We start from the raw sequence: 60,948 nt of genomic DNA, 5'->3' as shown, positions 1-60,948 counted from the left end.
GGAAACATCCCTAAATACTTCAGCATGCATCTCCCCCAAATAAGGACGTTTTCCTATATAACCATAATACTATTATCATTCTTGAATAAATTAACATAATTTTATACATCATCTAATAAACAGTCCATATTCAAATTTCTCCAAGAATGTCTTTTATGGGCCTTTTTTTGGGTGGTGTGTGGTGGGGAACCAATAACCAAACAAGGTTCACATATTGCATTTTGTTGCTTTGTCTCTCTAGATTTCTTTAACTTAAAACAAACCTTCCACTTTTTCTTTTCATCTTATTTATATTTTGAAGAGTCCAGACTAGTTGTCTTTTAGAAGTCCACACAGGAGGATGGTTACTTCTTGAGTGCTGTCAATCTTCTATTTCTTGACCTGGGTAGTGGTTTCCCTATGGCATTAGCTTTTAAAATTTTTTCATTAGGCTACACGATAATATTTTATGCGTCACATTTGTATGTAATCAGTACTAAAAAGAAATGAGCTATCAAGCCATGAAAAGACATGGAGGAACTTAAACGTATATACTTTAGTGAGCGAAGCCAATCTGAAAAGGCTACCTACTGTATGATTCCAATTATACAGCGTTCTGGAAAAGGTAAAACTAAGGCGACAGTGAAAAGGTCAGTGGTTGCTAAGGGTTAGTGGAGAGGGAGGGCTGAATAGATGGAGGACAGAGGATTTTTAAGGCAGTAAAACCATTCTGTATGATACTGCAATGGTGGATACATGCCATTATACACTTGTCAAAATGCATAGTATGTACAACACCAAGAGGGCACTCCATTGTAAACTAAGGACTTTGGTTGATTCTGATGTGTCAGTGTAAGTTCATCGATTGTAACAAATGTACCCCTCTGTGGCAGATGCTGATAGTGGGGGAGGTTGTGTGTGGGGGAGGGTAGGGGGTATATGGGAACTCTCTGTACTTTGTTCAATTTTGCTAGCAATCTAAAACTGCTCTAAAAAACAAAGTCTATTTTAAAATCTGTATGTATATTATATTCCACAGTCTTTTGTTAAAGGAGGAAATGTCTGGAGAGAAGTGATTACAGTTATAGTGCTCTAAGTTGCTCACATGTTTTAAGAGGTATGTCAATATATTAATTTTAGACTTAATTAAGTACAGTGGGCTATCAAAGTCAAAATTCTATGCTTTCCCCATTACACCGTCTTCCTCTCTAGAACCAAGTAGGAATTATTGACTTTCCAAAGTCTCCTACGTTCAATCTTGATAAGTGAACTGCCAGATTTAGTGCCTGGGCTAATTTTTGCAGTTGTCATAGCTTCTTCTTCCCGTCTTGTGAGGGTCTCCTTACAAGCATTTCAAAGTTCCCTCCAATCTCATTCTCTCCAATGAGTTGGATTCTCCCCTTGACCTCCAAATTACAATAGCTGAGAGGTAACAATCTTCTCTCTCATGCCCTCCCCTGAAGTTAATCATGGCTTGCCCCCTGCCCTGGGGAGAAACAGTGACAGAAGTCTTGGCATACCGCTTGGAAAGGTCCCTGACTCATGATCAAGGGGATTAGACTAAGAAAGAGACCGAGCTAATGATTAAAGAGAGTTAGGGATAATGTTTCCTTGCTTCTATTCCTAGCAGTACTGTACTAGCACGGGATTGGTTCAAATTAACACCTGACTTTCTATCTGTGAAACTAGGGAGACGGATCTGTTTGGGCTAACAAAATATACTTGGGAAAAAAAAATGTTTTTGCTGATACCATAAGAGTGACTGACCAGAGAAGTCTGGGAATTTTTATAAATAAAATAACCATGAATGTGCTTGTAAACACCATGCCGTTCCACAGCATCATTCCTTTTTTTAGTTAGGTTTTTGTTTTTGTTTTTGTTTTTTGAGAACAGATTTTTGTCACTGAACAGATGCAGGCTTTGCTGGGAAGGGAAAGAGTAGAAGTGGGTTACAAGAGAAGTGTAAGGTACAGGCCTTGCCTTCAAGGTTCTTACGATCCTATTGGAGAAAAAAAAATTCAGCTAGGAGAAGGAAGAGAAAATATCTCGCTGGTTTGGAGTGCATGATCATTTCTTTATATGCCAGAGGTGAAGTTGACCTTTGAAGAAGGGGAGGAAGGTTTGTGTAGCTAATTAATTGTGAAAAATGAGGGCACTGTGTAGGTTCCTTAAAAGTGAAGGCCAACAGATTTGCTTTCAAAAACACCTTTGGGGAATTCCCTGGTGGTCCAGTGGTTAGGACTCAGCGCTTTCAACCCGGGCCCAGGTTGGATCCCTGGTCAGGGAACTAAGATCCCACACACCACGCAGTGCAGCCAAAACAAACAAACAAAGAAACAAAAACCACCTTTGGCAGCTGTATTTTCTCTTAAAGAATGTCTCTTAATGTCAACTGGGATCTGTTCTTTCAAGTCCTCTGCAGATTATAGAAGTCTTATTTCTCTGACCCTACTTTCTATCACCAGTACTGCTGCCTGTCTTGGAAAGTAATAGGACTCCACTCCTTGGACAGTGTTCTACATCCTAGCTGGTCCACAAGTTTAGATTGACCTTTCACCTAGTTAGGGCCCAGGAGTGACGTTGACTCCATCAAGGAAAAGTGGTAAGAGATATGATCCTACGTGGACAGTGTCTCTCAGTGAGGCAGTGCGGATCAAACGAGGGAAATGGGGATAATGCTCTCTTCCATATGTCATGCTTTCTTGGTGACCAATAATTTCTGACTTATCTGTTTAATGTCGATCTCCCCAATGAAAGGGCATGCTCCATGAGGCTGTTGACCGTGTCTTTTTCATTCTTGGTTGTATCACCAGCACCCAGCACAGTATCTGACACATAGTCAGTGTCCTATAAATAGCTTTTAAATAAATAATTAATTAATTAGTTAAGCAGGACTTAAATCCTGACGGGATGTAGATGGAAACTAGAAAATGAGTGAGAAAAGGTGGTGAGAAATAAACTGAAGTCTTCGTTGGGAGCCATGAAGTGACTGCAGGAACAAACCAGGAAGTGTGGAATAGTAGGGCTTTCTAGTAACAGTGGTGAGAAAGTGAGAGTGCGAGGAATGAAATTAACACTTGTTGAGCATCTTCTAGGTGTCTAGTGCTTTAACATGTATAAATTCATTTAATCTTCACAGCTCCATGAGATAGGCAATATTATAATACATGTTTTACAGGTGAAAAAAAAAAGAGGTTCAAAGAGGTTCAATAACTTGCTAATGATCATTATTGTGAGATAATTTCCCATGGATCTCTCATGTTTTTCCACATCTTGTGAACAGAGACACTGACTGACATGGTTCTGGACTATTTTTTCAAGGATACTTGTATAGTGAACAGCTTTGGAAGACACAGTGTCTCCCTGTGGAGCAATGGAAAGGCAAACTTACTGCCCATCATAAAAGATTCAGACTCATTAAGCTCAGTGTTGCTCTCCTGTAACACAACCCACTGCATGTGCAGGTGTCACCTGGCCCTTTCTGAGTAGCTCCTATGAGACTTGGGGGCAAGGGGAACTGACACAAGAAAAAGTTTATACTCTGGCTACTACTATTGCTGACCCAGGAGTCTCATGTCTTCTGCCAGCATCCATGAAAAAAATGTGGCAGGCTAACTTGTTAGCTTGCAAGTAAGATAAAATCTCAGAACCATCACAAGTCTTGATGGTTACACAGGTGAAGTGTCAGAAATGGGAACTGTACCCATATCTGTTTGGCTCCAGAACCCACACTCTCTTCCCAGGATGCTGTTGCTTCCTGAGCCGTACACAGGAGTAGCTGCTGCATCGTATGATGTCATTCCTCCCTGCCCTTCTCCGGTACCTATGTGTCACTAGACCTGACTTTACTTTTCAAGTTGGATGATTTGGGTGTTCCATTAAGCAGAGAAGAGGTTTAAAGTATCTGATTATAATTGTCTTTCCCTCTGTCTCCTAGATTAATGGAAGTCTTTAATCTATCATCTTATCTGCTTAATCACGCTATTTGCCCAGGGTTATGGTTCTTGTAACAGTCAGGCTTTTGTCAGGCGTATTCATCCTGATGAACAAAAGTTCCCAGAGGACACAACAACTGGAGCACCTTAGATACTTCATAAATAACCGGCTAGTTTTAGCTCTTTGGGGGTTACTTGCCAAGCTCTACATCAAAAAGCACTGGGCCTTCTATATCCTTGTTGGGCCACCTAGGGGGTATACAATGGTGGGATCCCAAGATCACATTTTCCATATATTTTTAACCTGCAAATTAATTGTATAAAGTGGTTTCGGTAGACATTTCTAATCTCAGGAGTCCCAAATACCCCTTTTGTTCATATAGGTCTTTTGCTCTTGTTATCTACAAACTCTTTTTAGCTTCAACAATGTTGGGATGTCAGGCAATCATTCTCTCTGTTCACTAAAGCTGGAGCTACAGCTGCCGCTACAGCGTTGGGGAGAGGGGAAACAGGAGGTTGTGGTGGAGTGAGGCCACTCCTCCTTATCATGTCCCCAGAGGACTGCTCTACCAGAAGGCCTGATGATTTGTCTAGCATTTGCACCAGAGTGATCGCATGCTGTCCTCACAACAGCCCTTTGAGGAAACAGGTCCAAAGAGTTTAAGTGACTAACTAGTCCAACATTATACTGTACATTCCTAGCAGATCTGAGGCTAGAATTCCTCTCTATACCTTGTATATTTAGTGAGTTCAGAGGCTAGTGTCCTAGTCTTCAGGTGGTAGAGGAGTAGGATGAGGAATCTTCCTTTTGACAGCTTCTGGTCATCCTGCCATAAGACAGAATCCGCGGAGGCAAAGGGCAGGACAACGTCAACGCCTAGCCACATCATGCTTCCTTCCACAAAGGCAGGGTGGAAGGGTGGTGGAAGGACTGATGTACTGCAAAGAGCTGAGGGCTGGGAGTCCTAAAGTCTGACTGGACCATGAATTTTTCTTTCACCACCCTGCATCCAAAATCTACAATGTGCTGGTGTCTTTGGGTCTGGGAGTCCAGCCAGATAACCAGTTCTCCTGGCCGAATGGCCCACTGGCAGTTTCGAGCAGCAGAATTAACCTCCCCACAGCCTTCGGCTCTCCCCTTCCTGACCCCCTCTAGCAGCTGTTGCTCTTGTCTGAACAGAGGATGATTGTTTCACTTCTTGACTTCTAGGCATGGATTTACCAAGCTGGGCTCCGCTTGGGTTGGAGCCAGAGTTGATGGGAAGCAAACAGTTCAGAAAAGGGCTACATAACTTGGAGTTTCCACCATGGTGAACCAAGCAAGGAGGACTGGGGATAGGAAAGGGAGGCATTTGGGATGCAGGCATGTGTGAAATAAGGAGGGTCTCGAGAAAGTAGACTCGGGGTCTCTTTTCTTGAGCTGTATGTCTGTTTGAAGAGGCAAAAGACAGGGAAACAATTAGCTTATTTCTGTCCTGCCAGCTCCTCAGGTGAGGAGCAACATGCCCCAGAGACACTTTCTTTTTCAGTGTGGGCATTAGCAGTTCTCTAAGAACTGGGAACCTCATAGAAGGCACGTTAATTTAATCCTTTTATCATAGATAACAGAGGTCTATTTAGGATACCTCAAGTAAAGAAAGATTATGATGACGATACACATAGCCTGGAAGACCTACTAGATTCCAAAGCAGCACTAGTCCTCAGCGTCATGTTCCCTTCCTCTTGTATAACGTCCCTGCTTCCCTCTGTAAGTCTGCTCTATTCTCCTCTTGCCAGGGACTAGAAAATTCTCTCCGTAGTCTATATGAACAGTTCCACAGGTTGCTGGTCTGACTGCCCTAGCTTGATGCCATCAATCCTGTTGGACAGAACTCTTTATGCCTGGCTACCTTATCTGTCACCAAATCTTGCGGCCCATTCCTGGTACAGTCAAGGTCACCCCTATGCCACAACTAGCTGGATTTGCTTTCCTGACCAGGAGGCAGTGAGGAGAGTATTGGACACGGCAGACACCGTGACTAACAAGTCTAGTACAGAGGACTTCCCCTGAAGGTTTACATCAGCCTTGGTGACAATTCACCTATGAGAGATTCATAGGTGAACACGAGAGAGCCAGGGCCAGTTCTGTGTGTATGTGGAATAGGCAGCTGCCCACGCCAGTGTTTCCCAAATCATGGTCCTCAAACCCCTGCAGAAGAGTCATCTTCGTGCTTTAAACCTTCAGATTTCTGGGCCCAACTTCAGGCTTACAGAATCAGAATTTTGGAGTCGGGATCAGAGAATCTGCATAGGTAACAAGCTCTCACATGACTCTGTGTCCACTAAAGTTGAGGACCTCTGTTCTATATTCTTCGAGCTTCATTTGAGTTGTTACCTCTTTCTTCCAGTTCTTCTCCTGCTATCTCTGTTTAGCAAAATCCTGCCCCAACCCTGGAGGCCAAGCTCAGGTGTAGCTGCCTTCATGGAGCTCTCCCTGATTTCATGTCTCCTTAACTCCAACTATTTCCTGATGCTATGCAGCAGGGGATATTAGGCATCTAAGAACTGGGGTGCAAGGGAGTGTTGAGGCTATGAGAAGGCACATGTGGGATGGAGCTGTAGGAAAGAATTTATGTTTTGCTCCCAACTTTTTATTTGGAAAAATCTGAAAATAAACTATGATAAATAACAGCATATCCTTCACCTGGAAATTAACATTTTAGATTTGCACATATGCTCTCTCTCCATACACACATACACACATGTAATAAAAACATGTATGTGTTTGGCTACATTTGAAATTAACTTGCAGGCATCATGCCACTTTGCACCTAAATACTTCAGCATGTATTTCCTACAAACAAAAGCATTCTCTTGCATAATAACACCATATCACATCCAAGACATGTAACATTGATAGAGTAATATTATTCAATATTGAGTCCATATCAAAATTTCTCAAATTATCTCCAAAACATCCCACCTGTTTGTGTTGATACAGGATTCAGTCAAGAATCATGGATTTCATTTGATTATCTTTTCTTTTTAGTCTCTTCTAATCTAGATTCTAGAACAGTACCTTTGGCTTTTTTTCCTAATGATGCTGATATTTTTGAAGAGTCCAGGTCCTTTGTCTTGTTTACAGTCTGGAGTCGTCTGATTGTTTCCTTACGATTAGGTTCATATTAAACATCTTTGGCAAGAATACTACAGAAGTAACGTTGTTTACTTCCCATTGTGTCACATCAGGAGGTTCACATGCAATTGCCCTGTTATTGGTGATGCTAAATTTGATCACTTATGTAAGGTGGTGTCTTCTAGAACTCTTCATTGCAAAGGTACATTTTCCCTTTGAAATTAATAAGTAATCTGCGGAGTAATCGGGAATGAGCACATTTAACAAGCTCTTATGGTGACTTTTTAGTGCACTGAAGTTTGACCTGCTGTTTTACACGGTGTGGTGTGAATGAGGGTCCTCAAAGGCCTTATCTGCCTCCAAAATACCTCAGGCTTAGCATGTCTGCCTTCACATTTCACCGCTCACTCCACCTCCAAATACCCTCTCCCTCTTGCCTGGCCCCAAATCCCTAGCATGAGAGACATTAGTAGGCCAGATGGGGTCATTGCCTACAACCCGAGGGAGCTTTCTCCCCTACTCTGGTCATTGGCCTTGTGAGGAAGCGCCCTTGAAATGGACAAGGTATTTTTGTTTGTTTGGTTTGTATTATTATCAATAATAATAATAATAATAATAATTGAGTGAACTAAGCCAAGCACTGTACATAAATTACATCATTTGATCCTATGCCAATCTGATGATTTTACAGATGGGAAAACTGAGGCTCAGAGAAGTGAAGTAACTTCTCTAAGGTTACACAGCTATTAAGAGTGGGAACTGGATTCAAATCCAGTACCACTTATAAAGCTCATGCTTTTAAACACTAAGCTATATACTCCCTAATGAGCAATAATTCCACCCAACTTCAGAATTCTGTTGCCATTTTCTTCCGAAGAGTTCTAGGCCCACAGCATTCCTGAGAGGAAGCAGGGACACTGGACTTATTATCTTTAAAGGTGGAGAGATGGTTTAATAGAGAAATCAATTGGCATTCCTGTGGTCTTACAGCAAGTGAGTAACCAAGCAGGGATGTTGATGGAGAGACCTTAAGCTCTTGCTTATGAATTTGATTTTGATTTAAGAGGCCGCTGAGAGCCACTGTGATTTCTGACTGGTGCTTGCTGAATCCAGAGTGGGTTCAGGTTGGATTAATATCATTGTCCTTTGTGTGGGGAAATGCTGCTGCTTGATAATAAACAGGCTTGCAGGCTTTGGTGGAAAAGACCGGTGTTGCCTAACAGCCCCTTTCTGTGCTTTGCACACTTGATTGACTGTCTTTATGTTTACACCTCTCTGTCCAGCCTGTCACAGGGGAAAATGCTACCTCTTAGATTCTAGTTAGCTCAAGAAAACCTCTTCCCCTCAACCTACACCCTCCATTCCCAATAAACAGAAAGAAAAACCTTGTAAAGGTGCTCTGAATCTGTGTAGCCCACAGTTTTCTCTAGTCTGCCAGTTCTCCCATGAGGATGCCCAGTCAAATGCTGCAGTGAAATGGAAAAAAAACCCCACAAAAACCAAGACTCTCTCCTGCTAGCAAGAGTCATTTGTAATTTGGGGGGTTATTGACCGATTTATCTTTAAGCTTCAGGTTGCCCATTTCTTAGCAACAGGGGTGTCAGGAAAATACCTCTGCACCTGTTGCAAGGTTTCATCTATGGCTGGAGATAGACACAGACAAACACATATAGAGTATCATCCCAATTTTAGCATTTGCACTGTTAAAGCAAGCACATGTGCATATAAAGTATCACCCAAGTTTAGCATATGTCCTGATAAATTAAACAACATCATATATAGACACAAAAGATTTCAAAATTGGAAGAGTCCCACTCTTCACCCCCTGGCTGTGCACGCTTAGAACATCTTAGAACATCTCTATACTGAGAGACCAAAGCTTGGGCAGCTCATGTGACAAGTTACTTACTAAGTTTCAGAGGCAGCTGGTCTCTGTGACCAGCTTCCAGCTTTTTTTTTTTTTTTAAAACAAGGGTCTTTGAGAAAATAAAGTGAAATCCATCCTCCCAGTAACTTCTAGCTTTTGGTGGCTGCTCCCTTCCTCTGGAGTCACGAAGAACGAGGGATCATCTTTTCTACCCAGGCCCTTCCCCCTGACCCTAGAGAGACTGAAACTTCCAGCACCACAGTTCCCAGCCAGGACCTTCTCTGCAGTGACTCTTCTCCCCTTCTGACTGCTCCCTTTGGATGGCATGTGTCTCCAAGGTTCATGCTCCTGGTGGGTGCTGTCCCACCTATATTGCTCTGCTTCTCCCTGCCCACCAAGCAAGCTCAAAGCTCCTGGGAGGCTGGGCCTCTGCCAGCCCACTGCAGTGCCATCGCTCCGCTTGCCAAAAGCCATCTGATGCATCAGGTAAGCAAGTGGTTAGAGAGGTACATTGGGTTTCTGAGAGGCACTAGTCTAGCTAAGGCAGAAACAGGCTCGAACTTAATAATCTGCTCATCACACACAGTAAGAGACACCCTGACTTATTCAAAGACACCGTGGGTGGTGCAGAGGATGAATAAGCATGATTCACTGCCACTCTGGCACCCGGGGCATGAAGAATAATAAAACCCAAAGAATTGTAGCCGCCTGAGTAGTAAATTAAGAGATCCGGGGCTCAGCTAGACTCTCGACATCAATGTTACCATGGCAATAAAGGGCCCCAGCATTCAGCAGCTATTACAGAGCAGACATCTAATAGGCTAGTCTATGTCACAGCCAAAGCCCAAGGGGCTAGCAAAGAAGACCAATTAGCATATCCATTCATTAGGGGCCTCTGCACACTTCTTCTCTTAATTCCAATTAGTTGTTTGTTTGAACCAACGTCGCTTGCCTGCATTATACTCATTAGTGCCTTTTAGCCACTGGAAATAGGCTTGAAACTCCACAAGGACCTCACTATTTCCCAAGCCTTCATTGTTTCCCTAGGGGTCTAAGCTTATATAGTCACCAACTTAGAGCCCTCAGTCCCTCGAAATGAAAGCATCACTCACTGTACAACTGTACTCGACAGATGGAAACTCTGCTCAGGAATGTGATGTGCTAAGGGTTCTTCCTGGAACTCAGCGAAATAAGGATCTGGGGCCATTATCTGGATCATTCAGGTCAAAGAAACCCTCTGGCCTTAGCCAGTGAGCCTGCTGGCCACGCTTGCTGGCCACTACTCAGAGGCTAGCTGTTCAGGAGGGGAACTTTGGGCACTGGGGACCATACTGGCATCATCAAAGTCGAGCAGTAGCTGTTCCAGCTTGAAGGACTGCCCTTCAAGGTCCAGCCCAAACCCCGCCTATTCTGGGAAGCCTTCCCTGATCTTTGCAGTCCCAAATGAGTTTCCCCTCCTCCACAAATTTTGAAGATGACACCCTATGCTGGGCAGCATTCATGGGAAGCCTCAGGTCCTAGGCCAACCTGGAGTTTCCTCACCAGTGACTTCAGAGTCCTCAAGGTCACTACTTCTGGAAGGGACTGGGGTTCTAGAGAGCACTCAGCAATGCTTGGGTGACTCCAACGGCAAACAACTCTTAAGCTCCACTGCACATGACCTCCTAGAGACTCCCTGAAGACTTAGCCAATCCCTAGGCAGGGAAAGTACATAACCGCTCTTTGATGGCTCTAGGACACTCCCCCTTACACACACACACACACACACACACACACACACACACACACACACACGATTGTGTAAATAGCCCACAGGAATAGATACCTTAAACTAGCCCCTCTCAGAAGCAAAGAATCTCTCAAAAGTGCTACCTTCTCTTCCTTCCTTTGGGAACAGGAGAACCCAGTCCATAAGACTGTTTCTGTTCCCCATCAGCCACCATGTGGTTTTCCTGAGGCAGGCAACCAGGAAAAGGGGCTTATAGAAGCAGCTGCTAACATCTGTGCACAAGGACTGGCCATATAGTTTTAGGGACTTGAATCATTTGCCTTTGAACTTGCTCTCAAGTTCAAAGCCTCTCCTTTCTCCCTCCTCTCTTGCCTCTGTAGCCACTGCTTCATTTGCAGCCCCATTGGCCACTTCTGGCTCCAGTCTGCTACACTGTTAAGCAGATTGCTTTTTTCCAAAATTGGCAGGAATGGTTTCTCCTCTAGTCTTTTGAGTGTGAGCTCATACAGATTTCTGTCTTTGAGATCCTATGGGATTTTGTTATTTTACCCCACCCAACAGCTGGCATTCCAGAAGCCAGCCTGGGCTATAGTCAAAATACACTGCAAATATATTAAGGATATGGCAAACCCCAAATTACCCAGAATGCTAGGGAATGAGAGATTCTGGAGAATGGAACATTTTGTTACCTGAGTTCACATTGCTCCAAATCCTCTTTTATCTCCCACTCTTAGTTTTTTCTCCCAGTTTTATTGAGATATAATTGACATACAACATTACATAAGTTTAAGGTATACAATGTGATTTTATACACATATATGTGTGTATATATGTGCACTATATATGATACACATATATATTGCAAAATGATTACCACCATAGTGCTAGCTAACACCTCTAGCATGTCACATAATTACCATTTATTTTTTATGGTGAAAACACTTAAGATCTACTCTCTTAGCAACTTTCAAGTATGCAGTACAGTATTATTAACCACAATTACCATGCCATACATTAGTTCCCTAGAGCTTATTCATTTCAAAACTAGAAGTTTGTACTCTTTGGCCAACATCTCCCCAATTCCCCCACCACCCCCCAGCCCCTGGTAACCGCCATTCTACTCTCTATTTCTATGAATTTGGCTTTTTTAGATTCCACATACAAATGAGATCATACGGTATTTGTCTTTCTCTGTCTGACTTATTTCACTTAGCACAATGCCCTCAAGGTCCATCTATGTTGTCATTAATGGCAGGATTTCCTTCTTTCTCATGGCTGAATAATAGTCCGTTGTATGCATATATACCACACCTTCCTCGTCCATTCATCTGTTGACAGGACACGTATCCGTATCTTGGCTATTGTGAATAATGTTACCCCCTACTCCTAGTTTTTTAGATCTTGCTAACACGACTGTACTGTCTTTTCTGCCTTAGTAAGACAAGACCAATTTATCTATCCTCTGTTTGGTTTTTGAGGCTCCCAAGGGCTTCAGGTTTCTCATATACTTAACATCAGGAATCACACAAAAATCTCAAGTGGAGAAAGTATAAAGATAAAGCTCAATGTCTACTGAGACCAGGTTATCCCCTGGAATACATTTTGCTTTTATTAAAATCCAAAAAGAGGAATGAGTTTCTCTTTTCTTTGTCAGTGTTCTCTTTCTCTTCAAATGAGGGTATCGGGGGAGACTCCGTAAGAAAGAATCCTGAGTAATAACGTTCTAATAAATGGAGTCTATATTTAAAATTAACCACTATTGAAGCTGTCTTCATCAGAATAGCCTAGGCTTGGCATTATGAATAAATCTGTCTATCTAAGAGGTTGGGTTGGCTTTCTTGGTTATGAATGTGCCCAGAATCTCAGTACCTGCAACATTCTCAGTCACCTGGGTGTAATGGGGGGGAGGGGATTTGTGAAGGATCTCACATTCCTCCTAGGCCTTTTGGCCACCCAGGCTCCAGTGGGGTGAACCAAACAAACCAAAAATGCTATACAATGTTCTTGGCTGTTTTTACTAATTTTTCTTTTGTTGGATCCCACATTGGCTTCAGGAGTTATATATGTCTGGGAAACTGACACTGCAAAGTTCTGGCTTGTTCCCTGCCCTGATGCTAAGGGATAAATATAGAGCTCAACCACTACAGAAATTTGGCCAGGATTCCAAGGGGTGTGTGTGTGTGAGGGGTAGTGCTGATGGGGTCATTCTGACATGTAGGCTAGAAAAAGGCTTCTTATGTCCAAGATCCTCTTTGGGCAGGGAGGGGCAAAGCAGGAGCCTGGCCTCTAAAATCAGAACGCATAATCCACCTTTAAGGGGCTGGTGGATTGACACAAATAAGGAATATCGTAGGTGGCTTGGTGTGTGTGGAGGGGGAGGTGGGGAGAGCAAAGGGAATCTTTCCTGACACCCTAGATCCTTTTGCATGAGATCAGCCTTATGAAAAAAGAAAGTTATTCTTGGCCAACTCCCCTCACCCCCAACTCCCACCCACGCCCCACCCCCTGCACACACTGATATCCAACTCTCAGTTGAGAAGAACACAACTTAAGATTTCCATTGGGTCCATAGTAGCTCAGGCGCTAGAGAAGAGCAGGGAGTGAGAAGAGACATGAAGTTCGGGGCGGGGGGGTGAGTCGCTCATCCTCGTGACCCAGAATATCTCCCCCTCCCTGTAATGATGAGCTTGCTTTTCCATAAGGGCTTTCCTTTGATTCAGGGAAGGGGCCAACCAATGAGAGAGGGGCATGTTAGATTATTTTGGGGAAGGGCTCATGCCAGGAGGGTTCACTTTTACTAGGCGCCAAGTATCCCCAGCAACCAGTGTCTCCTGTACCAGCAGAAGCTCCAGAGCTCTCAGCCACTTGCCTGCCTCTGCCGCGTCTCTGCCCACTGAACAGCCATGAGAAGGCAGCTCCGGTCCAGAAGGGCTCCGGCCTTTCCATACGGTTATCGCTACAGACTTGTGAGTCCCAGGGAGCAGAATATTTTGCTGTCCCTTTTTAGTGGGGTGGGTTGGGGGATGTGTAGGTGGTGGCTTAGGGCTGCTTCTCCTTAAGATGGGCAGGAACAATGAAGTTTAAGGAAGCCCATTGTTTCAAGCTCGAGCAGTGACTCCCAGTACCCCACTGCACCCTAAATTGCTGGATTGAAAGAGGAAGCCCCTCTTCCTGTGCAACAAACATAAGGGAAGGGGAAGATGCCAGAGAATAAGGGGGACTTCTAAAATTTTTTCGTGGGAGTCTAGAATTTGAACAGACCTTTTGGAGTCTGGGAATAGAGGTTTCATTCCGAGAGCAAGAAATTTAGCCAAGAGAGAAGGGAAGGGGAAGAGGAAATGAAAGGCGCTGCCTACCCAGCTGTCTCAGTCGCTTTGGGTGGTAGCTTCTTAGGAACCCAGCTGCTCTTTTCTAAAGCAGAAATTCCAAACGATGGCTAAAAGCATGGAATCCTAGATAGAAGTTGGGAGCAGTCCTAGACATCATCTCTCCAGAACCCCTCATTATGTAAAGGAGGCTGCTGGGGCTCAGAGCACAGGAGTGACTTGCAAGTTACTGGAAGAGCCAAAGTGAGAATGTAAGTTTCCTGACTTCTGATCCTGTGCTCTTTCCATCATATTTGCAGCATGCCACTCCCTAGCCCTCTGATTCTCCACCACCCATTGCCTCCCTGCCTGCCACCCTGCCCTGCCCAACACTCACGCACCCCGACTTCAATGTCACCATTTATCTCCAGGGTGCATTAGAAATTTTTTTGAACCCAAAGTTTCTTTGCGTTTACTTTGCTAGAAATCATGAATATATGCCGCATGCAGTAGTTTTCTTTGCGGGGAGGTATATTCTGAAACCTCCCCCAGAGAGGGTTGTGATCTGGGCCCCAGGAAGAAACAAAGCTTAATCCATTTTTGGGGGGGAATGTCCACTTATATAACCAGGGAGCTAAGTGGAGACTGTCAACAGCCAGCAGAGGCAGACACGAATTCCTCCAACCCCGTATCAACCTGCGGAGGGCTTCTCGTAACTTTCCAGCCACAGTTTGTAGAATCTCTCTTTTGACATCCCCAAAGTCCCTACCAGGTCTCAGAGCAGTCACAGTCTGTAGGGCATACATAACTATTCCTTACTTCGCATCTTTTCTCTATAATGCTGCTAAAGCGTTGTGTATAATTTCAATTATTTGTCAACTGGTTTGGATTTTAAATGCATCAGGGGAACTTGCTCTTTATAGGGGCTACTTGATCAAATTTAAAAAGAAATTATTTGATGCAGTGAATAATCGGGTGCTAATGTCTCTTTGACAATTAACCAACTGTTCGAATGTTTACAGGGTGTTACTCAATGCAGGGCACAAATTTACCTTTCGGGTCATACTGTTTGTTTATATATTTGTTTATATGTTTATATATTTAGAGTGCTCAAAATGGAGCCACCTTCTGCCCTTCAGACTCTTTCCTTTTAGGGCAACACGATGGCCCCAGCACACTCACATACACTATCACATGAGGGCAGTGCCACTTTAGGAAACTGACAAAAACAGACCCTCTCATTACCAAAGGATTCCCTGCTGGATTCCGTTAAATAGTTAGTTGCACAAAAGTGCCTCTCTTGTACAACGTGAGGTTCTCCTATACCTGGAAGCAGGGGAGAGGGGAAAAGATATTTGCGGTTCCTGAAGCTCAGGCAGTGTGAGAGCCGTGGGGAAATTAGCTCTGAGAAGGTTAATTCTTCCCGGGAGGGTAAAGCTTTAATGACAAGCCATCTTTAATGGGATTATCGTGAGAGCTCATATCTACAAATAAGATCAGGCTGAGGCCAAAGCCAGCTGCCTCCTTGGTGGAGGGCAGGCAAACAGGCAACAAGGAGAGAAAAGGAAGTTTTCCAGAAAATATAAAGGGAATATAAATGTCTCCACGTTGAAATGTTATACTTCAAATTCTCTGAGATTCTCAGTTGCATTAGATTCTCTGGGGGCCATGATGACTACCCACTACAGTCCAAATGAGCGCTGAGGCCAGAGCAGCAAGCTCTGTGAGAGCATTCCCCCAGAGCTCTGGTTCAGGAGTTTTCAGTCAGGCAGTTATCACTGACGTTTGTTCAGTACCTGCTGGTTACCTAGCTGCGGGCTCCCCATCAAGGAGTTAGAAAATATGGACCCTGCCCCCGGGTGCTCAGAATGTCATTCTGGAGGTCAAATGGGTACATATGTTCAAACACAAGGGAAAGAGATTTAAGAACATTTATGAATCCATTCAACATTGAGTGATGAGGTTTACTTTCCTAAGCCTTACTCTGTGAGTCCTTGTCAGAGTTAGAAATCTTTGACTATAAGCACCTCCAGTCTCTTGGGAACGCAGAATCTAACACATCGTCATCCTCCATAAACCACCTCTGCTAAACCGCCTCTAGGCACTTGTGCTCAGTGTGAGAAGCATCACATTGTCCAGGGTATCAGGAAGCATGGTTCTGAGACTGTCAGCTCTATCATGACCTTGCTGAGTGATTTTGGCTAGATCCTGTCCCCTCTCTGGGCCTCACATGGAGAAGTGAATCTTCAAGGTCCCTGTCAGTGCTCATATGGCACGTGACATAAAGCTGTACATTTGAACAAACTAGAGAGCGATTCAAGAGTGCTTATAATCAAGAGCTAGATAGCGCCGGGCAGACTGAATGCTGAGAGTATAGCCTTGTCACGCTGTATCACTTTTACTGATTCTGAACAATCCAGTTTTCTGACCCTCCCCCCCGGCCATGGCAGCCCTTTTAGCTGAGTGTCCTCTAAACGGCCTTTGAGGAATCAGGCAGGGAGGGTGCAGCACAGAGCCCCTGGCTTCTATCATTTGACACATCCAACCCCAACAGGTGCACAGGCCCCGCCACTCTTCAGATTTGGACAGCAGAGAGAAGGGACGGTGGCCTCAGACCCACAAAGAGCAAAGATCCAACCCTCCAGCCCATGGCTGGGAGGCATTGGAAATACCATTTGGTGAAGTCTGGGTCTTTCTTTTTTTTGTTGTTGTTTTTTGTTTGTTTGTTTAATTTTCTTAGAACCACTCGGAGAAGATTACAGTTTCAGATCTCAAGTAATGGCTGCAATCAGTCAATCAACAAATATGTGCTGAGCATTTGCTGCGTGCCCAGACTTCTGCCTAGGGTATGGGGTTGGTGGGGGGAAGATGACGTATCAGTTGCCGTGCCAGCCCTCAGGTGGTCTGTCCAACCTGCTTAAGGCAGGAGGAGGTTCCAGTGTGGGCAACAGTCAGAGAAGCAGCAAGTAACGCCCCCATCTCTTGTTTTCTGTCGGGAAGGCAGTCTAAGCTTTGAGGAGGGGTACAGCAGCTGGCCTCTCCTCCTGATGTCTGTCCCAGGCTATTTTTAGCCACAAGTTAGGATGGTGAGGTTGAGCAGCTGAAAGTGTACAGGGTGTTAGGACAAAGCTGGCTTGGACTGAGAATTTGCCATCACGGACACGAGTGTCTAAAACTACTCCATCCTCCAGTGTTGAGCTCAGCTCTGCCCTGACAGGCCAGACAAAGTTAAGTGGGAAGCCAAGGCCCCAGGACAGAGTAATGACATGAGCAGTCCTAGGGGAACAGCCCAAATGCCTGAAGCCGATAATAAAACTTGCACCTCTATGGAAAGAATATTGGGTCAAAATGGGTCATAGAAAGGATATTTCCTGCAAAAGAACTGAGAGAAAGAAATCTGCCTCTTGTAACAACAGGTATGTTTATGGGTAAGTGGACATCTGAAGCATCTCCAAATATTGAGTCGTTTTCCATTTATTTTGGCTGGTGGGATGTGCCATTGGAAATCTTCTTCTCCAAAAAGGGGATTGTGTTTTGTCACTGTTTCAGGATGATCAGGATGAAGTGAATCAGAACTACTTAGCAGATGAAGAGGAAGAAGCAGAAGAAGAGGCTCGGGTGATGGTGGTACCTGATTTGGAGGAGGAGGAGGAGGAAGAAGAGGAGGGGAAAGAAGAAGAGGAAAAGGAAGAGGAAGAGAGTCAGGCTCAGGAAACAGGCAGTGCCTGGTGGCGGAAATGGCAGATCGTGAACGAGTACCTGTGGGATCCGGAGAAAAGGATGTCTCTGGCCCGAACAGGTCAGAGTTGGAGTAAGTCCCAGTTGTCCCAATGCCCCAGTCGGGTGTCCTTTGCTTTTGGCTTGGTGTCCAGGACTCCTTTACCATACGTTGGATGGGCTTGTCTGCAAAGTTCTCTAGCACTTCATGTAACAGGATCACTGCCTAGGGAAATTAATGGGCAGATCTCATCAGAACAAACTCCCAAGTGGGTGAACAAACTTGATTGTATAGCTGAAATACACTGGGCTCGATAGCATTTGCAGTGCAGAGAGACAGTAAGAATGAGTTGAAAAAGTGCAGATTTCTTTGAAGCCCCAGCCCTGTCACTTTCTATCTGTAACTTTGGGCTCATCGTTTATCTTCTCTGAGCCTCAGTTTCCTCACCTGCTTAATGAAGGAAACAGTATCTGCCTTACCTCTCTCACAGGATCAGCCTGAGGCTCCAATAAGATGTTAAAATTGTAAAGTACAAAGTACTATGCAGAAGACTATTCCTAAGATACGAGACCCAAGACCCTGCTAACCTGACCAAGGGTTTGTACAGCCTCATCATTTCACCTCGTAATATCAGTGAAGGAGAGCCACGGCTGCCCCTGGCCCCAGCTTGCATGTGCTTTGCGATCGATCCCATGGTGTATAGAGAGAAATGGGTTAAAGGGATCATTTCTAGCAATTTAAAGCTGAGTCCCCATATTGCTTGATCAATGGCAGAATTGCGGTCCCCAGCATTTCCTCTTTGTACCACATGCTGCCACCACCTTTACTTCACAGCTTCCCCAGCACGCCTCTCCCAGGGTCCTACTCACCTCTTGAACTATTAATGCTGATCCTTATCAGGAGATTCAGCTTGTGGTAAAATTCACACTCGCCATAGTCTCTGAACATCCCAGGAAAAGAGCAGCCGCTGGTTTGAATTCAGTTAACCCACAGAAGAAAACAATAGATAACTCTATGGATAAAATAAGAGTCCCCCAGTGCCAAGGGTCTAGGTTGCTAAAGTCGATGGTCATGCCTTCTAAAGGCCCCTTTGGCTGAGAATTCCCTCCTTTGTAGTTTATGTTTCTAATTCAGCTCAGTCAGGGTGAAACAGCCAGCCCTGCTGCCTGGAATTAGCAATAGCAGGTGTGGGGCTCTGAACAACACCCACCTCCCTTCACCCCTCTTCAGTTCCCAGCCCCACCCCTGCCCATCCCTCGAACTCTCAACTGGAACAAATGTACCATTCAAGGAACATTCCGACGTTCTGGAAGCTGCAGACAAATGCTGGACACTCACTGGGGCTCCAAAAGGGGGCACAGCTGTTTCTCCCTTGCCTAAAGAGGACTGGAAAAACAGGCCTTGTGAAATGCAAGTGTGATTCTGGGAGAGGGAGCCCTACGTTAACCCTTAAACAGCCAGCCATTGGAACTTAACCAGATGAGCTGATCCCAACTGCGCCTGCGGAGAACAATCCATAGGCCAACAAGTGGGGATGAGGGAGGAAGGTTCAAGTGCCCAGGGAATATATGGCAGTGGGGACACTGCACGGTAGGCCGTATCCAGGCCTCGGGGTAGCGGGTCTAAGGAGAGCCCGGGCTACCCCTGGGCAAAGGGCAAATAGTGATGCTAATGCCTAGGCCGCCACATGCCTTGCTGCCCTCCTGCTTGAGAACTAGGTGCCACTTAGCACTTACTAACACTGTCCCAGCCTGGACATCAAAATGACCAACATATTCACCCAGCCTATTATTATATTCTGGGCTTTTCCCCTGATAGCTGGGCAACTTCTATTCTTAGGAGCTTTATGTTATTTTATTGGGTACTGACAAGAACTATATGAGGTAGTAATATTATTATCCCCATTTTACAGATGCAGAAACTGAGGCTTAGAGAGGGTAAGTAACTTATCTAAAGTCACACAGTTAATAAAGTGGCAGTACTGGGATTCAAACCCAGCTTGGATGAACACTGGAGTTCATTCTCTTGCCAGAACATCATGCTGTCTTCATGAACTCTAGCAATGAGCAAGGCCCTGATGGATAGGGCCTCAGGACCTGATGGGGTGTTTTAGTGGAAGGACTGAAGAGTTGGGATCGTGGGTACCTAGTCTATTCAAGATATAATGGTCTATCCAAACTTGGGTGGGACATTCAGGAGAAAACCCTGGATTACCTAGAGGAACAGCCCAAGTAAAACTTGGACATTTGGAGCAGAAAGGGTTGGAGGGATCAATGGGTTCAGGTGGGTACAGTGCTTGGTTTTGCCGGGGGCAGGGGGTGGTGTAGCTGAGACAGTTAGCCTATCACAGACTCCAGGGCACAGACTCCTGGGCAAAGCTGAGGGGACTCCTTGCTAGTGCCCTTCTCCCATCTACAGCTTCCTGGCCACACATCCTGGGCAAGAAGGAAGATATCTCCAGAGGAATGTACCTGTATTCTATTGCTTTCCTCTCATCCATGAAACTGAGCCTTCTGGTCCCCCAGGATGGCTCCAGCTGTTGATCGGTTCCCAGGATGGGGATGGGGATAGAGGGTTGGAGGAGGAGTCACAGGGCACATCCCATCAGGACAGCAGGCGGGCAGCAGCCAAGTATCACAAGCACACGAGGTGCTGCTGTTTCTTCTCCAGGGACTCCAACTGAATCAATGTGTTCATATTCCAGTTCTGCTTTAGTTCATCTTATAAAACATAAAGGTTCACTTCTAGTTAGATTAGTAAGAATTTTTTTCTCCTTTTCCCTACTCCTTTTATTCTATTTTTTTTTGGTTCATTTTATTTGGTTCATGGTTCAACTTAAAATTTAATATTTAATAAATAAATAATAATTAAAATGAATATCTGCTTATAAAAAATTAATATTTGGATTTGGTTTGGGGTACAGCAAAGCTATGTGGTTTGTTCCAGTTTCTGGTTCATGATTCAGTTCAAATCTGTAGCTCTGACATCATGTCACTGCTGTGAGTGGAGCTAGATATTATTTTCTGAGAGAGCCCCAAGGAGGACTTGAAAGAGCTTCTCAGCAGCAATCTCATGCTCATTCACTCATTCTGTGCTGCCTAATCCTGGGGCAAACCTAGTGCTAATCCAGCCCACAGAGGAAGAATTCACACAACTGTGCTTCTGGTCCTATGGCAATAATAATATTAATAATAACAATGATGAAGACTGCCACTTACAGAGCACTTAGTATATGCCAGGCTCTGTGCTGTGCTATTTATATGCATTATTCAATGTTAAGAAGTAAGTACTATTATTATCCTCATCTTACAGATGAGGAAATTGAGGCCCAGAGAGGTAAATAGCATGTCTAAGATTAAACAGTTAGGAAGTGGTAGAGTCAGGACAGGATGTAAGGAAAGGCTGAATTTCAGATAGTGTTAGGGATATTGATCAGAATATGAGGTAAGTGCTGAACTTATCCCCATTTTACCTGTGAGGAATCGGGGGTGCCAGGAGGTTCTATAACTTATAGCTCACAGGCTGAGCTCACAGGTAGCAGGTGTCAGTAATTAAGTACAGTTTGCCCCTCTTCCCTTCCCCATCCTGCGTCAGTGTTCTTTTTGAAAAGCAGAGTCACTTAGAGTTTTGCCAAAGATAAAGAAGATTTGAAATACGTAAAGTGAAACCTCACTTTGCCTTCATTAGAGGCACACCCAGTGGAAACGAATCAAAGGTTTGAATTATAGGCTATGTGAAAAGAAATGCTGTTTTCATCACTTGCAAATACATATAATCACTGGAACCAAGCTGCTAGGACTCTTTAGGGCACCTACTTTAATGAATAGCGAAGAATGATTTGTACTTAGGACATCAACCATTGCCCAGAGGACTCCCAGGCAATTTGCCCTCTGCAGTACTTTAAACTCCACGCCCCTGTAATCTCGTTCACGGTCATCATTTGCTCAGCAAGCCCTTCCATCGGAGATGCTGTAAAGGTAAACTGCAATCAGACCTCTGACGCAATTCTCACCAATTTCAAATTGGTGAAACCTGAATAAGCAAGGACATGCTGAATCTGGGGAATTAAACAAAAAGCCATGTCACGTGTTTGGGTTGGTTCTGGTTCATGAGTTCAAATGCAGAGGCAGGGCTTGTTGGCCAGCACTGACCACCCTCATCTGTGATTGTTCTGCAGGCCTGATCTTAGTCATTTACTTCTTCTTCTATGCTTCCCTGGCCGCTGTGATCACCCTCTGCATGTACACGCTATTTCTGACCATCAGTCCTTACATGCCGACCTTCACTGAGAGGGTGAAGCCTCCTGGTGAGTGCCCAAATACCCTGTGCTGTCAGAACTTGCTGGACAGAAATCTGCTTGCACAGCATGTTCAGCTTCAATTAACTTTGGCTCTTCCCGGTAATGACTTAGGGATTCAATTATTAAGAGTAAAAGTAAAATGGTACTTAGCAAATTATGGTCCTTTTCATTTTGATTGCCTGGGGGGAAATGGTTTCATGGGAATCGATACAAAAAAATTATCCCAAGAATGGGTTAATATATCCAAGACCTGTTTTCATTGCCAGGAGTTATGATCAGACCCTTCGCCCATAGCCTTAACTTCAACTTCAACGTTTCTGAACCTGACACTTGGCAGCATTATGTGATTAGTCTAAATGGCTTTCTCCAGGGTAAGTTCCTCTGAATGGTGAGAATCTCTTTGGAAAGGTGATGGGTGGGAACTCAAAATTCAAAATTCACTTGGCTCAGAAATCCCAGTCTTACTAACACTGCCCATTCTGGTTTTTCCTTACCATGCATCCCCCTCAGCACCTGCAGATACAATCAAAACTGCTGTGGTTTGTGATTGTATGTTGCCTTGCAAGCATATAAGCCAGTAAGATGATAAGTTCATTGGGGCAGAGAACTTGTTTTCTCCTCCTGAACACCCTATAGCACCTAGTTATGTCCTGGGCACATCCAGATGGCTCAATAATGATCAATTATAAAAGATAATTTGGGGGCTTCCCTGGTGGCGCAGTGGTTGGGAATCCACCTGCCGATGCAGGAGACGGGGGTTCGTGCCCCGGTCCGGGAGGATCCCACATGCTGCGGAGCTGCTGGGCCTGTGGGCCATGGCCACTGGGCCTGCGCGTCCGGAGTCTGTGCTCCGCAACGGGAGAGGCCACAGCAGTGAGAGGCCCGCATACCGCAAAAAAAAAAAAAAAAAAAAAAAGATAATTCGGGGGGAGGTAGTGGTGAGAAAAGAAGAGTGTTCTCCAGAACAGGAAGATTCTTGCCTCCTATGTTTTCTCAAGGTAAGAGAATTCATTTCTTGGAGATGATCCATCTTAAAGGAGGAGAAAAAGTGTCTTCATTTAAATAGCAGTCCAAAAGGGAGTTAGAGGAAGAATCTCTGGGTGGCACTCACTCCAACATTTTGATAGCAAGTGTTTTCTATAGCATCATCAGATACATTTTCAGGGGTGAATGAATGGCTTTCTGAGAAGCCCTTACACAGGGTGAAAACTGAGGTAGCAGCTTGGTTAAGGTTAAACACAGAGCACACAGTCTCTGTATTTATCCAGCTATCAAAGAGGAGCCCCCATGGGTTTACTGCACCTATTATTTGTGGAAAAAAAGCCAGGTTTGGTTTCCCTGGCCTGGCTGAAGTGGGGTGATGGGGGTGGCCAACAGAATGTGCACTGAATTAAGAGGATTCTCTTATGTGATAGGAAGTGTTATTTAAATGTGTAAATGTTGTCACTGAACTTTAACCCTGCATAGCAGAGTCTATCGTCCCCATTGGGGGAACTAAGGCTCAGAAAGGAGAAGAAATGTGATCAAAGTCTCCCAGTAGCAGTAGTGTTAAATTTAAACCCTTGTTTCTGTTCTCGACACCCTTGCTACTCAAAGTGTGACCCATCAGCGTCACTTGGGAGTTTGTTGGAAAGGCAGAATCTCAGGCTCCACCCAGACCTGCTGAATGGGGATCCGCAGGTGATCTGTATGTCCATTAAAGCTCGAGAAGTTCTGCTTTTCATAATTCTTTGTTGCTGCCATATGACCAGGAGTTAGAAACTCAGCTTTGTATTGGTAATGCTCAGTGTCATCTTGCTTAAATCTGAGCTTCAGATTCCTCACCTGTAAAATTAGAGGGGCTGGGTTCTTTTTGAATCCATGTAGTTCCACTTTTGGCTCCCCAAAATGTTTTGGGCATCATAGGCAGTACAATATCTTCTTTTCTTTCAAAATGTTTGTGAGCTATTGCAAATGTACTGCCAGAATCTCTGGCGAGGAAATTCCTCTGAGAAGGTAGTAGATGCAGAAATATCAGTTCTGACCTGATGACACAGGTGGGGAACATTAGGAAAAGCATTGGGTTTTTTACTTCCTAAGTGTAGATAATATGCCCTGTTAAAAAGGAACACATCTCTGAAATAGACATCCCAGAGTATCAATTTCATTCCCATGAGGACAGGGATTTTGCAATAAGGGTCATGTCCATGTCACAGTATTTTTAATGGAACTACCTCAAGAGAAACAAGGAGCACATGATTAGAGCTTCTATTTAGAAAGTTGCTATTTGAACATAGTTTACTCTAAAAAAAAAAAAGAGAGAGAGAGAGATTAAAACAAAACCTTGAATTGAATGTAGCTTTGTCAAAGGACAAATAAAGGCTTAGCCATAATTAGAATAGATTTAAAATTCCCAGTTACGTTTGGAGTTTCAACACTGGTGGATTGTAGGTGCACAATCTCCTCTAAAAAACTGAGCTACTTGGAACATGAATGCATGGGGGCTGGATCTAACAGGACTAACTGGATTCCATCATTTAGAACCAAACTGGAAATAATGCAGTAATTTCTAAAGCCCAGTTCTCTGGCATCTAGTAGCCCAAAGAGTCAGCTCACAGATAGCCCTTTTCAGCTCTCTCCCTGATATATGTACCTTGGGCACATGTTAAATTCCATCCAGTGTAAAGGGACACTAACTCTGAGTGCCTCAGGTCTCAGTAGACAAGATCTCACCCCCTCACCCTCTCAGTGGAGACCCTATGGTTGTCATTGTTTTCTGTCTTTCAACCTAAGCTTCTATTTTGCAGTGCTAACTTCCCTCTGTAAAGAATGAGGAGCTGGTTTATCTCCTCCTCTTTGTCCTCCCCCTTCCTCCTGTCCCACAACACACACTCTTCACTGTCTTGCATCGGGTGCCTCTCATTGACCTCAAAGAGAGATGTTTCCCTAGGCTGAACTTAAAGATATTTAACCCAGGGGCTTTGCCTCCTTATATATGCCATGCCTCGATATGATTCAATCCTTCTTCCAAAATCCATCTACTATTTTGCCTATTCCTCTCCCAGAAGTAGGAAAGGCAGCCCTCCAAGTTTACAATTTACCGTATCAGAAAAGAAATAATGAAAAATAGAGAAAAGTTATAAAGCGATAAACATACAATCCAGAGACAGATATCGAAGAAGTTCAAGGGAATGAAAAGCAAGGGGACAAGCAATCAAAGTGGGCTGAGGGGACCAGCCCAGAAGGCTTCTTGGAGGGATGTTGCTGATGAAGGGCCTTGGGCACCTGATGCCAGGTCACAGGCCCTAGGACAAACTGAGTGGGCTTTCAGAGGAGCACAAGCAAGTTCCTGGAGAAAGGAAACTAGGGAAGAGAACTACTGAAAACATGGCCTTCCTCTGTAGTACCTATCTAACATGACCCTTTGCCGCCCACACTTTAGGTTATAACGACAGTCTTCAAGAGGAAATGAACGTAGATTGCCCCCCGGGCCAATACTTCATCCAAGATGGTGATGAGGATGAGGACAAGAAGGCCTGCCAATTTAAGCGCTCCTTCCTGAAGAACTGCTCTGGCCTGGAGGACCCTACTTTTGGCTACTCTACTGGACAGCCCTGCATCCTTCTAAAGATGAACCGGGTATATTGGCCCTTGTCACTCTGTCTATGATAAGTGGATGAGTTGGGTAGGAAGGCTCTGGCCGCTACATTTCTCTTTCGGCTCTGTCTTCATACACTGTAAGTTTGGCCATTTTTACCAAGAGTGTCACTAATACAAACAACCAGATAAAACTACCAAGCAATAATTCCTTTTCTCCCTGAACACTTTCTATTTTGATTCTTCTCCAGCACCCCTAAACCTTTGATGCTCTGTCAGGAATGAGATCTTGAGCTGTTTGGAACAGGGGACTGACATGGGGGTGGCATGGGGGACAATTCTTATTTTTTTATTTATTTTATTATTTAAAAAAATTTTTTTTGCGGTACGCGGGCCTCTCACTGCTGTGGCCTCTCCCGTTGCGGAGCACAGGCTCCGGACGCGCAGGCTCAGCGGCCATGGCTCACGGGCCCAGCCGCTCCGCGGCATGTGGGATCTTCCTGGACTGGGGCATGAACCTGTGTCCCCTGCATTAGCAGGCAGACTCTCAACCACTGCGCCACCAGGGAAGCCTGGGACAATTCTTATATCACAAGAAATGCATTTTCCTTCTCTCCTGCCATGCCTCAGGTGTGGCAGAGCCTTACCAGGCACACTCCTCTTGACCCAGTACGTTCTTTACATTTTCAGGGTAATCCTGCTGCAGTTACCACTGTATGAATATCAGGCACAAATAAAATAAGAAGTAAGCTGAGCTGAGCAGCTCAGAAGATACTTGGCATTTTCTGCTTTCTGTAACATTTCTGAGAGGGCAAAATAGATCATGTTTATGCCTAAAGGAAGGACAACTCAAGGGGGATTTAGAAAAGCCATATTTTTACTGTCAAATCTGTTTTGGTTTTTGTTTTTTAAAAACACGCTGGTTTTCTTTTGCTAGATTGTTGGCTTTCGTCCTGAGCCTGGAGACCCTGTGAAGGTTTCCTGCAAAGTTCAGGTAAAGTGCCCTTTTGAGTAAGTACTGTTAGCACATCTGTTTCATGCAAAAGGGTGGGTCGTCCCTTCCAAGGGCTTTACCATGGATGGTTTCCTAAGGGTTAGGGAAAGGGTTAATCTTTTCATAACTACACCTCCATTTATACCTTCAGGCCTCCCTGTTTCCAGAAAGCATTCCATTCATGTGTATTCGTGTGTGTAGTGTTTGTGTGTGTGTGTGCTGATTTATACCTGTGAAAGCCAAAGACTGAACCTCAGCTGAGAGCCACAGCAGGAAACAACAATGTGCCAAGTCATTAACGGAAATTCTGTTTACACTTTTGCTCTAATTACTTGTTTCTTTGAACTAAACAAGCAGCTTTCATTAGAGTCATTAGTCCCTGCTTTTAAAACTGATTTCACAAAAAAAAAGCAAGGGAATGATATCACAAAAGTGAGGTAGTGTTTGTGGAAAGACAGGCTCTGATCTGTTTCTTAACTTGGGTGGAGGTCTTCAGGGGTCAATTTTCTTCTTCTTTAAATCGTGTGTGTGTGTGTGTGTGTGTGTGTGTGTGTGTGTGTGTGTAGCCTCCATACTCTTTGACATATTTTACAATATAACATATATAGCAATACAAAAATAAATAAATAAATAAAACTGATTTCACTTTTTGCAGCAATGACCAGTGGCACTGGGTGTTGCAATAACAAATGACTACAAGGGAAGTATAAACAGAACTCCATTAATATGCTAATTAACTGTCCTTCAAGGGACCATTAACTCCTATCTCATTTGTGCCAATTAGCTCCTTTGTAGGAAAAAGCCTACAAAGATCTTGGGTTTGCTGGGGTTTGCTTCTTAAAGTTGGCAGTAGCTCCCTCCTGTTTGGTAACACCTACTACACCCCCAGTCCTGGACGGTTGTCTTGCAAATGTGTGAAGCCGGGTAACCCCATTCTCAGTACCAGAAATGCTGCTCAAAACTCCAGTCTTGATCGTGGCAGATCAGAAAGCAGCAAAAGGCAGCATTTATTCAGTCAATAGTTCACATTCAGCAAGAATTTATGGATCACTTATTAAGTACCAGGTACTTTGCTAGGTGTTGGGGGTGCCAAGATAAATATGATTCCGTCTCTGAAATCAGGGCCATCAAGTAATACAGGTGCTATGAAAGGTGCAGTGTGGGGCTTCCCTGGTGGCGCAGTGGTTGAGAGTCTGCCTGCCGATGCAGGGGACACGGGTTCGTGCCCCGGTCCGGGAAGATCCCACATGCCGCGGAGCAGCTGGGTCCGTGAGCCATGGCCGCTGAGCCTGCGTGTCCGGAGTCTGTGCTCCGCAACGGGAGAGGCCGCAGCAGTGAGAGGCCCGCGTACCGCAAAAAAAAAAAAAAAGGTGCAGTCAAGACATTAAAGAGGGAAAGGTTAGTTCCACATGAGAGGTGGTGACACTGAAGTTGAGCTTTGAAAGGTCAGGCAGTGCTTGCTAGGTGAACAAGGTAGGAAGGACATTCATTCTGGTCACATATATGTGAGCATGTATAAACATACACACGTGAGGTGTGACTGCAAACTGGTGGAACTGATTCCATACACCATTCACAAAAAAATGAATTTCATTACTTTTTACAAGAATATATAAATAAACCATAAAGTCTTAAACCAGCATATTAATTGGATTGAGTCCTGCTTATAGTTCCCTAGTGAAAGCCATTCATTTTTCAGCTTATGGCGAACCTTGCTGAGAACTGTCCTTTAAAAAAAAAAACACTGAATCATTATACATTGTATAATAATCAACACTGGTCAAATCCACACCCACTTGTGGAAATCAAGCATGATGAGGTAATTATTAGAATAAATTAAGGAGAGCTCAGTTTATACTAAGAGCCATTATACTATATCGATAGAAGTAATCACATGACCCGAGTGATTTGCTAGTAGTGATGCACTATTTGCCCCCAGTAACCTCTAGACCTCTGCTATTTAGGGCAAGCCTAACGCATGGGCAGAATGGGCAGTCCCCTACCCGACATGATATGATTAGGGTAGACTTGTTTATTTAATCATTTCCCCCCTTGCTTATCCTCCTGACCCCACCTCCTGTAATTAAGCACCTCAGAGAATGTGGTCAGAGACGTGCATTTAGGTGAGCCAACTACAGGCTGTGTCCCTATGCATCAGGTCCCTGTGCACTGGGTCTGACCTCAACCAGAAATGAGCACACCGTGTGCACGTTGTTGTGGAGTGGGATTTACTAGGCATGTTCCAACTTACACCTGCCTCAGCTCCAAAGTCCAAGACTGGGTACCAGGACCAGTGTGATTCTTTGGAGAGGTGCTGGCATGGTAGGCCCTCTTGCCAGAGCAACACTGGGTACTGCAAGCCCTTTGGAGCCCTTCTGCCTGGGTCCCCTAGGAGCCAGCATAGAGCCATACTGAGAACCTTCAGCCTCCGTGGTCTGGGCCTTCTATTCAGTGTTCTTTGCACTGAAAAGCCAAAGCACAGTCTCTCCCTGGAAACACTCCTCTGGGGATAAGTCTGGGCTGAGCTATGCCCCATTCTGCTTTCGTGGTCTTCCTGAGACAGTTGTGGGTCACACAGTGATTTCACCTGGGACACAAGCCCCTTTAGCTCAGGCTCCAACTCACTGAGTGACCCAGCACCTGATATGTACTTGCTTTTACTTACAGAGAGGTGATGAAAACGACATCCGATCCATCAATTACTACCCAGAGTCGGCTTCTTTTGACCTCCGTTACTACCCTTACTATGGCAAACTGACTCACGTAAGTCTGTATTCCCTTCAGTCTTTGCTGTCAGAAAGGGCTCAGAGACAAAGGAAGGGCTGGCTGGGATCTATGAGAATTAGGGAGCAGCAGGTAGTAGCAAAGGGGTGAATAGCTGCTGGCCCAGACTAGGAGTTCCCTCTACCAATTCCTATCCCAACCGCTCCTTTCCAAATCTGGAGGAATCTCAGACACATCTGGCCTAACTCCTTCAGTTTACAGATGGAGAGATTAGGGTTCAGAGAGAGGAAGTGACTTGCCCAAGGTCACATAGCTAATTAGTGGCAGAGCCAGGAGCAGACAAATCACTTGCCATTGCACTAAATTATGCCCAAATAATCACTTTCCTGTTTCTCCCACTTAGAGACTTGGGGCAGTGAAAACTTCATCTCCAGCATGGAGACTTGATAAATACTAGTTCTGGTTTGATTCATGGTCTGATATCTAGAAAATCATATCACGCTGAGCTAGAATTGGTTTTCCCCAGAGGACAATCAGACAACTGACACTGACTTATGAGAGAAATATGTCATTTCTCCACTGTCCCAGGGCAGAGAGAGCATGTCAGTTGCTTTAGCCATTTGTGACTTGGCATCATGGGATTTACTCAGTTCCTTTTGTGGAGGTTGTTCCATCCTCCTGCACTGATTATCTGATCACTTCCATCCTATTGCCGTCCCCTACATACCCTCCCCTCCTGACACTTAGAATTCATTGTTCTTCCACCTACAGGTTAACTACACCTCCCCGCTGGTGGCAATGCACTTTACAGATGTAGTGAAGAACCAAGCGGTGCCTGTGCAGTGCCAACTGAAGGGCAAAGGCATCATAAATGATGTCATCAATGATCGTTTTGTGGGTAGGGTAATCTTTACTCTGAACATAGAAACCTAAGAACTTCAGGGGGCCACTCCCACCAGTTCTGTTTCTGTTTTATTTCATGTTACCCTGGTAGCACCTGAATTCTTTTTCTTCAGTTGGGACACAGCCAAGTGGACACCTGAGACAGCAGATCATCTTTCCTTGCCTTTGACATATGTTCGAAATGGCATTGTGGGAGCTATTTGATTTTTAAAGGTAGTCTCTCCTGATGACAAATAGCTTATATTAATTTCCTTTTCTCCCACTTAAAACTAAAACCCATTCTTGCTGCTAGAAGTCTCATTGTAGTGTAACATAGTATCTGATAAAATTCACAATAGCCATGAAGGAGAATTTCCGTAATGATTATAAATTCATCATGTTTTCTAAAAATTTGTTGTTTTTAGAGGTAAGATTCCTCCCAACCAGGCTGATAACTAACCATTTTTGTTAACCTGCCTGGCAAGGTCCTTCCCTGAGAATCACCAACCAGACCAATCCAGAATACACCTAGGGCCACCATACCTAGGGAACTCTACATCCAGGGGTGCTTGTGAAACTGGCTGCCTCACATGGGCAACTAAATACTGATTCACAGACTAGGTTATCTTCAACTGGGACAGAAGTCAGTGATAACTGGATATTGTCCTGGGATAGACCAGAACATAGACCTTCCCTATAACTTTTTTTGGGAGGTGAGGCCCACTGCAACTGGAGAGAACACCTACCATGTGGACGTGACTGGTATTAGATTCCTTGCTTTATGGTGTAATCCAAAGGCAAATGTTCCTGCAGAAAGGTTTGTCTCAGCTTCAGACACAGGAAGAAAACAAGGAAGATCTCCACCAACTAATTCTTGAGCTCTTTGTTTGACAGTAGTGTGATGTTCTTTGAGACCATCAGGGATAGATGTGTTGACCGTCCCCGCCCACACCTCATTACAGCGCTGGGGATTGAAATCAGGGTCTCCCAACTGATACGTGGTAAGACAGAAAGCTCCTGCCAGGCCACCCTAAATTCAAGGCCCATTAGCCAGCTTTGCAGTTGTTTAAAAAATGATAAGAGGCAGATGTTTATCCAGGTTGTGGATCAGCCAGGCTGCTTTGTCTTATCTTTGGCCATGTGACCATTCCACTGTTCCTTAACACCTCCACCAGGGGGAGGGCTGGGACAAGGAGAAAAAGAAAGCATCAGAGAAGAGCATAGTGTCTCACGGTCCAAAGCAGGGTTAAATGCCACCTAGAAGTATCCAGAGTCTGAATCTCCTCTACAATGTTTACCTTCTCCCAAAACAGGGAACTGACAGTATGGTAGTGAAGAAAAACAAGTAAAGAAGTAACTACAATATAGCGTGACAAGAGTTATAATACTAGTATGTGGAAATGCTATGGGAACATGAAGAAAAGTAAGCTGAGAAAGTAGCAGAGGAAATTTCACATGCAAAGTCACAATCACGAAAGACCATGGTGTGTTTGGGTAACTGAGCAGTTCATGTAGCTGGAGTGTAAAGGGCTCAGAGCAATGGCAGGGAGCGGCAGTGGATTGGGCTAGAAATGTATACAGGTACTGAAAGAAGACTTTGAGTTTTATCGAGTAGGTGAAAAGGAGTCATGAAAGCATTTTATGCAGGGAAGCTCTGTGATCATATTTACTTTTTAGAAAGAGCACTTTGGCAGCCACAGTGTGAAGGGTGGATTGGAGAAGGGCAAGACTGGGGAATGGGCAACGAGGGAGAAGAAGGAGTCAAGAATGACGCCAAGGTTTTGAGCTTGGCTACACCCAGTGGGATAGTGATATTGTTAAGACTGGAAATACACGAGTGAAGCAGGATTGGAGAGGAAGATGTTGAGATCACTTCTGGACATTTTAGGCTTTTGATTTCTATTGGTCAGACATTGATGTGGAGATGTAAATATAAGTGGGGTTGGGAAGAAGGAAATCTGAGAACAAAAGCAGCATTCGCTGAAGTGAACTCTCTTAATAAAGTCTAAGCTATTTAATCATGGGAATTTGAGCCACTTATGTAAAGACACCACAGCAATCTAGTCTCTCGGGTAGTGCTTCTCTCTTGGCTTATGGCAGAAAGGACTGCTGCTGCTCGTTGGAATCTCCTTCCCAGACACCTTTCCAACTTTTAGTGACAGAGTAAAGGGGGGTTGACTGCTATTAACAAGTGATTAAAAGACATGTGACAGCAGATTTGTGGAAAATACAAAAAACAATGAAACTGTCTCCTCCCAACGCCTTTCCTTACCAAATTCCATTTTCAAAGCTAACCTTTAAAAAGAAACAAACTTGACGATAACAACTTTAAAGCCACCTAAAAATTACCTCAAATAACCAAACTCTCGAGATTTAGTAGTAAAAGGTAATAGAACATTAGATCTGGAAAGGATATTAGAGCGTTTAGTGAAAACAACCTGCGTTGCATCTGACTCCAGGTCCAGTGCTCTTTCTACTCTGAGCTGCTGCTTACCAGGAAGTACCATCTTTTTAAAAATCAATGAATGATATCCCAAACATTTTAAAACATATGTCAAATTTGAGTTAGAATAGTTAACATTTCACAGGAATTCAACTGGTGCTATATATTATACATAATACATTATCCTGTTAAATACGTTGACTATTAGACAGACAAGGAATTATGAATCTTTTGTCATACAGTATTTCTCATTCAGTGGAATCCATCGTGTCCACAGTTTCAAAGCAGTAATGAATAGTACTAGGGCAGTTGGGGATGTCAGCTGGGACATTTAAAAATAGCTTTATTATACAGAACTGGATATTATAATATATTCACTAAAATTGAATTCTAACAATTCAATAAACTTCAAATGGATTAATTTAAATAGTCCCCCAAACTGTGCTGTACCAGGATTTGATTTGTATACCATCTGTTGCAGTGCACTTGGTTTTACTTGATTGTCAATGAGAAATACTACTTTCAAATGCCTTCATGATTTTGTCCATGCTAGACTTAGGATTTTTTACTTCTTATCCCTCTGAAATTATTATCCTGAAGTTACCTTTCTTAGGCATCTGTTTGCTGGGAATCTTCATATAGAAGACATTAATATTGTCTTGGGGAGTTGTTGACAGCAATAAATTAAAATTAAAAAGGAGTGTATGATTTCCTCTTTCTAAACTGTACCACTGATTTTCCCATAGGAATACTGGGCAGACATGTGGGTGGAAAACTCGACAACTGACAGCCTATTAGTTTAAGACTTTTTTTCTTCTTCTCCCTCCCACTTTTTTTTTTCCCAATTCCTGGGATTTGGCCACAGGAGAATGAAACTAAAACTTGTTTCATTCCCATTGCCCAAAATCAACCAAAAGTCAGAGGGCAAGGAAGCCCACCGATGTGGTCCATACAGGTCAGCCTCCCAAGGAAGAAAGCAGGGTGGAAAAGGGTAGAAAGTGCATTTGGAGGGGCAAACGAAATACCTAGCACAGCCACCAAGATTTTGAGATTCTGAGGACAGACTCCTCAGAGCCTGATACAGTGCTGGAACTATCTAAAAGGAATTTACTGAATCACATAACTGAAAAGTCCAGGAACTCTAAGATGTCATTAGGAACCAGTCTCTCTCCATCTATCTATTCTGCTTTCCATCGCATTGGCTTCATTCTCAGGCTCCACAAATCAAGATATGCATGATGGCTGCCAGCATTGCCAGGCCGACATCCTTAAAGGCTAATTCCCCTTTGAAAAGATAACTTCTCTTCCCTGATAGTTCAAATAAAAATTCTGAGTCTCTCATTGGCTTGAATTGGACTCTGTGTCCATCCCTGAACCAACCTCTGTGGCCACAGGGGGAAACTTCTCTAGTTGGCCAGGCTTGAGTCACATGCCCAGCCCTGGATCTTGGGGTGATATCAATACCACTCAACCTGCCTGGAATGGAAGTCAGGGAGAGGTGATCCTCCGGAGGAAAACTGAAGTGTTGTTACCAAAGAAGGGTGTACGGATGGGAAGTGGAAGATAGAATAGATGTTCACTACATTTTGTCAGTGTCCTGTCAAATCCTATACCTACATATGGTTGTATCTGAACTTTTAGACTAAAATCTTTTCAAATTTTTAACATTAAGATCTCCAAAGAACAGTACTTTCACTCTACTCTGGCATTTTGTCAACACCTTTTGCTTGGAAGAAAAGGAAGGTGGAAAGAGAAAGAAAGAAACCATCTTGATTTGTTCTACTTTGTCTTTACCAAAGAGAATTCCAAAATTTAAATCTGCATTCAGAGTCTGGCTTCCATAAAACATTTTCTTCCCGGAATAGAATGATATAACCTTCATAAAACAGTTAACTTGAATCATAAAAGTATCTGACTTGAATCAGAACAAACATGTTCACAAATGAGATGCAGGAGGAGGGTCACATCCTTTCCCTCCTCTCCAGTCCTCTGGCTGATGATATCATCTTGTATATAGAAAATCCTAACCTCCTAGAGAAATAGAAATAAAAACAAAAATAAACAAATGGGACCTAATGAAACTTAAAAGCTTTTGCACAGCAAAGGAAACCATAAACAAGACCAAAAGACAACCCTCAGAATGGGAGAAAATATTTGCAAATGAAGCAACTGACAAAGGATTAATCTCCAAAATTTACAAGCAGCTCATGCAGCTCAATATCAGAAGAACAAATAACCCAATCCAAAAATGGGCAGAAGACCTAAGTAGACATTTCTCCAAAGAAGATATACAGATTACCAACAAACACAAGAAAGAATGCTCAACATCATTAATCATTAGAGAAATGCAAGTCAAAAGTACAATGAAATATCATCTCACACCGGTCAGAATGGCCATCATCAAAAAATCTACAAACGGTAATTGCTGGAGAGGGTGTGGGGAAAAGGGAACCCTCTTGCACTGTTGGTTGGAATGTAAATTGATACAGCCACTATGGAGAACAGTATGGGGGTTCCTTAAAAAACTACAAATAGAACTACCATACGACCCAGCAATCCCTCTACTGGGCATATACCCTGAGAAAACCATAATTCAAAAAGAGTCATGTACCACAATGTTCATTGCAGCTCTATTTACAATAGCCAGGACATGGAAGCAACCTAAGTGTCCATCAACAGATGAATGGATAAAGAAGATGTGGCACATATATACAATGGAATATTACTCAGCCATAAAAAGAAACGAAATTGAGTTATTTGTAGTGAGGTGGATGGACATAGAGTCTGTCATACAGAGTGAAGTAAGTCAGAAAGAGAAAAACAAATACCGTATGCTAACACATATATATGGAAACTAAAAAAAAAAAAAAGGTTCTCACGAACCGAGGGGCAGGACAGGAATAAAGACACAGACATAGAGAATGGACTTGAGGACACGGGGAGTGGGAAGGGTAAGCTGGGACAAAGTGAGAGAGTAGCACTGACATATATACACTACCAAATGTAAAATAGATAGCTAGTGGGAAGCAGCTGTATTGCACAGGGAGATCAGCTCAGTGCTGTGTGATCACCTAGAGGGGTGGGATAGGGAGGGTGGGAGGGAGACACAAGAGGGAGGGGATGTGGGGATATATGTATACATATAGCTGATTCACTTTGTTATACAGCAGAAACTAACACAACATTGTAAAGCAATTATACTCCAATAAAGATGTTTAAAAAAAAAGACTATTACAGCTAAAGAACAAGTTCACTAAGGTCTCAAGATAAAACATCAGTATAAGAAAATCAGTTGTGGGACTTCCCTGGTGGCGCAGTGGTTAAGAATCTGCCTGCCAATGCAGGGGACATGGGTTCGATCCCTGGTCCAGGAAAATCCCACATGCTGCGGAGCAACTAAGCCCGTGTCACAACTACTGAGCCTGCACTTTAGAGCCCGTGAGCCACAACTACTGAGCCCTCGTGCCACAACTACTGAAGCCCGCATGCCTAGAGCCCATGCTCTGCAACAAGACAAGCCACTGCAGTGAGAAGCCCGTGCACCACAACAAAGAGTAGCCCCCACTAGCCGCAACTAGAGAATGCCTGTGCACAGCAACAAAGACACAGTGCAGCCAAAAATAAATAAATAAATTTATTTTTTAAAAAAATAATAAGATTTTTTAAAATTTAAAAATAAAAAATCAGTTGTCTTTCTCTACACTAGCAGTGAACAATTTCAAAGTGAAATTAACAAAATAATTCCATTTACGATGGAATAAAAGCAACAAAATACTTAGAAAAAGATTAACAAAAGAAGTGTAAGACTTGTACACTGAAAACTACATAATATTGTTGAAATAAATTAAAGAACTAAATAAATGGAAAAACACAGGTGTTCATGGATTAGAAGATTAATAGTGCTAAAATGGTCATACACCCCAAATTGATCTACATATTCAATACAAACTTTTCAAAACTCCAACTTCCTTTCTTCTTTAGAAATTAACAAGGTGATCCTAAAATTCATATGGAAATGTAAGGAACTCAGAAAAAACGAAGTAATCTTGAAAAACAAAAATCTGGAAGACTCATACATCCCAATTTCAAAACTTACTACAAAACTAGAGAAATTAAAATAGTGCGGTATTGTCATAAGGATAGGCATATAGATCACTGGAATAGAACTGAGAGTCCAGAAACAAACCCACACGTCTATGGCCAATCGATTTTTCAAAATGGTGGTACATCCATTCAATAGTCAAAGAATAGTCTCTTCAACAAATGGTGCTGGGACAATATACATACAAAAGAATGAATTTGGATCTTTACTTCACACGATATACAGAAATTGGCCCTAAATGGGTCAAAGATATAAATGTAAGAGCTAAAACTATAAAACTCTTAGAAGAAAACCTAGACTTAAATCTTTGTGACCTTGGATTAAACAATGGTTTCTTAAATATAATGCCAAAAGCACAAGTGACAAAAGAAAAATAGATAAATTTGACTTCATCAAAATTAAAAACTTTTGTGCTTCAAAGGACACTATCAAGAAAGTGAAAATACAACCCACAGAATAGAAGAAAATCTTTGTAAATTATATATCTGTTAAGGTAGGGGTCCACAACCTCCAGGCTGTGGACTGGTACCAGTCCTTGGCCTGTTAGGAACCGGGCTGCACAGCAGGAGGTGAGCAGTGGGCAAGTGAGCAAAGCTTCATCTGCTGCTCCCCATTGCTTGCATTACTACCTGAACGATCCCCCCCCCCCTTCCGCCCCTGGTCCGTGGAAAAACTGTCTTCCAAGAAACCAGCCCCTGGTGCCAAAAATGTTGGGGACCGCTGTGATAAGGGACTAGTATCCAGAATATATAAAAAACTCTTACAACGCAACAGTAAAAAGACAACCCAATTTAAAATGTGCAAAGAATCTAAATAGATATTTCTCCAAAGGAGATATACAAATGGCTAATATGCATATGAAAAGACGTTAAGTATCATTAGTCATTAGGGAAATGCAAATCAAAACCACTATGAGATACCATTTCACATCCACTACAATGGTTATAATAATTTTTCTTTAAAAAATAACAGTAAGAAGTGTTGAGGATATGGAGAAGTTAGAACCTTCATACACTGTTGGAGAGACCATAAAATGGTGAAGCCACTTTGGAAAAACAGTTTGGCAATTCTTCAAAAGGTCAAACATAGAGTTTACCAAATGACCCAGCAATTCCACTCCTAAATATACATGAGAGATAATTAAAAACATATGTCCACTCAAAAACATGTACACAAATGTTCATAGCAGCATTATTCATAATAACCAAAAAATGGGAAGAACCCAAATGTCCACCAACTGATGAATGGTAAACAAAGTGTGACATATCCATACAATGGAATATTATTCAGTCATAAAAGGAATGAAATACCGATGCATGCTACAGCATGGATGAATCTCAAAACATTATGTTAAGTGAAAGGAGCCAAACACAAAAGGCCACATGTATGATTCCATTTGTATGACATGTCCAGAACAGGCAAATCCGTAAAGACATAAAATAGATCCGTGGTTGCCGGGGGGCTGGAAGGAGGGGCAATGGAGAGTGACTGTTAATGGGGATGAGAATATCTAACTATCTATCTGTCCGTCTATCCATCTATATATAGAGAGAGGGAGAGAAATTTCTGGGTCATATGGTAATTTTATGTTTAACTCTGAGGAACTGCCAGACTGTTTTCCAAAGCAGCTGCACCATTTTACAGTCCCACCAGCAATGTATGAGGGTTCCAATTTCTTTACACCCTTGGCAACACTTTTACTATTTTTTTTTTATTAGAGCCATCCCACTAGGAGTGCAGTGGCATCTCATTGTGGTTTTGATTTGCATTTCCCTGATGACTAATGACGTAGAGCATTTTTTTTTTCTTGTGCTCATTGGCCATTTGTATATTTTCTTTGGAGAGCTGTCTATTTAGATCCTGTGCTCGTTTTTTAGTTTGGTTGTCTTTTTACTCTTGATTTGTTAAAGTTATTTATATATTCTGGATACTAGACCTTTATCAAATATAAGATTTGCAAAAATTTTCTCCCATTTTATGGGCTGTCTTTTCAATTTCTTGATGGAATCCTTCGAAGTACAAAAGTTTTAAATTTTGATAAAGTCCAATTTATCTATTTTTTCTTTTGTTGCCTGTGTTTTTGGTGTCATATCTAAGAAACTCTTTCCTAACTGAAGGTCATGAAAATTTACTCCTATATTTTCTAAGTGTTTTATAGCTCTAGCTTTTACATTTAGATCTATGACCATTTTGAGTTACCACACTCTTAATTACTATAGCTTTGTAGCAAGTTGTGAACTCAGGAAGTGTAAGTCTTCCAACTTTGTTCTTCTTTTTAAAGATTTTTTTTTCTTTTTAAAGATTTTTTTTGGCTTTCCTGCATCCCTTTAATTTCCATATAAATTTTTTGATCTGCCTGTCAATTTCCGCAAGAAAGGTTATATTTCAATGGTTGCTTTAGAGTTTATACCAGGTTTTCTTAATCTCAGCATTGTTAACTTTTTGGGCCAGGTAATTCTTTGTTTTGGGGACTGTCCTGTGCATTTTGGAATGTTTAGCAGCATCCCTGGCCTCTATCTAATAGATATCAGTAGTATCCCCTTCACTTTTGGAAACCAAAAACGTCTCCAGACATTCCTAAATGTCTTCCGGGGGTCAAAATCACCCCTGATTCAGAACCACTGGTTTAGGGTATATATCTTTAACATCACAATCCACCTTCAAGTTATATTATACTACTTCACATATTGTATGTGAACCTTACTGTAGTATACTTCCATTTCTCACCTGTGGGCCTTTCTGCTATTGTTATCATACATTTTACTTATTCATATATCATAAGCCCCACAACACATTGTTATTATTTTTATTTAAACAGTAAACTATTTTTAAAGATTTAAATAATAAGAAAAATTCTTAATATTTAATTATGTAGTTACCATTTCCAGTTCTCTTTATTCCTTTGAGTAGATCCAGATTTCATTTCCAGATTCCATTTTCATGCTGCTTGAAGGACGTTCTTTAATGTGTTTTATAGTGCAGAACTGCTCGTGATGGTTTGTTTCAGCTTTTGTATGCCCGAAAGTCTTTATTTTTGCCTTTGTTTTTGAAAAATATTTTGATGAATATAGAATTCTTGATTAAGAGTGCTCGCTTTCACTTTAAAGATGTTGCTTCACTGTCTTCTGGCTTGTTTCTTTTATAAATTTATTTATTTATTTTTGGCTGCGTTGGGTCTTCATTGCTGCATGCAGGCTTTCTCTAGTTGCAGCGAGTGGGAGCTGCTCTTCGTTGCAGTGCGCGGGCTTCTCATTGCGGTGGCTTCTCTTGTGGAGCACAGGCTCTAGGAGCACGGGCTTCAGCAAGGGCTTCAGTAGTTGTGGCACGTGGGCTCAGTAGTTGTGGCTCGTGGGCTCTAGAGCACAGGCTCAATAGTTATGGTGCATGGGTTTAGTTTCTCCATGGCATGTGGGATCTTCCCGGACCAGGGCTCGAACTCGTATCCCCTGCATTGGCAGGTGGATTCTTAACCACTGCACCACCAGGGAAGTCCGTGGCTTGTTTCTTCAAGAAATCTGATGTCAATCTTTGTACATAACATATTTTTTCTCCTGCTGTTTGTGAGATTTTCTCTGTATCACTATTCTTAAGCAACTTGATATTATGTGCCTGGCATAGTTTCCATGTTCCTTGTGCTGGGAGTTCATTGATCTTGGATCTGTAAGCTTATAGTTTTCATTAAATTTTGAAGTAACTCAGCCATTATTCCTTCAAATATTTTTTCAGCTTCCACTCCCACCCCATCCTCTCCTTCAGGGACTCCGAATACACATATATACTGGGTCACTTAAAATTTTCCCACAACTCAGCGCAGTGGTTAAGAATCCACCTGTCAATGCAGGGGACACGGGTTCGATCCCTGGTCCAGGAAGATCCCACATGCCACGGAGCAACTAAGCCCACGAGCCACAACTACTGAGTCTGCATTCTAGAGCTCACGAGCCACAACTACTGAGCCCGCGTGCCATAACTACTGAAGCCCACGCACCTAGAGCCTGTGCTCCGCAACAAGAGAAGCCAACGCAGTGAGAAGCATGCTCACCGAAACGAAAAGCAGCTCCCACTTGCTGCAACTAGAGCAAGCCCTCGTGCAGCAACAAAGATCCAAGGCAGCCAAAAATAAATAAAATAAATAAATTTATTTTTAAAAAGATGGACTGAAAATAATTTCCCACAACTCACTGATACTCTGATCTTTTTTCAGTCTTCTTCTATCCATGTTTAATTTTGAATATTTTCTATTTTCATAACTTCACTAATATTTTCCTTTACAACTGGTAACCTATAGTTAAGCTAATACAGTGCTTATTTCATCTCAGATATTGTACACTTGATCTTAGCCAAAAGGCCGAGAAGCGATCATCTCAGATATTGTAGTTTTCATTTCTACAAGTCTGATTTGGGTTCTTTTTATATCTTCCATGTCTCTCTTTTTATGTTCAATATTATGTTCATAATATTTCTTTATAATCCTTTTAATGTCTGCATGCATCCATAGTGATGCCTTTTCTCTCATTCCTGATATTAGTAACTTGTGTCTTATTGCTTTTTTTCCCTAGAATCTTGCTGGAGGTTTATCAATTTCATTGATTTCCTTAAATACCAGCTTTTAATTTCATTGATTTTCTTCTATTGTTTTACTGTTTTCTACTTCATTGATTTCTGTTCTGATTTGTATTGGGGTTTTTTTCGTATTATTTTGGGTTTAATTTGCTCTTATGTTTTTGGTTTCTTAAAGTGGAAGCTTAGATCACTGAATTGGGAACTTTATTCTTTTCTCGTGTAAGTGCTTAGTTCTATGAACGTCCAAGGATATTTAGATTTAAACATGTCATGTTTACATTTCCCTCTAAGTAAGTTATGCTTTAGCCACACCTCAAAAAATCTAATATATTGTGCTTTTATTTTCATTCCCTTCAAAACACTTTCTAATTTCCCTTTTGATATCTTCCTTGACTAATGAATTATTTAGAAGTGTATTATTTAGTTTCCAGATACTTGGGGATTTCCAGATATCTTACTGTGATTTCTAATTTAATTCCATTGTGGTGAGACAACATACTTTATATTATTTAAATAATTTGCATTATAGGTATTAATAAAAGTGTTGAATAAATTAATTTCAATTAAATATACCTGACCAAAAAAACCTGCAAATAAATAAATAAATAATTTAAAATATATTAAGACTTGTTTTATAACTCAGAATATTGTCTATCTTGGCAAATGATCACTTGAAATATGTATTCAGATGTTTGTGGGTGTAGAGTTCTATGAATATCAATTAAGTCAAATTGATTAATCATATTTTTCACGTCTATATGTTTATTGATTTAATAATTGTTTAATAATTGTTCAGTTATTACGAGAGTGGTGTTGAAATCTCTGACAATAATTTGTTTGGATTTGTCTATTTTTCCTTTCAGTTCTAAGTTTTTGCTTCATGTATTTTGAACCTCTGATATTAGTTACATAAAGATCTAGGAATGCTATGTCGTTTTTTTCCTTTTATTTTACTTTATTTTTTATTGAAGTGTAGTTGCTTTATAATATCATGTTAGCTTCAGGTGTAGAGAGGATTGTTATGTCTTTTTGATGAATTGATCCCTTTACCATTATGAAATGACTTTGTTTTTCCCTGGTAATATTCTTTACTCTGCTATCTACTCTGCTTGAAATTAATGCAGCCATTTCAGCTTTATTTGATTAGTGTTAGCATGGTGTAATTGTTTCCTATTCTTATACTTTAGCCTATTTGTGTCTTTATATTTCAGGGGCTTTATTGTAGACCACACATAGTTGGGTCTTTCATATTTTTCATCCTGACAATCTCTACCATTTAATTGAGTTGTTTAGACCATTTATATACAGTGTGATTATTGATTTGGTTGTATTTAAATCTACCATCTTGCTATTTGTTTTCTGTTGGTCCCATCTGTTCATTGTTCCCCCTTTCTATTTTTCTGTCTTCTATTGGAATTGTGTTTTTAAAATGATTCTACCTTATTCTGTCTTCTGTTGGAATTAACTGAGTTTTTAAAATGATTCTACTTTATTGACTTATAGCTATATTGCTTCATTTATTTCTTGTGTGTTTTTTTAGACATTGCTTTAGGGTTTCATAGTAGATATCTTTAACTTATCACTGTCTACCTTCAAGTCATATTACACCACTTCATGTATCGTATAGGAACTTTACAACGATTAACTTCCATTTCATCTTTGTGTTATCATACATTTTTCTTCTATGTATGTTATAAACACCACACTTCATTGTTACTATGTTTGCTTTAAACTTTATCATTTTTCTGTTCTTAACATGACTTTTAATAGCTAAATAGTATTATGTACTATCCAGAGTATGGATGCATCAAAATTTATTTAATCAATTCCAAATTGTGCATTAAGGTTTTTACCTGTTTTTTCCTTGATATTAAAAATTATATAGCAATGAACATTCGTGTGCTGAAATCTCTTTGCACACTTCTGATTATTTCTTATTTTTTTGCTGTGGCAAAAAAATACACACAACATAAAATTTCCCATCTTAACCATTTTTAAGTGTATAGTTCAGTACCATTCAGTAAATTCCCATTCTTGTGAAACAGATCTCCAAAACTTTTTCATCTTACAAATCTGAAACTTTGTGCCCATGAAACAACAACGCTTCTTTTCCCATTTCCCCCAGCCTCTGGTAACAACCATTCTACTTTCTGTTTCTATGAACTTAGATATCTCATATAAGTGAAATCATACAGTATTTGTCTTCATGTGGCTGGCTTATTTCACTTAGCATAATGCCCTCAAGGTTCATCCACGTTGTAGCATGTGACAGAATTTCCTTCCTTTTTAAGGCTGAATAATATGCCATTGTATGTATATTCCGTATTTTGTTTACCCATTCATATGTTGATGAACATTTGGGTTATTTCCACCTTTTGGCCATTATGAATAATGCTGCTATGAACATGGATGAACAAATATCTTTTTGAGACCCTGCTTTCAATTTTTCAGGGTACATACCCAGAAGTGAGATTGTTGGATAATATGGTACTTCTATTTTTAATTTTTTAAGGAACCTCCATATTGCTTTCCATAGCAGTTGCACCATTTTACAATCCCATCAACAGTGCACAAGGGTTCCAATTTCTCCACATCCTTGTCATCACTTGTTATTTTCTGTTTTGTGATAGTAGCCATGCCAATGAGTGTGAGGAAGCTCATAGATCTGTGCTTCATTAGGGTTGATGTCTAGAGTTTTATTTTGTTTCTTTGATTGGGCCATGTTTCCCTGTTTCTCTGTATACCTTGTAATTTTTTGCTGGGCTTTGGGCATTTGAAAAACAACCACTTCTCCCTATCTTTAAGTGCTAGCTTCTTGCAAGGGAAGACCTTCACCAAGCATCCCTGCAGGAGGTTCTAGGACCTCTCAAACCTTTTCTGATCTCTTGCTCCCCCCCGTGTCTACCTGCAGAACTACAGCCCTAATATGCTGTTCTCTATTCTCAGAAGCTTCCAAACTCTGGTGCTGGTCCCATCAGTGTTCTGAGTCAGGCAAGAGAGAAACTAGTCCCTCTGGCAGTCCCAGACAAGTCAGAATGTTGGACATATAGTCCATTTTTATTCCTTCTGGAGGGAGGAGCTCCAGTATGGAGGGTTTCCTCCTGGTTACTCTGTACTATGCAGAACAGGGGGAGTGACATGAATGAGTAAACAAAAATGCCACGAATTTTCCTACCCTTTCACTGGAATCCCTCTTGTTTTTATAAGGGCCTAGTTGCTGTAGCTTCTCAACTGGTATCTAGAGTTCTCACAGAGGTATTCTGGTCTGTGTGTTATTGTTAACGCAGTGTCTCTGTGGGGAAAGGAGGGCCTGTAGCTTCCTAGTCCACCATCCTGTACCCTTTGCCAATTTTATTTTAAGTGTGAGTCCCCCTTCTGCCTCAGACCTTCAGTTCCCCTTTGCAGAGACAATCACTGTGGTGGTTTTTTTTTTAATATTTATTTATTTGGCTGCACCGGGTCTTGGTTGCAGCACGTAGGATCGTTAGTTGTGGCATGTGGGATCTTCAGTTGCAGCATGCGAACTCTTAGTTGCAGCATGTGGGAACTAGTTCCCTGACCAGGGATCAAACCTGGGCCCCCTGCACTGGGAGTGTGGAGTCTTAGCCACTGGAACACCAGGGAAGCCCTCTTGTTCCCTTTGCCCTTTTTTTTTAAAAAAAAAATCTTTATTGGAGTATAATTGCTTTACAATGGTATGTTAGTTTCTGCTGTATAACAAAGTGAATCAGTTATACATATACATATGTCCCCATATCTCTTCCCTCTTGCATTTCCCCTCCCTCCCACCCTCCGTATCCTACACCTCTAGGTGGTCAAAAAGCACCGATCTGGGCTTCCCTGGTGGCGCAGTGGTTGAGAGTCCGCCTGCCGATACAGGGGACACGGGTTCGTGCCCTGGTCCGGGAAGATCCCACACGCCGCGGAGCGACTGGGCCCGTGAGCCATGGCCACTGAGCCTGCGCATCCGGAGCCTGTGCTCCGCAACAGGAGAGGCCACAACAGTGAGAGGCCCGCGTACCGCAAAAAAAAAAAAAAAAAAAAAAAAAGCACCGATCTGATCTCCCTGTGCTATGCGGCTGCTTCCCAGTAGCTATCTATTTTATGTTTGGTAGTGTATATATGGCCCTGCCACTCTCTCACTTTGTCCCAGCTTACCCTTCCCACTCCCCGTATTCTCAAGTCCATTCTCTAGCAGGTATGCATCTTTATTCCTGTCTTGCCCCTAGGTTCTTCATGACCATTTTTTTTCTTAGATTCCATATATATGTGTTAGCATATGGTATTTGTTTTTCTCTTTCTGACTTACTTCACTCTGTATGACAAACTCTAGGTCCATCCACCTCACTACAAATAACTCAATTTCGTTTCTTTTTATGGCTGAGTAATATCCCGTTGTATATATGTGCCACATCTTCTTTATCCACTCATCTGTCGATGGACAGTTAGGTTGCTTCCATGTCCTGGCTATTGTAAATAGAGCTGCAATGAACATTGTAGTACTTTACTCTTTTTGAATTATGGTTTTCTCAGGGTATATGCCCACTAGTGGGATTGCTGGGTCATATGGTAGTTCTATTTTTAGTTTTTTAAGGAATCTCTATACTGTTCACCATAGTGGCTGTATCAATGTACATTCCCACCAACAGTGCAAGAGGGTTCCCTTTTCCCCACACCCTCTCCAGCAATTAATGTTTGTAGATTTTTTTATGATGGCCATTCTGACCGGTGTGAGATGATATCTCATTGTACTTTTGACTTGCATCTCTCTAATGATTAATGATGTTGAGCATTCTTTCATGTGTTTGTTGGCAATCTGTATATCTTCTTTGGAGAAATGTCTATTTAGGTCTTCTGCCCATTTGTGGATTCGGTTGTTTGTTTGTTTTTTGATATTGAGCTGCATGAGCTGCTTGTAAATTTTGGAGATTAATCCTTTGTCAGTCGCTTCATTTGCAAATATTTTCTCCCATTCTGAGGGTTGTCTTTTGGTCTTGTTTATGGTTTCCTTTGCTGTGCAAAACCTTTTAAGTTTCATTAGGTCCCATTTGTTTATTTTTGTTTTTATTTCCATTTCTCTAGGAGGTGGGTCAAAAAGGATCTTGCTGTGATTTATGTCATAGACTATTCCTCCTATGTTTTCCTCTAAGAGTTTGATAGTGTCTGGCCTTACATTTAGGCCTTTAATCCATTTTGAGTTTATTTTTGTGTATGGTGTTAGGGAGTGTTCTCATTTTATTCTTTTACATGGAGCTGTCCAGTTTTCCCAGCACCACTTATTGAAGACACTGTCTTTTCTCCACTGTATATTCTTGCCTCCTTTGTCAAAGATAAGGTGACTATATGTGCATGGGTTTATCTCTGGGCTTTCTATTCTGTTCCATTGATCTATATTTCTGTTTTTGTGCCAGTACCATACTGTCTTGATTACTGTAGCTTTGTAGTATAGTCTGACGTCAGGGAGCCTTATTCCTCCAGCTCCGTTTTTCTTTTTCAAGATTGCTTTGGCTACTCGGGGTTTTTTGGGTTTCCATACAAATTGTGAACTTTTTTGTTCTAGCTCTGTGAAAAATGCCAGTGGTAGTTTGATAGGGATTGCATTGAATCTGTAGATTGCTTTGGGTAGTAGAGTCATTTTCACAATGTTGATTCTTCCAATCCAAGAACATGGTATATCTCTCCATCTATTTGTATCATCTTTAATTTCTTTCATCAGTGTCTTATAATTTTCTGCATACAGGTCTTTTGTCTCCTTAGGTAGGTTTATTCCTAGATATTTTTTTCTTTTTGTTGCAGTGGTAATTGGGAGTGTTTTCTTAATTTCACTTTCAGATTTTTCATCATTAGTGTATAGGAATGCCAGAGATTTCTGTGCATTAATTTTGTATCCTGCTACTTTACCAAATTCATCAATTAGCTCTAGTAGTTTTCTGGTAGCATCTTTAGGATTCTCTATGTATAGTATCATGTCATCTGCAAACAGTGACAGCTTTACTTCTTCTTTTCCAATATGGATTCCTTTAATTTCTTTTTCTTCTGATTGCTGTGGCTAAAACTTCCAAAACTATGTTGAATAATAGTGGTGAGAGTGGGCAACCTTGTCTTGTTCCTGATCTTACTGGAAATGGTTTCAGTTTTTCACCATTGGGGACAATGTTGGCTGTGGGTTTGTCGTATATGGCCTTTATTATGTTGAGGAAAGTTCCCTCTATGCCTACTTTCTGCGGGGTTTTTATCATAAATGGGTATTCAATTGTGTCAAAAGCTTTCTCTGCATCTATTGAGATGATCATATGGTTTTTCTCCTTCAATTTGTTAATATGGTGTATCACATTGATTGATTTGCGTATATTGAAGAATCCTTGCATCCCTGGGATTAATCCCACTTGATTATGGTGCATGATCCTTTTAATGTGCTGTTGGATTCTGTTTGCTAGTATTTTGTTGAGGATTTTTGCACCTATGTTCATCAGTGATATTGGCCTGTAGTTTTCGTTCTTTGTGACATCTTTGTCTTGTTTTGGTATCAGGGTGATGGTGGCCTTGTAGAATGAGTTTGGGAGTGTTCCTCCCTCTGTTATATTTTGGAAGAGTTTGAGAAGGATAGGTGTTAGCTCTTCTCCAAATGTTTGATAGAATTCGCCTGTGAAGCCATCTGGTCCTGGGCTTTTGTTTGTTGGAAGATTTTTAATCACAGTTTCAATTTCAGTGCTTGTGATTGGTCTGTTCATATTTTCTGTTTATTCCTGGTTCAGTCTCAGAAGGTTGTGCTTTTCTAAGAATTTGTCCATTTCTTTCAGGTTGTCCATTTTATTGGCATAGAGTTGCTTGTAGTAATCTCTCATGATCCTTTGTATTCCTGCAGTGTCAGTTGTTACTTCTCCTTTTTCATTTCTAATTCTATTGATTTGAGTCTTCTCCCGTTTTTTCTTGATGAGTCTGGCTAATGGTTTATCAATTTTATCTTCTCAAAGAACCAGCTTTTAGTTTTATTGATCTTTGCTATCATTTCCTTCATTTCTTTTTCATTTATTTCTGATCTGATCTTTATGATTTCTTTCCTTCTGCTAACTTTGGGGGTTTTGGTTCTTCTTTCTCTAATTGCTTTAGGTGTAAGGTTAGGTTGTTTATTTGAGATGGCTCTTGTTTCTTGATGTAGGATTCTATTGCTATGAACTTCCCTCTTAGAACTGCTTTTGCTGCATCCCATAGGTTTTGGGTCGTTGTGTTTTCACTGTCTTTTGTTTCTAGGTATTTTTTGATTTCCTCTTTGATTTCTTCAGTGATCTCTTGGTTATTAAGTAGTGTATTGTTTAGCTTCCATGTATTTGTATTTTTTACAGATTTTTTTCCTGTAATTGATATCTAGTTTCATAGTGTTGTGGTCGGAAAAGATACTTGATACGATTTCAATTTTCTTAAATTTACCAAGGCTTGATTTGTGACCCAAGATATGATCTATCCTGAAGAATGTTCCAAGAGCACTTGAGAAGAATGTGTATTCTGTTGTTTTGGGATGGAATGTCCTATAAATATCAATTAAGTCCATCTTGTTTAATGTATCATTTAAAGCTTGTGTTTCCTTATTTATTTTCATTTTGGATGATGTGTCCATTGGTGAAAGTGGGGTGTTAAAGTCCCCTACTATGATTGTGTTACTGTCGATTTCCCCTTTTATGGCTGTTAGTATTTGCCTTATGTATTGAGGTGCTCCTATGTTGGGTGCATAAATATTTACAATTGTTATATCTTCTTCTTGGATTGATCCCTTGATCATTATGTAGTGTCCTTCTTTGTCTCTTGTAATAGTCTTTGTTTTACAGTCTATTTTGTCTGATATGAGAATTGCTACTCCAGCTTTCTTTTGATTTCCATTTGCATGGAATATCTTTTTCTGTCCCCTCACTTTCAGTCTGTATGTGTCCCTAGGTCTGAGGTGGGTCTCTTGTAGACAGCATATATACAGGTCTTGTTTTTGTATCCATTCAGCCAGTCTATGTCTTTTGGCTTGAGCATTTAATCCATTTACATTTAAGGTAATTATCAATATGTATGTTCCTATTACCATTTTCTTAATTATTTTGGGTTTGTTCTTGTAGGTCTTTTCGTTCTCTTGTGTTTCTTGCCTAGAGAAGTTCCTTTAGCATTTGCTGTAAAGCTGGTCTGGTGGTGCTGAATTCTCTTAGCTTTTGCTTGTCTGTAAACGTTTTAATTTCTCTGTCAAATCTGAATGAGATCCTTGCTGGGTACAGTAATCTTGGTTGTAGGTTTTTCTCCTTCGTCACTTTAAATATGTCCTGCCACTCTCTTCTGGCTTGCAGAGTTTCTGCTGAAAAATCAGCTGTTAACCTTATGGGGATTCCCTTGTGTGTTATTTGTTGTTTTTCCCTTGCTGCTTTTAATATGTTTTCTTTGTATTTAATTTTTGATAGTTTGATTAATATGTGTCTTGGCGTGTTTCTCCTTGGATTTATCCTGTATGGGACTCTCTGTTCTTCCTGGACTTGATTAACTATTTCCTTTCCCATATTAGGGAAGTTTTCAACTATAATCTCTTCAAATATTTTCTCAGTCCCTTTCTTTTTCCCTTCTTTTTCTGGGACCCCTATAATTCGAATGTTGGTGCATTTGATGTTGTCCCAGAGGTCTCTGAGACTGTCCTCAATTCTTTTCATTTTTTCTTCTTTATTCTGCTCTGCAATAGTTATTTCCACTCTTTTATCTTCCAGGTCACTTGTCCATTCTTCAGCCTCAGTTATTCTGCTATTGATCCCTTTTTGAGAATTTTTAATTTCATTTATTGTGTTGTTCATCACTGTTTGTTTGCTCTTTAGGTCTTCTAGGTTCTTTTAAACGTTTCTTGTATTTTTTCCATTCTATTTCCAAGATTTTGGATCATCTTTTCTATCACTATTCTGAATTATTTTTCAGGTAGACTGCCTATTTCCTCTTCATGTTAGGTCTGGTGGGATTTTATCTTGCTCTTTCATCTGCTGTGTTTTTCTCTATCTTCTCATTTTGCTTAAATCACTGTGTTTGGGGTCTCCTTTTTGCAGGCCACAGGTTCTTAGTTCCCCTTGTTTTTGGTGTCTGTCCCCAGTGGCTAAGGTTGGTTCAGTGGGTTGTGTAGGCTTCGTGGTGGAGGGGACTGGTGCTTGTGTTCTGGTGGATGAGACTGGATCTTGTCTTTCTGGTGGGCAGGACTGCATCTGGTGGTGTGTGTTTTGGAGTGTCTGCATCCCTGTGGCTCTGTTCTCCTCCACGGCCCCGAAGCTTCCCCCCTCCGCCACCCGCAGTCTCCACCCGCGAAAGGGCTTCCTAGTGTGTGGAAACTTTTCCTCCTTCACACCTCCCTCCCAGAAGTGCAGGTCCTGTCCCTATTCTTTTGTCTCTGTTTTTTCTTTTTACTTTTGCCCTATCCAGGTATGTGGGGAGTTTCTTGCCTTTTGGGAGGTCTGATGTCTTCTGCCAGTGTTCAGTAGGTGTTCTGTAGGAGTTGTTCCAAATGTAGACGTATTTCTGATGTATTTGTGGGGAGGAAGTTGATTTCCACGTCTTACTCTTCCACCATCTTGAAGCTCCCTCCTTTTGCCCATTTTTTAGTCGGGTTTTTTAAATCATTCAGTTGTAGGAGTTCATTATATCCTCTACATATTAACCCCTTATCAGATACATGATTTACAAATATTTCTCCCTTTCCATGGGGATTCCTTTTCAATCTGTTTTGTGTCCTTTCATGCACAGAAGTTTTAAATTTTGATATAGTGCAATTTATACTTTTTAAAAATTTTGTTGCCTTCATTTTTGGTGTCAGATCCTAGAAATCATTGCTAAATCCATTCTTTTACTTTTAAACTATTTGTGTTTTTATATTTAAAGTGTGTTTCTTGTAGGAAACTTAGAGCTGGGCCTTGGTTTTAAATCCACTCTCTGAGAATCTCTGAGTTAATTGGGGTGAAACCTCAATGGTGTATTTGCCCCGTTTAGTTTTTTCTCCTTTTTTGCCTTATTTTTTATTAATTCCATGTTGTTTATGATTTCACTTTTTTACTTTTGTTGCTTTTATTAGCATTAGCTTTCTTTTGTTATTTTAAGGTTGCTTTAGAGTTTACAGTATACATTTTTAAGTTATCACAGTCTACCTTAATGTGATATTATACCATTTCATATATTATATGAGAACCTTACAATAGTACATTTCCATTTCGTCTCTCCTAGCCTTTATGTTATTTTTGTTATGCATTTTATTTTACATATATTTTAAACCCTACACTAGATTGTTAATATTATTTTAACAGTCAATTAAATTTTAGATATTTAAATAACAAGAAAAAATCATATATATGTATATCTCCTTGTTGTAACCATTTCTGGTGTTCTTTTTTCCTTTGTATAAATCTACATTGCCATCTATCATTTTCTTTCTGCCTGAAGAAATTCCTTTAACACTTCTTATAGTATGTGTCAGCTAATGATGCATTATTTCAGCTTTTGTATAGCTGAATAAGTATTTCACCTTTTTTCTTGATATTGTTAAAAACAAGACAGCAGGTCACAAATGGAGTCACTTATGCTAAGCCCCATGTCACCAAACCGAGACTTAATTAGCTTCAGCTTTCCCAGAAATGGAATCTTAAACCAGTCAGTCAGGAATTACCTGATCAGCACTAGTGAGGTCATCTTCCTGATAGACCCTGCCTTCCCCTAAAGGAAAGTGACCTTGCCACAACCAATTTCCTTGTTCCTGCTCCCTTCTGCCTATAAAAGTCTTTCATTTTGTACAGCTCCTCAGAGCTCCTTTCTATCTACTAGATGGGATGCTGCCCAATTCATGAATCATTGAATAAAGCCAATAAGATCTTTAAATTTTACTCAGTTGAATTTTGTTTTTTAACAATATTTTCACTCGGTATAAAATTCTAGGTTGGGGCTTCCCTGGTGGTGCAGTGGTTGAGAATCTGCCTGCTAATGCAGGGGACATGGGTTCGAGCCCTGGTCTGGAAGGATCCCACATGCCGCAGAGCAACTAGGCCCGTGAGCCACAACTACTGAGCCTGTGCGTCTGGAGCCTGTGCTCTGCAACAAGAGAGGCCGCGATAGTGAGAGGCCCGCACACCGTGATGAACAGTGGCCCCCGCTTGCCACAACTAGAGAAAGCCCTCACACAGAAACGAAGACCCAACACAGCAAAAATAAATTAATTAATTAATAAACTCCTACCCCCAACATCTTCTTTAAAAAAAAAAAATTCTAGGTTGATAATCATTTTTTTAATTTCAAGACTTTAAAGGTTTTGCTCCTCTGTCATCTTACATTATTTCTGATATGAGATCTACTATCATCCTTTTATGTAACCTATGTCTTGTTCTGGTTGCTTTTAAGATTTTCTTGGGGAATTCCCTGGTGGTCCAGTGGTTAGGACTTGGCACTTTCATTGCCATGGCCCGGGTTCAAACCCTGGTTGGGGAACTAAGATCTCACTTCCCACAAGCCACGCAGCGCAGCCAAAAAAATATATATATATTTTTCTCCTCATTGTGAGCAACTTAATCATATATACCTTTAATCATATATGTGAGGTAGAGCAGGTGGAAGTCTTGTGACATTCAGGTAGGGAGAGGAGACCTCATGATGCTCAGCAGAGGAAGGGAGGGTAGACCTTGGAGTCTCTAGTTAGCAAAATCTAAAAATTTTATTTGGAAGGACGTGTTGATAACATACATTTCAAAGAGTCACAATATTTGTCCAATAAAATATTAAAGAACTAAAAACAAAAGAGGGACTTTCTTGGTGGTCCAGTGGGTAAAACTCTGTGCTCCCAATGCAGGGGGCCTGGTTCGATCCCTGGTCGGGGAACTAGATCCCACATGCATGCTACAACTAAGAAGACATGCCACAACAAATATCCTGTGTACCGCAACTAAGACCCAGCGCAGCCAAAATTAATTAATTAATTAATTAATTAAAATAAAAACAAAACAAAAAAATCATACATGCCTTGGTGTAGTGTTCTTCAATTTTTTGTGTGTGCTTGAGGTTCTTTGAGCTTCTTAGATCTGTGGGTTTATAGTTTTCATGAAATTTGGGGAAATTTTCAACTATTTTCTGTACTCCCTTCATTTGGGAACTCCAATTACACAAATACAGTTTTCTCACAGCTCAGTGATGCTTTGTTCATTTCTTTGGATGTTTTTTCTTCTGAGTGTGTCATTTTGGATAGTTTCCATTGCTACAGTTTCAAGTTTACTAATTTTTTTCTTGTGCAATGTCTAATTTACTGTTAGTCCCATCCAGTATATTTTTATTTCAAATTGCATATTTCTCAACTCCAGATATTTGATTTCTTTTTATATTATATATGTCTTAACTTTTGAAGATATGGAGTTATAACTGTTTTAATAGTTATAGTAACTGTTTTAATGCCTTTGCTGCTAATTCCAACATCTGTGTTATTTGGGGGCTGCTTTTGATTGGTTGATTTTTTTCATCTCATTATGAGTTATGTTTTCCTGCTTCTTTGCATGCCTAGAAATTTTTGATTGGATACACAACACTGAGAATTTTAACTTGTTGAGTACTAGTTGTTTTTGTAATCCTACAAATATTATTGAACTTTTTTCCTCAGAAACACTTAAGTTACACGGAAGCAGTTGAATCCTTTAGGATCTTGCTTTTATGATATTTTAGGTGGATTGAGAGCAGTGTTCAGTCTGAGTCTAAATATCCTCCACTACCTAGGCAAGAACCTCAGTATTCTATCCAATGTTCCATGTTTTACCAGTCTGGCTAAAGGGAACAGGCACTATTTCCACGTCTATTTGTGTTCCAATCCTTTTGTGTGATTAATTCCTTAGCTTTGGGTAGTTTCTTCACATGTGTGAGCACATCAGTACTTAAGGGAACCCTCTGCAGGTCTCTGGAGTTATATATATGTATATATGTATATATATTGATAGGTATCTATATCTAGATATAGATATAGATATAGATCTTACTCTGTCTTCCAAATCATAGCTGCCTTAGTTTCCGCAGATTCTTCACTCCATCTCCTCAACTCATAGAGTTTTTCAGGTTCCACCTTGTTCCCTCTCCTTATACTATGTCCTGGAAACTCCAGACAGCATGCTGAGCAAACATGGGGCTCACCTCATTTGTTTCCCATTTCTTAGGGATCACTGTCCTTCATTTCTTGATGTCCAGTGACTTGAAAACTATTATTTCATATCTGTTGTCCATTTGTAAAAGTGTAGTTTTCTTTTTCTGATAAGAGAGTAAATCCAGTCCCTGCTATTACCACCTTGGCCAGTAGCGGAAATCTACCTCCTTTTTTGTTAAATTTTATTTCAAAGTATGCCAATCAGGCTTCAATCAAAGTAGCAGGACTACACTGTGTATGTGTGTGTGTGTGTGTACGTGTGCACATGTGCACACATGTGAGTGTGCATGTGAGTGTATGTGTGTAATTTTTAAGGGATTTGTTACAGAGATTTTACCTTACAGAATTGTGGGAACTAGTTAAGAAATCTCTGTAAGGCTGTTTTCTTCACATCTGATGCTGGAACTTGAAGTCCACAGTGCAGATAGTCAGGAAGGCAAGATGGAAATAGATGTAAAGTGGGAGAGAACAAAAACAAACTGGAACCCACAAGCATGAGCTAGCGCTCCCAAGGACGAACTGAAACCTGCGTCAGTTTCTTGTTTCCTCCGACCCTGATAGAATGGGCATCCAGTAGAGGCCAAGACACCGTCTCAAAACTAAACTTACACACCTGACCCAAGAGTCAGAGGAGTTAAAGGAGAATCCAGGGGAAGGTGGGGGCAGTTCCAAACCCAGTTGCTGCCTTGTGCCAATGAGGTGAGTCAGCAGAAAAACAGCAACGTGATCAAGCTACAAAATGGCTACTGCTTCACTTCTGTCCTCTGAGTCTCCACAATAATCTCTCTTGTGTCCCACCCTAGCTGGAAACTTAAAGGGAAAGGAATTCTGGGAAATGTAGCTGAACCTAAAGAAATTAATGCATTATAAACCTACCGTGAAGTATTTTATAATCTAAGTCATTTTGGTGAATGAAGTACTTCCTCCATTTCTATTTATACTCGTTTATTCCTACTATAAAGAAAATTTAACTTTTAAATATTTACTTTGTATCCAACAACCTTAATGATGCTATTAATTGTATTAGTATTTATTAGTGTCTCTTGGATTTTCTGGGTATATCACACCAGAAAAAGTTACGGTTCTTTTTTCAATATTTATTATGTTAAATCATTTTATTCCTTTATTGCATTTATTAGAATATCTAAGAATATGTGGAATAATAATTATAATAGCATTCCTATGTAATGCTTGGTTATCTGGGAAATGCTTTTAGTGTTTCATTCTTTAGAATGATATTTGTTGTTAGTTTTTAGTAAGGAGCCTTTAGGTAGGTGCTTTCTATCCTCTTTTACCTTGCGTTTTTATTAGAGACAGTTACTGGATTTTATAAAAGCATTAAAAGTATATTATTAATATGTCCTATGATGTTCTTCTTTAATTCATTTTGTTATGAATTACAAGTATAGATTTATTTATGTTGAACAACCTTTGTATTCCCTTTATATATCCAAAATGATAATAATGGATTATATCTTCAGTTCAGAATTATTTTGACTGCAAGTAACAGAAAGCTTAATTAAAAATAGCCTCAACCATAAAGACATTGAATTATTCAGCAACACTAGAAGTCTGGAGCAGGTGGTTACAAGGTCTTTTGAGAGGCTGAATAAACTCATCAAGGACCCAGCTATCTCACTTTTCCATACTGCCATCAGAAGTATGCTCTAATAGAGTCGAATCCCTTTTACAATGTTTGACTGCTGACAGCTTTTAAGCTTCATCCTCCCTCTTCCCTTTGTGCCTCACATCTTGGCAAGCTGATAAGAAAGCCTGGGTTCTCCTTCCTTTGGCACCAGCCATAGATTCAACCCCCCAGGCCCCATCCCATGCACAGGAACCTTCACTCCAGCCCACCCCCTGACCACCATAAAAACCCCAAGCCAGTCTTCTTTCCTTGCTCTCTCAAGTCATTTCAGATCAGTTTGGGATGCCTGCCCTGGTTGCCCCAGAAAGCCTCATTATGTAAGCAATAAACCTTTCATATCCTCTAGATATGTGTCAGTCTTGACATCAAAACCAAATTTGGGGTGGGGGTCCATTCTGTTTCTGTAGGGCGTCCACAACTGGTACTGTGAGCAGAATGCTGAGACAGTGACCACCACCACCAGGGGTCTGTCTTCTCTTGCTTTGACTTGCTAACTGACTCTGATGCCTGCTGGCTAGCTTGCGCTTTGAGCTGTGCTGCTTTGTGCTGCATTTGCTGAGTCCTACTGAGCCTCTGTTATTGATTTAACTGGCTTAAGTCAGAAGTTTCAGTAATTAATTGGCATTTAGGGATAGAAGTATAGGATCAGGGCCCTCCTTAAAGTGACCCTGGGTTGTGTCTTGGCCCAGACCTATCTGTGCGTCTTAGAATGAATCATCTGTCTTGATTCTAGCACAAGCTTTGACTAATGCTAGGCTCAGGCGAAAGAGATCATTTGGTTGTGTGTCTCAACAGCAGTACCTACTGTTCTATAGAGCAGTCATGGGAAAGACTACACCCTGTGCAATATACAGGCCCATTGGGTGGTTGCTCATGTGAAGGAAGATCATTCACTATTTGAAAAGGAGTTACTACCTGAATTTTTTTAAGATTTTATTTATTTATTTATCTATTTATGTTTGGTGCGTTGGGTCTTCGTTGCTGCATGCGGGCTTTCTCTAGTTGCGGCTGGGGGGGCTACTCTTCGTTGCAGTGCGCAGGCTTCTCATCGCGGTGGCTTGTCTTGTTGCAGAGCATGGGCTCTAGGCACACAGGCTTCAGTAGTTGTGGCTCGCGGGCTCTAGAGCACAGGCTCAGTAGTTGTGGCACACGGGCTTAGTTGCTCCGTGGCATGTGGGATCCTCACGGGCCAGGGCTCGAACCCGTGTCCCCTGCATTGGCAGGTGGATTCTTAACCACTGCACCACCAGGGAAGTCCCACTTGAATATTTTAATTATTGAATCCAGATACCTAAAGGCAGAGGGCTCACTAGGACCCTGCAAGATGCTTTTTTTGCTGTTGCTGTTGCTCCTGCTGCTGCTGCTTATGCCACAACAAAGATCCTGATCCACAGGGTTATAGGGAAAATCACCAATTGTACCCTCATGGCACAACAAAGGGGTAAATTCAAAGTCAACTTTGGGGATGTAATGTACAACATAGGGAATATAGTCAATAATATTGTAATAACTTTGTATGGTGACAGATGTTAACTAGACTTACCATGGTGATCATTTTGTAATGTATAAAAATATCAAATCACTATGTTGTATACTTGAAACTAACAAATATTGTAAGTCAATTATACTTCAATAAAAATTATTTTAAAGAATCAGTAATGTTTCAGGCCAAAAAAAATATAATCATCCTCATCAGTTTGAAAAAAAAAAAGCTCAACTTAAGCCTGAGGTCTTTAAGCTGTATAAAGTAACCCTTGCTATGGGAGAGACCCTAACACTGATGATGCTTGTCTGAGGCTCTCTGGAGGAAGAAATGTATAAATACAAGCAAGGTAGAGAGAACTTCGCCAAAGTATATCCAGTAATCATGAAAAAAGGAAAGACAGAAAGCAAGCAAGGAAGGAAAGAAGGAAAGAAGGAAGGGAGGGAGGAATCTGGATACAGGGGAGGAAATAAAATAATGAAACAGAGGTCCACAATTTGAGCCAACTGGAAATCCGAAATTTACTAAAAGTATTTATAAAACAAAAAGATTGGGACTTCCCTGGTGGCACAGTGGTTAAGAATCTGCCTGCCAAGGCAGGGGACACGGGTTCGAGCCCTGGTCTGGGAAGATCCCACAAGCCATGGAGCAACTAAGCCCATGTGCCACAGCTACTGAGCCTGTGCTCTAGAGCCCACGAGCCACAACTACTGAGTCCGCGTGCCACAACTACTGAAGCCTGTGCGCCTAGAGCCTGTGCTCTGCAACAAGAGAAGCCATCGCAATGAGAAGCCTGCGCACCGTGAGTAAGAGTAGCCCCGCTCAAGGCAACTAGAGAAAGCCCGTGTGCAGCAATGAAGGCCCAACGCAGTCAAAAATAAATAAATAAATAAAAATTTTTACAAAAGTGTGCTGATTCGCTTTTGCACCTCTACAACATAGTTTCTGAATTAATTTTAACATCTGCTGAAATGCACCAATTGGCAAAACTTGATGGCCTTAATCAAGAGTTGGGCTCAAATTACAGTAATACCTGAGGATTCTTCTAAATTTGAACAACACAGCCCCACTAATCTTAGGGGGAATTACTGTAATATAAAGTAGAAGACAAACAGTTATGCCTCACCTTAACTATCAGAAAAATAGCCTTTCCTAAATTCTCCATGATGGTAGCACCCATTGCCCTAAAATATCCCATAGTGGGGGCATGGATGCACTGACCCAATGGGTAATAAGTTAAAACTAAATCTGTGGCAGACATTGAGAACATACTTGTGGTTGCCAAGGGAGGGGGGAGGGAAGGATTGGGAGTTTAGGATTAGCGGATGCAAACTGGCAAATATAGAATGGATAAACAACAAGGTCCTACTACATAGCTCAGGAAACTATATTCAATATCCTGTGATAAACCATAATGGAAGAGAATATAAAAAATAATATATGTATATGTATAACTGAATCACTTTGCTGTACAGCAGAAAATAACGCAGCACTGTAAATCAACTATCCTTCAAGTAAAAAAACCCTAAATCTGTGGCACTTACAAATTGGCTTTTAAAAATGGGACCACATGGACCTTCTCCCCTCCCCATCCCTGTTAAAACAGCTAATAAGGTCCAATGTAAATTTAAATAGGGGCTTCAAGAATTGAAACCCATTATACAGGACCTATTTAAAGAAGGAGTGATTGTTACCACTGCTCCTCCCTTTAAAAATCCAATTTGGCCTGTTTTTTTTTTAATTGAGGTAACATTTGTTTATAACATTGTATAAGGTTCATGTGTACAACATTATATTTCTACTTTTATATACCCTACAGTGTGCTTACCATCAAAAATTTAGTTTCCATCTATTACCACACAGTTGATCCCCTTTACCCATTTCGCCCTCCCCACTCTACCTTCGCCCCTTCCCCTCCAGTAACCACTACTCTGTGCTCTGTATCTACAAGTTTGTTTTTCTTTGGACTGTTCATTTAGTTTGCTTGTTTGTTATATTGCACATATGAGTGAAATCATATGGAATTTGTCTTTCTCCTTCTGACTTATTTCACTCAGCATAGTACCCTCAAGGTCCATCCTTGTTGCAAATGGCAAGATTTCATCTTTCTTTAAATGAAATGTGGCCTGTTCTTAAAGTTGGAAAGAATTAGTGGTGCCTCACAGTAGATTGTAGCAGCCTCAATGCTGTGGTCCCATTCATTAAGGGCTCCATATTCAAAATTATTGAAATTACTGACTCCATCCAATTAGCAAATGGTAAATATTTTTCTGTAATAGATTTGACTAATACGTTCGGTTCAGTCCCTATTTCAAAAGCCTCTCACCCACAGTTTGCCTTCACTTCCTAAGGTACATAACACCTTTACCTGGCTATCTATGGAGCACCTCAACAGTCTTGCCATCACACACAATCTTTGCAAACATGATCTTAACTGCATCCAGCTTTCTCCAGGGGCACAGGTATGGCTTTATATTCACGACATCCTCCTCTGAGGATATTCACCAGGCACATTTATTCAGGACATACAAATATTCACAAGGGAGCTCAGAAAAGGGGATGGGCCATTGCCTCACACATAGTACAAGACCCCACCACCTCTGTAAATTCCTGAAAATTATTTGGTAAACGGAGGGCCCCTCCGTACCTAACACTGTCAAGAAACAGTTATTAACCCTCTCAACTTCCACAATGTTAAAACAAGCCCAATACCTTTTAGGCCTTTTGGGTTCTGGAGGTTATATATTCCTCATTTACAAATTTTACTTTAGCCCATTAACGTAATTATTTGCAAATCAGCCCACCTTGAATGGAGCCCCTTCCAACAAAGGCTCTGTCAAAATTGCAATACAACAGCCAGTCTCATTAGTGCCCCTCAACTAGACTCCTTGCACAATTGAAGCTTTAGCAACCTTCTTTCATGCCTCCTGGAGTTTCCGGACCACCCATGCTGGCCACAAGTCACTTATGGCTTTCTGATGCAAAAACTGCCCTCCTCAGCCCTGTGCTGTTAGAGCTGCAATCGCTGACTACATCCTGGGCTTTCCTGGAAACAGAGGTCCCACAGGCCCTGAGCCCATGACCCTCCATACCCAGCTTCCCACTATGCATTGGGTCATGGGAACAGCACCGACAAGATTTCCAAGGCCACCAAGGCCTCCTTTGCTGCAGGACAGAACCAGACTGAGGCCCTCTTCCATATCCCATCTGCAGGAGGACTGGCTGCCCTGTCCTCATTTCCTTGCCAGATGTCATGGCACTGGAGGAGGCAACCCCTCTACTAGACCCCTTAGCTACCTGGGGAGCCCCTGGAATCAACTGAGTAAACAGCAGTGGGAGCTTGTACACTTTTCACATGCTGTTGCCACCACCACATGTAACTGAAGTTCACTGGAGAGCTACTGCTTTTTATCCCTTAACCAGGACACC

The 60,948-nt window shown here is 41.5% G+C and overlaps 1 protein-coding gene and 1 non-coding gene across 3 annotated transcripts; both read left to right on the top strand.

Annotated features, from left to right (window-relative positions):
- Positions 1–13,513: 13,513 nt before the first annotated feature.
- ATP1B4 (ATPase Na+/K+ transporting family member beta 4) lies at positions 13,514–33,887 on the top strand. 2 transcript variants are annotated; one of them, XM_060002479.1, is made up of 8 exons: positions 13,514–13,591; positions 17,480–17,729; positions 21,826–21,954; positions 22,215–22,319; positions 25,370–25,566; positions 26,462–26,518; positions 29,186–29,281; positions 30,014–33,887. In XM_060002479.1, the coding sequence occupies exons 1-8, from the start codon at positions 13,529–13,531 to the stop codon at positions 30,173–30,175; spliced, it is 1,059 nt and encodes a 352-aa protein (XP_059858462.1). In that variant the 5' UTR covers positions 13,514–13,528; the 3' UTR covers positions 30,176–33,887. The 2 variants fall into 2 exon arrangements, with proteins under 2 accessions (XP_059858462.1, XP_059858461.1); XM_060002478.1 differs by having other exon boundaries at positions 17,480–17,741.
- An 18,742-nt stretch (positions 33,888–52,629) lies between these two features.
- TRNAE-UUC (transfer RNA glutamic acid (anticodon UUC)) lies at positions 52,630–52,701 on the top strand. The gene has a single exon. It is a non-coding gene; the product is annotated as a tRNA-Glu (tRNA).
- The last annotated feature ends 8,247 nt before the right edge of the window (positions 52,702–60,948 follow it).

The sequence above is a fragment of the Delphinus delphis genome, chromosome X (genome assembly GCF_949987515.2).
Source record: "Delphinus delphis chromosome X, mDelDel1.2, whole genome shotgun sequence".
Lineage (NCBI taxonomy): Eukaryota > Metazoa > Chordata > Mammalia > Artiodactyla > Delphinidae > Delphinus > Delphinus delphis.
Note: the sequence above shows the minus strand (reverse complement) of the source record. Positions and strands in the feature narration are given on the sequence as shown.

Excerpts from the sequence above, each read along its gene's own strand:
- ATP1B4 (XM_060002478.1), top strand. The coding sequence starts at position 13,529 with ATGAGAAGGCAGCTCCGGTCCAGAAGGGCTCCGGCCTTTCCATACGGT. Across the intron at positions 13,592-17,479 it reads ACGGTTATCGCTACAGACTT|GATGATCAGGATGAAGTGAA; the intron begins GTGAGTCCCAGG and ends TCACTGTTTCAG. Across the intron at positions 17,742-21,825 it reads CCGAACAGGTCAGAGTTGGA|GCCTGATCTTAGTCATTTAC; the intron begins GTAAGTCCCAGT and ends ATTGTTCTGCAG.